Source organism: Podarcis muralis, chromosome 10 (assembly GCF_964188315.1).
Source record: "Podarcis muralis chromosome 10, rPodMur119.hap1.1, whole genome shotgun sequence".
NCBI classification, from domain to species: domain Eukaryota; kingdom Metazoa; phylum Chordata; class Lepidosauria; order Squamata; family Lacertidae; genus Podarcis; species Podarcis muralis.
In genome coordinates, this window is record NC_135664.1 from 17,310,720 (window position 1) to 17,380,925 (window position 70,206).

The window sequence follows — 70,206 nt, forward strand, 5'->3', positions numbered from 1 at the left end:
AGCAGTTGCAACCGTTTGGCAGCATTTTTGAGTGATTTGCCGGAAGTCAGATTTTTGATGAAATTGTGACCCCGGGGCTTAGGGATTTTTTCAAAAAAATCTTTTTCTGCCAGTTAATTTGTCGAGGGCTGGTTTCTTTTCCAGTGATAAAAAGCCTTCCGTTTCGACCGCCAAACCTCTCAGGGGAGCAGTTGCAACTGTTTAGCACCATTTTTTAGTGATTTGCCGAAAGTCAGATTTTTGATGAAATTGTGACCCCGGGGCTTAGGGATTTTTTCAAAAAAATCTTTTTCTGCCAGTTAAGTTGTCGAGGGCTGATTTCTTTTCCAGTGATAAAAAGCCTTCTGTTTCGACCGCCAAACCTCTCAGCGGAGCAGTTGCAACCGTTTGGCATCATTTTTGAGTGATTTGCCGAAAGTCAGATTTTTGATGAAATTGTGATTTTTTCAAAAAAATCTTTTTCTGCCAGTTAATTTGTCGAGGGCTGATTTCTTTTCCTGTGATAAAAAGCGTTCTGTTTCGACCGCCAAACCTCTCAGGGGAGCATTTGCAACCGTTTGGCAGCATTTTTGAGTGATTTGCCGAAAGTCAGATTTTTGATGAAATTGTGACCCCGGGGCTTAGCGATTTTTTCAAAAAAAAAAATTCTGCCAGTTAATTTGTCGAGGGCTGATTTCTTTTCCTGTGATAAAAAGCCTTCTGTTTCGACCGCCAAACCTCTCAGGGGAGCAGTTGCAACCGTTTGGCAGCATTTTTGAGTGATTTGCCGAAAGTCAGATTTTTTATGAAATTGTGACCCCGGGACTTAGGGATTTTTTCAAAAAAATCTTTTTCTGCCAGTTAATTTGTCGAGGGCTGATTTCCTTTCCTGTGATAAAAAGCCTTCTGTTTCGACCGCCAAACCTCTCAGGGGAGCATTTGCAACCATTTGGCAGCATTTTTGAATGAATTGCCGAAAGTCAGATTTTTGATGAAATTGTGACCCCGGGGCTTAGGGATTTTTTCAAAAAAATCTTTTTTTGCCAGTTAATTTGTCGAGGGCTAATTTCTTTTCCTGTGATAAAAAGCCTTCTGTTTCGACCGCCAAACCTCTCAGGGGAGCAGTTGCAACCGTTTGGCAGCATTTTTGAGTGATTTGCCGAAATTCAGATTTTTGATGAAATTGTGATTTTTTCAAAAAAATCTTTTTCTGCCAGTTAATTTGTCGAGGGCTGATTTCTTTTCCTGTGATAAAAAGCCTTCTGTTTCGACCGCCAAACCTCTCAGGGGAGCAGTGCAACCGTTTGGCAGCATTTTTGAGTGATTTGCCGGAAGTCAGATTTTTTATGAAATTGTGACCCCGGGGCTTAGGGATTTTTTCAAAAAAATCTTTTTTTGCCAGTTAATTTGTCGAGGGCTAATTTCTTTTCCTGTGATAAAAAGCCTTCTGTTTCGACCGCCAAACCTCTCAGGGGAGCAGTTGCAACCGTTTGGCAGCATTTTTGAGTGATTTGCCGGAAGTCAGATTTCTGATGAAATTGTGACCCCGGGGCTTAGGGATTTTTTCAAAAAAATCTTTTTCTGCCAGTTAAGTTGTAGAGGGCTGATTTCTTTTCCTGTGATAAAAAGCCAAACCTCTCAGGGGAGCAGTTGCAACTGTTTAGCACCATTTTTGAGTGATTTGCCGAAAGTCAGATTTTTGATGAAATTGTGACCCCGGGGCTTAGGGATTTTTTCAAAAAAATCTTTTTCTGCCAGTTAAGTTGTCGAGGGCTTATTTCTTTTCCTGTGATAAAAAGCCTTCTGTTTCGACCGCCAAACCTCTCAGGGGAGCAGTTGCAACCGTTTGGCATCATTTTTGAGTGATTTGCTGAAAGTCAGATATTTGATGAAATTGTGACCCCGGGGCTTAGAGATTTTTTCAAAAAAATATTTTTCTGCCAGTTAATTTGTCGAGGGCTGATTTCTTTTACTGTGATAAAAAGCCTTCTGTTGCGCCCGCCAAACCGCTCAGGGGAGCATTTGCAAGCGTTTGGCAGCATTTTTGAGTGATTTGCCGAAAATCAGATTTTTGATGAAATTGTGACCCCGGGGCTTAGGGATTTTTTCAAAAAAATGTTTTTCTGCCAGTTAAGTTGTCGAGGGCTGATTTCTTTTCCAGTGATAAAAAGCCTTCTGTTTCGACCGCCAAACCTCTCAGGGGAGCAGTTGCAACTGTTTAGCACCATTTTTGAGTGATTTGCCGAAAGTCAGATTTTTGATGAAATTGTGACCCCGGGGCTTAGGGATTTTTTCAAAAAAATCTTTTTCTCCCAGTTAATTTGTCGAGGTCTGATTTCTTTTCCTGTGATAAAAAGCCTTCTGTTTCGACCGCCAAACCTCTCAGGGGAGCAGTTGCAACCGTTTGGCAGCATTTTTGAGTGATTTGCCGGAAGTCAGATTTTTGATGAAATTGTGACCCCGGGGCTTAGGGATTTTTTCAAAAAAATCTTTTTCTGCCAGTTAAGTTGTCGAGGGCTGATTTCTTTTCCTGTGATAAAAAGCCTTCTGTTTCGACCGCCAAACCTCTCAGCGGAGCAGTTGCAACCGTTTGGCATCATTTTTGAGTGATTTGCCGAAAGTCAGATTTTTGATGAAATTGTGATTTTTTCAAAAAAATCTTTTTCTGCCAGTTAATTTGTCGAGGGCTGATTTCTTTTCCTGTGATAAAAAGCCTTCTGTTTCGACCGCCAAACCTCTCAGGGGAGCAGTTGAAACTGTTTAGCACCATTTTTGAGTGATTTGCCGAAAGTCAGATTTTTGATGAAATTGTGACCCCGGGGCTTAGGGATTTTTTCAAAAAAATCTTTTTCTGCCAGTTAATTTGTCGAGGGCTGATTTCCTTTCCTGTGATAAATAGCCTTCTGTTTCGACCTCCAAACCTCTCAGGGGAGCATTTGCAACCATTTGGCAGCATTTTTGAATGAATTGCCGAAAGTCAGATTTTTGATGAAATTGTGACCCCGGGGCTTAGGGATTTTTTCCAAAAAATCTTTTTCTGCCAGTTAAATTGTCGAGGGCTGATTTCCTTTCCTGTGATAAAAAGCCTTCTGTTTCGACCGCCAAACATCTCAGGGGAGCATTTGCAACCATTTGGCAGCATTTTTGAATGAATTGCCGAAAGTCAGATTTTTGATGAAATTTGTGACCCCGGGGCTTAGGGATTTTTTCAAAAAAATCTTTTTTTGCCAGTTAATTTGTCGAGGGCAAATTTCTTTTCCTGTGATAAAAAGCCTTCTGTTTCGACCGCCAAACCTCTCAGGGGAGCAGTTGCAACCGTTTGGCAGCATTTTTGAGTGATTTGCCGAAATTCAGATTTTTGATGAAATTGTGATTTTTTCAAAAAAATCTTTTTCTGCCAGTTAATTTGTCGAGGGCTGATTTCTTTTCCTGTGATAAAAAGCCTTCTGTTTCGACGGCCAAACCTCTCAGGGGAGCATTTGCAAGCGTTTGGCAGCATTTTTGAGTGATTTGCCGAAAATCAGATTTTTGATGAAATTGTGACCCCGGGGCTTAGGGATTTTTTCAAAAAAATCTTTTTCTACCAGTTAATTTGTCGAGGGCTGATTTCCTTTCCTGTGATAAAAAGCCTTTTGTTTCGACCGCCAAACCTCTCAGGGGAGCATTTGCAACCATTTGGCAGCATTTTTGAGTGATTTGCCGAAAATCAGATTTTTGATGAAATTGTGACCCCGGGGCTTAGGGATTTTTTCAAAAAAATCTTTTTCTACCAGTTAATTTGTCGAGGGCTAATTTCTTTTCCTGTGATAAAAAGCCTTCTGTTTCGACCGCCAAACCTCTCAGGGGAGCAGTTGCAACCGTTTGCCAGTATTTTTGAGTGATTTGCCGAAATTCAGATTTTTGATGAAATTGTGATTTTTTCAAAAAAATCTTTTTCTGCCAGTTAAGTTGTCGAGGGCTGATTTCTTTTCCTGTGATAAAAAGCCTTCTGTTTCGACCGCCAAACCTCTCAGGGGAGCAGTTGCAACCGTTTGGCAGCATTTTTGAGTGATTTGCCGGAAGTCAGATTTTTGATGAAATTGTGACCCCGGGGCTTAGGGATTTTTTCAAAAAAATCTTTTTCTGCCAGTTAAGTTGTCGAGGGCTGATTTCTTTTCCAGTGATAAAAAGCCTTCTGTTTCGACCGCCAAACCTCTCAGGGGAGCAGTTGCAACTGTTTAGCACCATTTTTGAGTGATTTGCCGAAAGTCAGATTTTTGATGAAATTGTGACCCCGGGGCTTAGGGATTTTTTCAAAAAAATCTTTTTCTGCCATTTAAGTTGTCGAGGGCTGATTTCCTTTCCTGTGATAAACAGCCTTCTGTTTCGACCTCCAAACCTCTCAGGGGAGCATTTGCAACCATTTGGCAGCATTTTTGAATGAATTGCCGAAAGTCAGATTTTTGATGAAATTGTGACCCCGGGGCTTAGGGATTTTTTCAACAAAATCTTTTTTTGCCAGTTAATTTGTCGAGGGCTAATTTCTTTTCCTGTGATAAAAAGCCTTCTGTTTCGACCGCCAAACCTCTCAGGGGAGCAGTTGCAACCGTTTGGCAGCATTTTTGAGTGATTTGCCGAAATTCAGATTTTTGATGAAATTGTGATTTTTTCAAAAAAATCTTTTTCTGCCAGTTAATTTGTCGAGGGCTGATTTCTTTTCCTGTGATAAAAAGCCTTCTGTTTTGACCGCCAAACCTCTCAGGGGAGCAGTGCAACTGTTTGGCAGCATTTTTGAGTGATTTGCCGGAAGTCAGATTTTTGATGAAATTGTGACCCCGGGGCTTAGGGATTTTTTCAAAAAAATCTTTTTTTGCCAGTTAATTGGTCGAGGGCTAATTTCTTTTCCTGTGATAAAAAGCCTTCTGTTTCGACCGCCAAACCTCTCAGGGGAGCAGTTGCAACCGTTTGCCAGTATTTTTGAGTGATTTGCCGAAATTCAGATTTTTGATGAAATTGTGATTTTTTCAAAAAAATCTTTTTCTGCCAGTTAAGTTGTCGAGGGCTGATTTCTTTTCCTGTGATAAAAAGCCTTCTGTTTCGACCGCCAAACCTCTCAGGGGAGCAGTTGCAACCGTTTGGCAGCATTTTTGAGTGATTTGCCGGAAGTCAGATTTTTGATGAAATTGTGACCCCGGGGCTTAGGGATTTTTTCAAAAAAATCTTTTTCTGCCAGTTAAGTTGTCGAGGGCTGATTTCTTTTCCAGTGATAAAAAGCCTTCTGTTTCGACCGCCAAACCTCTCAGGGGAGCAGTTGCAACTGTTTAGCACCATTTTTGAGTGATTTGCCGAAAGTCAGATTTTTGATGAAATTGTGACCCCGGGGCTTAGGGATTTTTTCAAAAAAATCTTTTTCTGCCATTTAAGTTGTCGAGGGCTGATTTCCTTTCCTGTGATAAACAGCCTTCTGTTTCGACCTCCAAACCTCTCAGGGGAGCATTTGCAACCATTTGGCAGCATTTTTGAATGAATTGCCGAAAGTCAGATTTTTGATGAAATTGTGACCCCGGGGCTTAGGGATTTTTTCAACAAAATCTTTTTTTGCCAGTTAATTTGTCGAGGGCTAATTTCTTTTCCTGTGATAAAAAGCCTTCTGTTTCGACCGCCAAACCTCTCAGGGGAGCAGTTGCAACCGTTTGGCAGCATTTTTGAGTGATTTGCCGAAATTCAGATTTTTGATGAAATTGTGATTTTTTCAAAAAAATCTTTTTCTGCCAGTTAATTTGTCGAGGGCTGATTTCTTTTCCTGTGATAAAAAGCCTTCTGTTTTGACCGCCAAACCTCTCAGGGGAGCAGTGCAACTGTTTGGCAGCATTTTTGAGTGATTTGCCGGAAGTCAGATTTTTGATGAAATTGTGACCCCGGGGCTTAGGGATTTTTTCAAAAAAATCTTTTTTTGCCAGTTAATTGGTCGAGGGCTAATTTCTTTTCCTGTGATAAAAAGCCTTCTGTTTCGACCGCCAAACCTCTCAGGGGAGCAGTTGCAACCATTTGGCAGCATTTTTGAGTGATTTGCCTAAAGTCAGATTTTTGATGAAATTGTGACCCCGGGGCTTAGGGATTTTTTCAAAAAAATCTTTTTCTGCCAGTTAAGTTGTTGAGGGCTGATTTCTTTTCCAGTGATAAAAAGCCTTCTGTTTCGACCGCCAAACCTCTCAGGGGAGCAGTTGCAACTGTTTAGCACCATTTTTGAGTGATTTGCCGAAAGTCAGATTTTTGATGAAATTGTGACCCCGGGGCTTAGGGATTTTTTCAAAAAAATCTTTTTCTGCCAGTTAATTTGTCGAGGGCTGATTTCCTTTCCTGTGATAAAAAGCCTTCTGTTTCGACCGCCAAACATCTCAGGGGAGCATTTGCAACCATTTGGCAGCATTTTTGAATGTATTGCCGAAAGTCAGATTTTTGATGAAATTGTGACCCCGGGGCTTAGGGATTTTTTCAAAAAAATCTTTTTCTGCCAGTTAATTTGTCGAGGGCTGATTTCCTTTCCTGTGATAAAAAGCCTTCTGTTTCGACCGCCAAACCTCTCCGGGGAGCATTTGTAACCATTTGGCAGCATTTTTGAGTGATTTGCCGAAAGTCAGATTTTTGATGAAATTGTGATTTTTTCAAAAAAATCTTTTTCTCCCAGTTAATTTGTCGAGGGCTGATTTCTTTTACTGTGATAAAAAGCCTTCTGTTTCGACCGCCAAACCTCTCATGGGAGCAGTTGCAACCGTTTGGCAGCATTTTTGAGTGATTTGCCGGAAGTCAGATTTTTGATGAAATTGTGACCCCGGGGCTTAGGGATTTTTTCAAAAAAATCTTTTTCTGCCAGTTAATTTGTCGAGGGCTGGTTTCTTTTCCAGTGATAAAAAGCCTTCCGTTTCGACCGCCAAACCTCTCAGGGGAGCAGTTGCAACTGTTTAGCACCATTTTTTAGTGATTTGCCGAAAGTCAGATTTTTGATGAAATTGTGACCCCGGGGCTTAGGGATTTTTTCAAAAAAATCTTTTTCTGCCAGTTAAGTTGTCGAGGGCTGATTTCTTTTCCAGTGATAAAAAGCCTTCTGTTTCGACCGCCAAACCTCTCAGCGGAGCAGTTGCAACCGTTTGGCATCATTTTTGAGTGATTTGCCGAAAGTCAGATTTTTGATGAAATTGTGATTTTTTCAAAAAAATCTTTTTCTGCCAGTTAATTTGTCGAGGGCTGATTTCTTTTCCTGTGATAAAAAGCGTTCTGTTTCGACCGCCAAACCTCTCAGGGGAGCATTTGCAACCGTTTGGCAGCATTTTTGAGTGATTTGCCGAAAGTCAGATTTTTGATGAAATTGTGACCCCGGGGCTTAGCGATTTTTTCAAAAAAAAAAATTCTGCCAGTTAATTTGTCGAGGGCTGATTTCTTTTCCTGTGATAAAAAGCCTTCTGTTTCGACCGCCAAACCTCTCAGGGGAGCAGTTGCAACCATTTGGCAGCATTTTTGAGTGATTTGCCGAAAGTCAGATTTTTTATGAAATTGTGACCCCGGGACTTAGGGATTTTTTCAAAAAAATCTTTTTCTGCCAGTTAATTTGTCGAGGGCTGATTTCCTTTCCTGTGATAAAAAGCCTTCTGTTTCGACCGCCAAACCTCTCAGGGGAGCATTTGCAACCATTTGGCAGCATTTTTGAATGAATTGCCGAAAGTCAGATTTTTGATGAAATTGTTACCCCGGGGCTTAGGGATTTTTTCAAAAAAATCTTTTTTTGCCAGTTAATTTGTCGAGGGCTAATTTCTTTTCCTGTGATAAAAAGCCTTCTGTTTCGACCGCCAAACCTCTCAGGGGAGCAGTTGCAACCGTTTGGCAGCATTTTTGAGTGATTTGCCGAAATTCAGATTTTTGATGAAATTGTGATTTTTTCAAAAAAATCTTTTTCTGCCAGTTAATTTGTCGAGGGCTGATTTCTTTTCCTGTGATAAAAAGCCTTCTGTTTCGACCGCCAAACCTCTCAGGGGAGCAGTGCAACCGTTTGGCAGCATTTTTGAGTGATTTGCCGGAAGTCAGATTTTTTATGAAATTGTGACCCCGGGGCTTAGGGATTTTTTCAAAAAAATCTTTTTTTGCCAGTTAATTTGTCGAGGGCTAATTTCTTTTCCTGTGATAAAAAGCCTTCTGTTTCGACCGCCAAACCTCTCAGGGGAGCAGTTGCAACCGTTTGGCAGCATTTTTGAGTGATTTGCCGGAAGTCAGATTTCTGATGAAATTGTGACCCCGGGGCTTAGGGATTTTTTCAAAAAAATCTTTTTCTGCCAGTTAAGTTGTAGAGGGCTGATTTCTTTTCCTGTGATAAAAAGCCTTCTGTTTCGACCGCCAAACCTCTCAGGGGAGCAGTTGCAACTGTTTAGCACCATTTTTGAGTGATTTGCCGAAAGTCAGATTTTTGATGAAATTGTAAACCCGGGGCTTAGGGATTTTTTCAAAAAAATCTTTTTCTGCCAGTTAAGTTGTCGAGGGCTTATTTCTTTTCCTGTGATAAAAAGCCTTCTGTTTCGACCGCCAAACCTCTCAGGGGAGCAGTTGCAACCGTTTGGCATCATTTTTGAGTGATTTGCTGAAAGTCAGATTTTTGATGAAATTGTGACCCCGGGGCTTAGGGATTTTTTCAAAAAAATCTTTTTCTCCCAGTTAATTTGTCGAGGTCTGATTTCTTTTCCTGTGATAAAAAGCCTTCTGTTTCGACCGCCAAACCTCTCAGGGGAGCAGTTGCAACCGTTTGGCAGCATTTTTGAGTGATTTGCCGGAAGTCAGATTTTTGATGAAATTGTGACCCCGGGGCTTAGGGATTTTTTCAAAAAAATCTTTTTCTGCCAGTTAAGTTGTCGAGGGCTGATTTCTTTTCCTGTGATAAAAAGCCTTCTGTTTCGACCGCCAAACCTCTCAGCGGAGCAGTTGCAACCGTTTGGCATCATTTTTGAGTGATTTGCCGAAAGTCAGATTTTTGATGAAATTGTGATTTTTTCAAAAAAATCTTTTTCTGCCAGTTAATTTGTCGAGGGCTTTCTTTTCCTGTGATAAAAAGCCTTCTGTTTCGACCGCCAAACCTCTCAGGGGAGCAGTTGAAACTGTTTAGCACCATTTTTGAGTGATTTGCCGAAAGTCAGATTTTTGATGAAATTGTGACCCCGGGGCTTAGGGATTTTTTCAAAAAAATCTTTTTCTGCCAGTTAATTTGTCGAGGGCTGATTTCCTTTCCTGTGATAAATAGCCTTCTGTTTCGACCTCCAAACCTCTCAGGGGAGCATTTGCAACCATTTGGCAGCATTTTTGAATGAATTGCCGAAAGTCAGATTTTTGATGAAATTGTGACCCCGGGGCTTAGGGATTTTTTCCAAAAAATCTTTTTCTGCCAGTTAAATTGTCGAGGGCTGATTTCCTTTCCTGTGATAAAAAGCCTTCTGTTTCGACCGCCAAACATCTCAGGGGAGCATTTGCAACCATTTGGCAGCATTTTTGAATGAATTGCCGAAAGTCAGATTTTTGATGAAATTTGTGACCCCGGGGCTTAGGGATTTTTTCAAAAAAATCTTTTTTTGCCAGTTAATTTGTCGAGGGCAAATTTCTTTTCCTGTGATAAAAAGCCTTCTGTTTCGACCGCCAAACCTCTCAGGGGAGCAGTTGCAACCGTTTGGCAGCATTTTTGAGTGATTTGCCGAAATTCAGATTTTTGATGAAATTGTGATTTTTTCAAAAAAATCTTTTTCTGCCAGTTAATTTGTCGAGGGCTGATTTCTTTTCCTGTGATAAAAAGCCTTCTGTTTCGACGGCCAAACCTCTCAGGGGAGCATTTGCAAGCGTTTGGCAGCATTTTTGAGTGATTTGCCGAAAATCAGATTTTTGATGAAATTGTGACCCCGGGGCTTAGGGATTTTTTCAAAAAAATCTTTTTCTACCAGTTAATTTGTCGAGGGCTGATTTCCTTTCCTGTGATAAAAAGCCTTTTGTTTCGACCGCCAAACCTCTCAGGGGAGCATTTGCAACCATTTGGCAGCATTTTTGAATGAATTGCCGAAAGTCAGATTTTTGATGAAATTGTGACCCCGGGGCTTAGGGATTTTGTCAAAAAAATCTTTTTCTGCCAGTTAATTTGTCGAGGGCTAATTTCTTTTCCTGTGATAAAAAGCCTTCTGTTTCGACCGCCAAACCTCTCAGGGGAGCAGTTGCAACCGTTTGCCAGTATTTTTGAGTGATTTGCCGAAATTCAGATTTTTGATGAAATTGTGATTTTTTCAAAAAAATCTTTTTCTGCCAGTTAAGTTGTCGAGGGCTGATTTCTTTTCCTGTGATAAAAAGCCTTCTGTTTCGACCGCCAAACCTCTCAGGGGAGCAGTTGCAACCGTTTGGCAGCATTTTTGAGTGATTTGCCGGAAGTCAGATTTTTGATGAAATTGTGACCCCGGGGCTTAGGGATTTTTTCAAAAAAATCTTTTTCTGCCAGTTAAGTTGTCGAGGGCTGATTTCTTTTCCAGTGATAAAAAGCCTTCTGTTTCGACCGCCAAACCTCTCAGGGGAGCAGTTGCAACTGTTTAGCACCATTTTTGAGTGATTTGCCGAAAGTCAGATTTTTGATGAAATTGTGACCCCGGGGCTTAGGGATTTTTTCAAAAAAATCTTTTTCTGCCATTTAAGTTGTCGAGGGCTGATTTCCTTTCCTGTGATAAACAGCCTTCTGTTTCGACCTCCAAACCTCTCAGGGGAGCATTTGCAACCATTTGGCAGCATTTTTGAATGAATTGCCGAAAGTCAGATTTTTGATGAAATTGTGACCCCGGGGCTTAGGGATTTTTTCAACAAAATCTTTTTTTGCCAGTTAATTTGTCGAGGGCTAATTTCTTTTCCTGTGATAAAAAGCCTTCTGTTTCGACCGCCAAACCTCTCAGGGGAGCAGTTGCAACCGTTTGGCAGCATTTTTGAGTGATTTGCCGAAATTCAGATTTTTGATGAAATTGTGATTTTTTCAAAAAAATCTTTTTCTGCCAGTTAATTTGTCGAGGGCTGATTTCTTTTCCTGTGATAAAAAGCCTTCTGTTTTGACCGCCAAACCTCTCAGGGGAGCAGTGCAACTGTTTGGCAGCATTTTTGAGTGATTTGCCGGAAGTCAGATTTTTGATGAAATTGTGACCCCGGGGCTTAGGGATTTTTTCAAAAAAATCTTTTTTTGCCAGTTAATTGGTCGAGGGCTAATTTCTTTTCCTGTGATAAAAAGCCTTCTGTTTCGACCGCCAAACCTCTCAGGGGAGCAGTTGCAACCATTTGGCAGCATTTTTGAGTGATTTGCCTAAAGTCAGATTTTTGATGAAATTGTGACCCCGGGGCTTAGGGATTTTTTCAAAAAAATCTTTTTCTGCCAGTTAAGTTGTCGAGGGCTGATTTCTTTTCCAGTGATAAAAAGCCTTCTGTTTCGACCGCCAAACCTCTCAGGGGAGCAGTTGCAACTGTTTAGCACCATTTTTGAGTGATTTGCCGAAAGTCAGATTTTTGATGAAATTGTGACCCCGGGGCTTAGGGATTTTTTCAAAAAAATCTTTTTCTCCCAGTTAATTTGTCGAGGTCTGATTTCTTTTCCTGTGATAAAAAGCCTTCTGTTTCGACCGCCAAACCTCTCAGCGGAGCAGTTGCAACCGTTTGGCAGCATTTTTGAGTGATTTGCCGGAAGTCAGATTTTTGATGAAATTGTGACCCCGGGGCTTAGGGATTTTTTCAAAAAAATCTTTTTCTGCCAGTTAATTTGTCGAGGGCTGATTTCCTTTCCTGTGATAAAAAGCCTTCTGTTTCGACCGCCAAACCTCTCCGGGGAGCATTTGTAACCATTTGGCAGCATTTTTGAGTGATTTGCCGAAAGTCAGATTTTTGATGAAATTGTGATTTTTTCAAAAAAATCTTTTTCTCCCAGTTAATTTGTCGAGGGCTGATTTCTTTTACTGTGATAAAAAGCCTTCTGTTTCGACCGCCAAACCTCTCATGGGAGCAGTTGCAACCGTTTGGCAGCATTTTTGAGTGATTTGCCGGAAGTCAGATTTTTGATGAAATTGTGACCCCGGGGCTTAGGGATTTTTTCAAAAAAATCTTTTTCTGCCAGTTAATTTGTCGAGGGCTGGTTTCTTTTCCAGTGATAAAAAGCCTTCCGTTTCGACCGCCAAACCTCTCAGGGGAGCAGTTGCAACTGTTTAGCACCATTTTTTAGTGATTTGCCGAAAGTCAGATTTTTGATGAAATTGTGACCCCGGGGCTTAGGGATTTTTTCAAAAAAATCTTTTTCTGCCAGTTAAGTTGTCGAGGGCTGATTTCTTTTCCAGTGATAAAAAGCCTTCTGTTTCGACCGCCAAACCTCTCAGCGGAGCAGTTGCAACCGTTTGGCATCATTTTTGAGTGATTTGCCGAAAGTCAGATTTTTGATGAAATTGTGATTTTTTCAAAAAAATCTTTTTCTGCCAGTTAATTTGTCGAGGGCTGATTTCTTTTCCTGTGATAAAAAGCGTTCTGTTTCGACCGCCAAACCTCTCAGGGGAGCAGTTGCAACTGTTTAGCACCATTTTTTAGTGATTTGCCGAAAGTCAGATTTTTGATGAAATTGTGACCCCGGGGCTTAGGGATTTTTTCAAAAAAATCTTTTTCTGCCAGTTAAGTTGTCGAGGGCTGATTTCTTTTCCAGTGATAAAAAGCCTTCTGTTTCGACCGCCAAACCTCTCAGCGGAGCAGTTGCAACCGTTTGGCATCATTTTTGAGTGATTTGCCGAAAGTCAGATTTTTGATGAAATTGTGATTTTTTCAAAAAAATCTTTTTCTGCCAGTTAATTTGTCGAGGGCTGATTTCTTTTCCTGTGATAAAAAGCGTTCTGTTTCGACCGCCAAACCTCTCAGGGGAGCATTTGCAACCGTTTGGCAGCATTTTTGAGTGATTTGCCGAAAGTCAGATTTTTGATGAAATTGTGACCCCGGGGCTTAGGGATTTTTTCAAAAAAAAAAATTCTGCCAGTTAATTTGTCGAGGGCTGATTTCTTTTCCTGTGATAAAAAGCCTTCTGTTTCGACCGCCAAACCTCTCAGGGGAGCAGTTGCAACCGTTTGGCAGCATTTTTGAGTGATTTGCCGAAAGTCAGATTTTTTATGAAATTGTGACCCCGGGACTTAGGGATTTTTTCAAAAAAATCTTTTTCTGCCAGTTAATTTGTCGAGGGCTGATTTCCTTTCCTGTGATAAAAAGCCTTCTGTTTCGACCGCCAAACCTCTCAGGGGAGCATTTGCAACCATTTGGCAGCATTTTTGAATGAATTGCCGAAAGTCAGATTTTTGATGAAATTGTGACCCCGGGGCTTAGGGATTTTTTCAAAAAAATCTTTTTTTGCCAGTTAATTTGTCGAGGGCTAATTTCTTTTCCTGTGATAAAAAGCCTTCTGTTTCGACCGCCAAACCTCTCAGGGGAGCAGTTGCAACCGTTTGGCAGCATTTTTGAGTGATTTGCCGAAATTCAGATTTTTGATGAAATTGTGATTTTTTCAAAAAAATCTTTTTCTGCCAGTTAATTTGTCGAGGGCTGATTTCTTTTCCTGTGATAAAAAGCCTTCTGTTTCGACCGCCAAACCTCTCAGGGGAGCAGTGCAACCGTTTGGCAGCATTTTTGAGTGATTTGCCGGAAGTCAGATTTTTTATGAAATTGTGACCCCGGGGCTTAGGGATTTTTTCAAAAAAATCTTTTCTTGCCAGTTAATTTGTCGAGGGCTAATTTCTTTTCCTGTGATAAAAAGCCTTCTGTTTCGACCGCCAAACCTCTCAGGGGAGCAGTTGCAACCGTTTGGCAGCATTTTTGAGTGATTTGCCGGAAGTCAGATTTCTGATGAAATTGTGACCCCGGGGCTTAGGGATTTTTTCAAAAAAATCTTTTTCTGCCAGTTAAGTTGTAGAGGGCTGATTTCTTTTACTGTGATAAAAAGCCTTCTGTTGCGCCCGCCAAACCTCTCAGGGGAGCATTTGCAACCATTTGGCAGCATTTTTGAGTGAATTGCCGAAAGTCAGATTTTTAATGAAATTGTGACCCCGGGGATTAGGGATTTTTTCAAAAAAATCTTTTTCTGCCAGTTAATTTGTCGAGGGCTGATTTCGTTTCCTGTGATAAAAAGCCTTCTGTTTCGACGGCCAAACCTTTCAGGGGAGCAGTTGCAACTGTTTGGCAGCATTTTTGAGTGATTTGCCGAAAGTCAGATTTTTGATGAAATTGTGATTTTTTCAAAAAAATCTTTTTCTGCCAGTTAATTTGTCGAGGGCTGATTTCTTTTCCTGTGATAAAAAGCCTTCTGTTTCGACCGCCAAACCTCTCAGGGGAGCATTTGCAATCGTTTGGCAGCATTTTTGAGTGAATAGCCGAATGTCAGATTTTTGATGAAATTGTGACCCCGGGGCTTAGGGATTTTTTCAAAAAAATCTTTTTCTGACAGTTAAGTTGTCGACGGCTGATTTCTTTTCCTGTGATAAAAAGCCTTCTGTTTCGACTGCCAAACCTCTCAGGGGAGCAGTTGTAACCATTTGGCAGCATTTTTGAGTGATTTGCCGAAAGTCAGATTTTTGATGAAATTGTGACCCCGGGGCTTAGGGATTTTTTCAAAAAAACCTTTTTCTGCCAGTTACGTTGTCGAGGGCTGATTTCTTTTCCTGTGATAAAAAGCCTTCTGTTTCGACCGCCAAACCTCTCAGGGGAGCAGTTGCAACTGTTTGGCACCATTTTTGAGTGAATTGCCGAAAGTCAGATTTTTTTCATGAAATTGTGACCCTGCAACCGTTTGGCAGCATTTTTGAGTGATTTGCCGAAAGTCAGGTTTTTGATGAAATTGTGACCCCGGGCCCGGCTTAGGGATTTTTTCAAAAAAATCTTTTTCTGCCCGTTAAGTTGTCGAGGGCTGATTTCTTTTCCTGTGATAAAACGCCTTCTGTTTCGCCCTCCAAACCTCTCAGGGGAGCATTTGAAACTGTTTGGCACCATTTTTGAGTGAGTTGCCGAAAGTCAGATTTTTGATGAAATTGTGACCCCGGGGCTTAGGGATTTTTTCAAAAAAATCTTTTTCTGCCAGTTAATATGTCGAGGGCTGATTTCTTTTCCTGTGATAAAAAGCCTTTTGTTTCGACCGCCAAACCTCTCAGGGGAGCAGTTGCAAGCGTTTGGCAGCATTTTTGAGTGATTTGCCGAAAATCAGATTTTTGATGAAATTGTGACCCCGGGGCTTAGGGATTTTTTCAAAAAAATCTTTTTCTGCCAGTTAATTTGTCGAGGGCTGATTTCCTTTCCTGTGCTAAAATGCCTTCTGTTTCGATCGCCAAACCTCTAAGGGGAGCATTTGCAAGCATTTGGCAGCATTTTTGAATGAATTGCCGAAAGTCAGATTTTTGATGAAATTGTGACCCCGGGGCTTAGCGATTTTTTCAAAAAAATCTTTTTCTGCCAGTTAAGTTGTTGAGGGCTGATTTCTTTTCCTGTGATAAAAAGCCTTCTGTTTCGACCACCAAACCTCTCAGGGGAGCAGTTGCAACCATTTGGCAGCATTTTTGAGTGATTTGCCGAAAGTCAGATTTTTGATGAAGTTGTGACCCCGGGGCTTAGGGATTTTTTCAAAAAAATCTTTTTCTGCCAGTTAATTTGTCGAGGGCTGATTTCCTTTCCTGTGATAAAAAGCCTTCTGTTTCCACCGCCAAACCTCTCAGGGGAGCATTTGCAACCATTTGGCAGCATTTTTGAGTGATTTGCCGAAAGTCAGATTTTTGATGAAATTGTGACCCCGGGGCTTAGGGATTTTTTCAAAAAAATCTTTTTCTGCCAGTTAATTTGTCGAGGGCTGATTTCCTTTCCTGTGATAAAAAGCCTTCTGTTTCGACCTCCAAACCTCTCAGGGGAGCATTTGCAACCATTTGGCAGCGTTTTTGAATGAATTGCCGAAAGTCAGATTTTTGATGAAATTGTGACCCCGGGGCTTAGGGATTTTTTCAAAAAAATCTTTTTTTGCCAGTTAATTTGTCGAGGGCTAATTTCTTTTCCTGTGATAAAAAGCCTTCTGTTTCGACCGCCAAACCTCTCAGGGGAGCAGTTGCAACCGTTTGGCAGCATTTTTGAGTGATTTGCCGAAATTCAGATTTTTGATGAAATTGTGATTTTTTCAAAAAAATCTTTTTCTGCCAGTTAATTTGTCGAGGGCTGATTTCTTTTCCTGTGATAAAAAGCCTTCTGTTTCGACCGCCAAACCTCTCAGGGGAGCAGTGCAACCGTTTGGCAGCATTTTTGAGTGATTTGCCGGAAGTCAGATTTTTTATGAAATTGTGACCCCGGGGCTTAGGGATTTTTTCAAAAAAATCTTTTTCTGCCAGTTAAGTTGTCGAGGGCTGATTTCTTTTCCTGTGATAAAAAGCCTTCTGTTTTGACCGCCAAACCTCTCATGGGAGCAGTTGCAACTGTTTAGCACCATTTTTGAGTGATTTGCCGAAAGTCAGATTTTTGATGAAATTGTGACCCCGGGGCTTAGGGATTTTTTCAAAAAAATCTTTTTCTGCCAGTTAAGTTGTTGAGGGCTAATTTCTTTTCCTGTGATAAAAAGCCTTCTGTTTCGACCGCCAAACCTCTCAGGGGAGCAGTTGCAACCATTTGGCAACATTTTTGAGTGAATTGCCGAAAGTCAGATTTTTAATGAAATTGTGACCCCGGGGCTTAGGGATTTTTTCAAAAAAATCTTTTTCTGCCAGTTAAGTTGTCGTGGGCTGATTTCTTTTCCTGTGATAAAAAGCCTTCTGTTTCGACCGCCAAACCTCTCAGGGGAGCAGTTGCAACCATTTGGCAACATTTTTGAGTGAATTGCCGAAAGTCAGATTTTTGATGAAATTGTGACCCCGGGGCTTAGGGATTTTTTCAAAAAAATCTTTTTCTGCCAGTTAAGTTGTCGAGGGCTGATTTCTTTTCCAGTGATAAAAAGCCTTCTGTTTCGACCGCCAAACCTCTCAGGGGAGCAGTTGCAACTGTTTAGCACCATTTTTGAGTGATTTGCCGAAAGTCAGATTTTTGATGAAATTGTGACCCCGGGGCTTAGGGATTTTTTCAAAAAAATCTTTTTCTCCCAGTTAATTTGTCGAGGGCTGATTTCTTTTCCTGTGATAAAAAGCCTTCTGTTTCGACCGCCAAACCTCTCAGGGGAGCAGTTGCAACCGTTTGGCAGCATTTTTGAGTGATTTGCCGGAAGTCAGATTTTTGATGAAATTGTGACCCCGGGGCTTAGGGATTCTTTCCAAAAAATCTTTTTCTGCCAGTTAAATTGTCGAGGGCTGATTTCCTTTCCTGTGATAAAAAGCCTTCTGTTTCGACCGCCAAACATCTCAGGGGAGCATTTGCAACCATTTGGCAGCATTTTTGAATGAATTGCCGAAAGTCAGATTTTTGATGAAATTTGTGACCCCGGGGCTTAGGGATTTTTTCAAAAAAATCTTTTTTTGCCAGTTAATTTGTCGAGGGCAAATTTCTTTTCCTGTGATAAAAAGCCTTCTGTTTCGACCGCCAAACCTCTCAGGGGAGCAGTTGCAACCGTTTGGCAGCATTTTTGAGTGATTTGCCGAAATTCAGATTTTTGATGAAATTGTGATTTTTTCAAAAAAATCTTTTTCTGCCAGTTAATTTGTCGAGGGCTGATTTCTTTTCCTGTGATAAAAAGCCTTCTGTTTCGACCGCCAAACCTCTCAGGGGAGCATTTGCAAGCGTTTGGCAGCATTTTTGAGTGATTTGCCGAAAGTCAGATTTTTGATGAAATTGTGACCCCGGGGCTTAGGGATTTTTTCAAAAAAATCTTTTTCTCCCAGTTAATTTGTCAAGGTCTGATTTCTTTTCCTGTGATAAAAAGCCTTCTGTTTCGACCGCCAAACCTCTCAGGGGAGCAGTTGCAACCGTTTGGCAGCATTTTTGAGTGATTTGCCGGAAGTCAGATTTTTGATGAAATTGTGACCCCGGGGCTTAGGGATTTTTTCAAAAAAATCTTTTTCTGCCAGTTAAGTTGTCGAGGGCTGATTTCTTTTCCTGTGATAAAAAGCCTTCTGTTTCGACCGCCAAACCTCTCAGCGGAGCAGTTGCAACCGTTTGGCATCATTTTTGAGTGATTTGCCGAAAGTCAGATTTTTGATGAAATTGTGATTTTTTCAAAAAAATCTTTTTCTGCCAGTTAATTTGTCGAGGGCTGATTTCTTTTCCTGTGATAAAAAGCCTTCTGTTTCGACCGCCAAACCTCTCAGGGGAGCAGTTGAAACTGTTTAGCACCATTTTTGAGTGATTTGCCGAAAGTCAGATTTTTGATGAAATTGTGACCCCGGGGCTTAGGGATTTTTTCAAAAAAATCTTTTTCTGCCAGTTAATTCGTCGAGGGCTGATTTCCTTTCCTGTGATAAATAGCCTTCTGTTTCGACCTCCAAACCTCTCAGGGGAGCATTTGCAACCATTTGGCAGCATTTTTGAATGAATTGCCGAAAGTCAGATTTTTGATGAAATTGTGACCCCGGAGCTTAGGGATTTTTTCCAAAAAATCTTTTTCTGCCAGTTAAATTGTCGAGGGCTGATTTCCTTTCCTGTGATAAAAAGCCTTCTGTTTCGACCGCCAAACATCTCAGGGGAGCATTTGCAACCATTTGGCAGCATTTTTGAATGAATTGCCGAAAGTCAGATTTTTGATGAAATTTGTGACCCCGGGGCTTAGGGATTTTTTCAAAAAAATCTTTTTTTGCCAGTTAATTTGTCGAGGGCAAATTTCTTTTCCTGTGATAAAAAGCCTTCTGTTTCGACCGCCAAACCTCTCAGGGGAGCAGTTGCAACCGTTTGGCAGCATTTTTGAGTGATTTGCCGAAATTCAGATTTTTGATGAAATTGTGATTTTTTCAAAAAAATCTTTTTCTGCCAGTTAATTTGTCGAGGGCTGATTTCTTTTCCTGTGATAAAAAGCCTTCTGTTTCGACGGCCAAACCTCTCAGGGGAGCATTTGCAAGCGTTTGGCAGCATTTTTGAGTGATTTGCCGAAAATCAGATTTTTGATGAAATTGTAACCCCGGGGTTTAGGGATTTTTTCAAAAAAATCTTTTTCTACCAGTTAATTTGTCGAGGGCTGATTTCCTTTCCTGTGATAAAAAGCCTTCTGTTTCGACCGCCAAACCTCTCAGGGGAGCATTTGCAACCATTTGGCAGCATTTTTGAATGAATTGCCGAAAGTCAGATTTTTGATGAAATTGTGACCCCGGGGCTTAGGGATTTTGTCAAAAAAATCTTTTTCTGCCAGTTAATTTGTCGAGGGCTAATTTCTTTTCCTGTGATAAAAAGCCTTCTGTTTCGACCGCCAAACCTCTCAGGGGAGCAGTTGCAACCGTTTGCCAGTATTTTTGAGTGATTTGCCGAAATTCAGATTTTTGATGAAATTGTGATTTTTTCAAAAAAATCTTTTTCTGCCAGTTAAGTTGTCGAGGGCTGATTTCTTTTCCTGTGATAAAAAGCCTTCTGTTTCGACCGCCAAACCTCTCAGGGGAGCAGTTGCAACCGTTTGGCAGCATTTTTGAGTGATTTGCCGGAAGTCAGATTTTTGATGAAATTGTGAGCCCGGGGCTTAGGGATTTTTTCAAAAAAATCTTTTTCTGCCAGTTAAGTTGTCGAGGGCTGATTTCTTTTCCAGTGATAAAAAGCCTTCCGTTTCGACCGCCAAACCTCTCAGGGGAGCAGTTGCAACTGTTTAGCACCATTTTTGAGTGATTTGCCGAAAGTCAGATTTTTGATGAAATTGTGACCCCGGGGCTTAGGGATTTTTTCAAAAAAATCTTTTTCTGCCATTTAAGTTGTCGAGGGCTGATTTCCTTTCCTGTGATAAACAGCCTTCTGTTTCGACCTCCAAACCTCTCAGGGGAGCATTTGCAACCATTTGGCAGCATTTTTGAATGAATTGCCGAAAGTCAGATTTTTGATGAAATTGTGACCCCGGGGCTTAGGGATTTTTTCAACAAAATCTTTTTTTGCCAGTTAATTTGTCGAGGGCTAATTTCTTTTCCTGTGATAAAAAGCCTTCTGTTTCGACCGCCAAACCTCTCAGGGGAGCAGTTGCAACCGTTTGGCAGCATTTTTGAGTGATTTGCCGAAATTCAGATTTTTGATGAAATTGTGATTTTTTCAAAAAAATCTTTTTCTGCCAGTTAATTTGTCGAGGGCTGATTTCTTTTCCTGTGATAAAAAGCCTTCTGTTTTGACCGCCAAACCTCTCAGGGGAGCAGTGCAACTGTTTGGCAGCATTTTTGAGTGATTTGCCGGAAGTCAGATTTTTTATGAAATTGTGACCCCGGGGCTTAGGGATTTTTTCAAAAAAATCTTTTTCTGCCAGTTAAGTTGTCGAGGGCTGATTTCTTTTCCTGTGATAAAAAGCCTTCTGTTTCGACCGCCAAACCTCTCAGGGGAGCAGTTGCAACTGTTTAGCACCATTTTTGAGTGATTTGCCGAAAGTCAGATTTTTGATGAAATTGTGACCCCGGGGCTTAGGGATTTTTTCAAAAAAATCTTTTTCTGCCAGTTAAGTTGTTGAGGGCTAATTTCTTTTCCTGTGATAAAAAGCCTTCTGTTTCGACCGCCAAACCTCTCAGGGGAGCAGTTGCAACCATTTGGCAACATTTTTGAGTGAATTGCCGAAAGTCAGATTTTTAATGAAATTGTGACCCCGGGGCTTAGGGATTTTTTCAAAAAAATCCTTTTCTGCCAGTTAATTTGTCGAGGGCTGATTTCTTTTCCTGTGATAAAAAGCCTTCTGTTTCGACCGCCAAACCTCTCAGGGGAGCAGTTGCAACTGTTTAGCACCATTTTTGAGTGATTTGCCGAAAGTCAGATTTTTGATGAAATTGTGACCCGGGGCTTAGGGATTTTTTCAAAAAAATCTTTTTTTGCCAGTTAATTGGTCGAGGGCTAATTTCTTTTCCTGTGATAAAAAGCCTTCTGTTTCGACTGCCAAACCTCTCAGGGGAGCAGTTGCAACCGTTTGGCTGCATTTTTGAGTGATTTGCCGAAATTCAGATTTTTGATGAAATTGTGATCCCGGGGCATAGGGATTTTTTCAAAAAAATCTTTTTCTGCCAGTTAAGTTGTCGAGGGCTGATTTCTTTTCCTGTGATAAAAAGCCTTCTGTTTCGACCGCCAAACCTCTCAGGGGAGCAGTTGCAACCATTTGGCAGCATTTTTGAGTGATTTGCCTAAAGTCAGATTTTTGATGAAATTGTCACCCCGGGGCTTAGGGATTTTTTCAAAAAAATCTTTTTCTGCCAGTTAAGTTGTCGAGGGCTGATTTCTTTTCCAGTGATAAAAAGCCTTCTGTTTCGACCGCCAAACCTCTCAGGGGAGCAGTTGCAACTGTTTAGCACCATTTTTGAGTGATTTGCCGAAAGTCAGATTTTTGATGAAATTGTGACCCCGGGGCTTAGGGATTTTTTCAAAAAAATCTTTTTCTCCCAGTTAATTTGTCGAGGTCTGATTTCTTTTCCTGTGATAAAAAGCCTTCTGTTTCGACCGCCAAACCTCTCAGCGGAGCAGTTGCAACCGTTTGGCAGCATTTTTGAGTGATTTGCCGGAAGTCAGATTTTTGATGAAATTGTGACCCCGGGGCTTAGGGATTTTTTCAAAAAAATCTTTTTCTGCCAGTTAAGTTGTCGAGGGCTGATTTCTTTTCCTGTGATAAAAAGCCTTCTGTTTCGACCGCCAAACCTCTCAGCGGAGCAGTTGCAACCGTTTGGCATCATTTTTGAGTGATTTGCCGAAAGTCAGATTTTTGATGAAATTGTGATTTTTTCAAAAAAATCTTTTTCTGCCAGTTAATTTGTCGAGGGCTGATTTCTTTTCCTGTGATAAAAAGCCTTCTGTTTCGACCGCCAAACCTCTCAGGGGAGCAGTTGCAAGCGTTTGGCAGCATTTTTGAGTGATTTGCCGAAAGTCAGATTTTTGATGAAATTGTGACCCCGGGGCTTAGGGATTTTTTCAAAAAAATCTTTTTCTGACAGTTAATTTTTCGAGGGCTGATTTCCTTTCCTGTGATAAAAAGCCTTCTGTTTTGACCGCCAAACCTCTCAGGGGAGCATTTGCAACCATTTGGCAGCATTTTTGAGTGATTTGCCGAAAGTCAGATTTTTGATGAAATTGTGACCCCGGGGCTTAGGGATTTTTTCAAAAAAATCTTTTTCTGCCAGTTAATTTGTCGAGGGCTGATTTCCTTTCCTGTGATAAAAAGCCTTCTGTTTCGACCGCCAAACATCTCAGGGGAGCATTTGCAACCATTTGGCAGCATTTTTGAATGTATTGCCGAAAGTCAGATTTTTGATGAAATTGTGACCCCGGGGCTTAGGGATTTTTTCAAAAAAATCTTTTTCTGCCAGTTAATTTGTCGAGGGCTGATTTCCTTTCCTGTGATAAAAAGCCTTCTGTTTCGACCGCCAAACCTCTCCGGGGAGCATTTGTAACCATTTGGCAGCATTTTTGAGTGATTTGCCGAAAGTCAGATTTTTGATGAAATTGTGATTTTTTCAAAAAAATCTTTTTCTCCCAGTTAATTTGTCGAGGGCTGATTTCTTTTACTGTGATAAAAAGCCTTCTGTTTCGACCGCCAAACCTCTCATGGGAGCAGTTGCAACCGTTTGGCAGCATTTTTGAGTGATTTGCCGGAAGTCAGATTTTTGATGAAATTGTGACCCCGGTGCTTAGGGATTTTTTCAAAAAAATCTTTTTCTGCCAGTTAAGTTGTCGAGGGCTGATTTCTTTTCCAGTGATAAAAAGCCTTCCGTTTCGACCGCCAAACCTCTCAGGGGAGCAGTTGCAACTGTTTAGCACCATTTTTTAGTGATTTGCCGAAAGTCAGATTTTTGATGAAATTGTGACCCCGGGGCTTAGGGATTTTTTCAAAAAAATCTTTTTCTGCCAGTTAAGTTGTCGAGGGCTGATTTCTTTTCCAGTGATAAAAAGCCTTCTGTTTCGACCGCCAAACCTCTCAGCGGAGCAGTTGCAACCGTTTGGCATCATTTTTGAGTGATTTGCCGAAAGTCAGATTTTTGATGAAATTGTGATTTTTTCAAAAAAATCTTTTTCTGCCAGTTAATTTGTCGAGGGCTGATTTCTTTTCCTGTGATAAAAAGCCTTCTGTTTCGACCGCCAAACCTCTCAGGGGAGCAGTGCAACTGTTTGGCAGCATTTTTGAGTGATTTGCCGGAAGTCAGATTTTTTATGAAATTGTGACCCCGGGGCTTAGGGATTTTTTCAAAAAAATCTTTTTTTGCCAGTTAATTTGTCGAGGGCTAATTTCTTTTCCTGTGATAAAAAGCCTTCTGTTTCGACCGCCAAACCTCTCAGGGGAGCAGTTGCAACCGTTTGGCAGCATTTTTGAGTGATTTGCCGGAAGTCAGATTTTTGATGAAATTGTGACACCGGGGCTTAGGGATTTTTTCAAAAAAATCTTTTTCTGCCAGTTAAGTTGTAGAGGGCTGATTTCTTTTCCTGTGATAAAAAGCCTTCTGTTTCGACCGCCAAACCTCTCAGGGGAGCAGTTGCAACTGTTTAGCACCATTTTTGAGTGATTTGCCGAAAGTCAGATTTTTGATGAAATTGTGACCCCGGGGCTTAGGGATTTTTTCAAAAAAATCTTTTTCTGCCAGTTAAGTTGTCGAGGGCTTATTTCTTTTCCTGTGATAAAAAGCCTTCTGTTTCGACCGCAAACCTCTCAGGGGAGCAGTTGCAACCGTTTGGCATCATTTTTGAGTGATTTGCTGAAAGTCAGATATTTGATGAAATTGTGACCCCGGGGCTTAGAGATTTTTTCAAAAAAATCTTTTTCTGCCAGTTAATTTGTCGAGGGCTGATTTCTTTTACTGTGATAAAAAGCCTTCTGTTGCGCCCGCCAAACCTCTCAGGGGAGCATTTGCAACCATTTGGCAGCATTTTTGAGTGAATTGCCGAAAGTCAGATTTTTAATGAAATTGTGACCCCGGGGATTAGGGATTTTTTCAAAAAAATCTTTTTCTGCCAGTTAATTTGTCGAGGGCTGATTTCGTTTCCTGTGATAAAAAGCCTTCTGTTTCGACGGCCAAACCTTTCAGGGGAGCAGTTGCAACTGTTTGGCAGCATTTTTGAGTGATTTGCCGAAAGTCAGATTTTTGATGAAATTGTGATTTTTTCAAAAAAATCTTTTTCTGCCAGTTAATTTGTCGAGGGCTGATTTCTTTTCCTGTGATAAAAAGCCTTCTGTTTCGACCGCCAAACCTCTCAGGGGAGCATTTGCAATCGTTTGGCAGCATTTTTGAGTGAATTGCCGAATGTCAGATTTTTGATGAAATTGTGACCCCGGGGCTTAGGGATTTTTTCAAAAAAATCTTTTTCTGACAGTTAAGTTGTCGACGGCTGATTTCTTTTCCTGTGATAAAAAGCCTTCTGTTTCGACTGCCAAACCTCTCAGGGGAGCAGTTGTAACCATTTGGCAGCATTTTTGAGTGATTTGCCGAAAGTCAGATTTTTGATGAAATTGTGACCCCGGGGCTTAGGGATTTTTTCAAAAAAACCTTTTTCTGCCAGTTACGTTGTCGAGGGCTGATTTCTTTTCCTGTGATAAAAAGCCTTCTGTTTCGACCGCCAAACCTCTCAGGGGAGCAGTTGCAACTGTTTGGCACCATTTTTGAGTGAATTGCCGAAAGTCAGATTTTTTTCATGAAATTGTGACCCTGCAACCGTTTGGCAGCATTTTTGAGTGATTTACCGAAAGTCAGGTTTTTGATGAAATTGTGACCCCGGGCCCGGCTTAGGGATTTTTTCAAAAAAATCTTTTTCTGCCCGTTAAGTTGTCGAGGGCTGATTTCTTTTCCTGTGATAAAACGCCTTCTGTTTCGCCCTCCAAACCTCTCAGGGGAGCATTTGAAACTCTTTGGCACCATTTTTGAGTGAGTTGCCGAAAGTCAGATTTTTGATGAAATTGTTACCCCGGGGCTTAGGGATTTTTTCAAAAAAATCTTTTTCTGCCAGTTAATATGTCGAGGGCTGATTTCTTTTCCTGTGATAAAAAGCCTTCTGTTTCGACCGCCAAACCTCTCAGGGGAGCAGTTGCAACCATTTGGCAGCATTTTTGAGTGATTTGCCGAAAGTCAGATTTTTTATGAAATTGTGACCCCGGGACTTAGGGATTTTTTCAAAAAAATCTTTTTCTGCCAGTTAATTTGTCGAGGGCTGATTTCCTTTCCTGTGATAAAAAGCCTTCTGTTTCGACCGCCAAACCTCTCAGGGGAGCATTTGCAACCATTTGGCAGCATTTTTGAATGAATTGCCGAAAGTCAGATTTTTGATGAAATTGTTACCCCGGGGCTTAGGGATTTTTTCAAAAAAATCTTTTTTTGCCAGTTAATTTGTCGAGGGCTAATTTCTTTTCCTGTGATAAAAAGCCTTCTGTTTCGACCGCCAAACCTCTCAGGGGAGCAGTTGCAACCGTTTGGCAGCATTTTTGAGTGATTTGCCGAAATTCAGATTTTTGATGAAATTGTGATTTTTTCAAAAAAATCTTTTTCTGCCAGTTAATTTGTCGAGGGCTGATTTCTTTTCCTGTGATAAAAAGCCTTCTGTTTCGACCGCCAAACCTCTCAGGGGAGCAGTGCAACCGTTTGGCAGCATTTTTGAGTGATTTGCCGGAAGTCAGATTTTTTATGAAATTGTGACCCCGGGCTTAGGGATTTTTTCAAAAAAATCTTTTTTTGCCAGTTAATTTGTCGAGGGCTAATTTCTTTTCCTGTGATAAAAAGCCTTCTGTTTCGACCGCCAAACCTCTCAGGGGAGCAGTTGCAACCGTTTGGCAGCATTTTTGAGTGATTTGCCGGAAGTCAGATTTCTGATGAAATTGTGACCCCGGGGCTTAGGGATTTTTTCAAAAAAATCTTTTTCTGCCAGTTAAGTTGTAGAGGGCTGATTTCTTTTCCTGTGATAAAAAGCCTTCTGTTTCGACCGCCAAACCTCTCAGGGGAGCAGTTGCAACTGTTTAGCACCATTTTTGAGTGATTTGCCGAAAGTCAGATTTTTGATGAAATTGTAAACCCGGGGCTTAGGGATTTTTTCAAAAAAATCTTTTTCTGCCAGTTAAGTTGTCGAGGGCTTATTTCTTTTCCTGTGATAAAAAGCCTTCTGTTTCGACCGCCAAACCTCTCAGGGGAGCAGTTGCAACCGTTTGGCATCATTTTTGAGTGATTTGCTGAAAGTCAGATTTTTGATGAAATTGTGACCCCGGGGCTTAGGGATTTTTTCAAAAAAATCTTTTTCTCCCAGTTAATTTGTCGAGGTCTGATTTCTTTTCCTGTGATAAAAAGCCTTCTGTTTCGACCGCCAAACCTCTCAGGGGAGCAGTTGCAACCGTTTGGCAGCATTTTTGAGTGATTTGCCGGAAGTCAGATTTTTGATGAAATTGTGACCCCGGGGCTTAGGGATTTTTTCAAAAAAATCTTTTTCTGCCAGTTAAGTTGTCGAGGGCTGATTTCTTTTCCTGTGATAAAAAGCCTTCTGTTTCGACCGCCAAACCTCTCAGCGGAGCAGTTGCAACCGTTTGGCATCATTTTTGAGTGATTTGCCGAAAGTCAGATTTTTGATGAAATTGTGATTTTTTCAAAAAAATCTTTTTCTGCCAGTTAATTTGTCGAGGGCTTTCTTTTCCTGTGATAAAAAGCCTTCTGTTTCGACCGCCAAACCTCTCAGGGGAGCAGTTGAAACTGTTTAGCACCATTTTTGAGTGATTTGCCGAAAGTCAGATTTTTGATGAAATTGTGACCCCGGGGCTTAGGGATTTTTTCAAAAAAATCTTTTTCTGCCAGTTAATTTGTCGAGGGCTGATTTCCTTTCCTGTGATAAATAGCCTTCTGTTTCGACCTCCAAACCTCTCAGGGGAGCATTTGCAACCATTTGGCAGCATTTTTGAATGAATTGCCGAAAGTCAGATTTTTGATGAAATTGTGACCCCGGGGCTTAGGGATTTTTTCCAAAAAATCTTTTTCTGCCAGTTAAATTGTCGAGGGCTGATTTCCTTTCCTGTGATAAAAAGCCTTCTGTTTCGACCGCCAAACATCTCAGGGGAGCATTTGCAACCATTTGGCAGCATTTTTGAATGAATTGCCGAAAGTCAGATTTTTGATGAAATTTGTGACCCCGGGGCTTAGGGATTTTTTCAAAAAAATCTTTTTTTGCCAGTTAATTTGTCGAGGGCAAATTTCTTTTCCTGTGATAAAAAGCCTTCTGTTTCGACCGCCAAACCTCTCAGGGGAGCAGTTGCAACCGTTTGGCAGCATTTTTGAGTGATTTGCCGAAATTCAGATTTTTGATGAAATTGTGATTTTTTCAAAAAAATCTTTTTCTGCCAGTTAATTTGTCGAGGGCTGATTTCTTTTCCTGTGATAAAAAGCCTTCTGTTTCGACGGCCAAACCTCTCAGGGGAGCATTTGCAAGCGTTTGGCAGCATTTTTGAGTGATTTGCCGAAAATCAGATTTTTGATGAAATTGTGACCCCGGGGCTTAGGGATTTTTTCAAAAAAATCTTTTTCTACCAGTTAATTTGTCGAGGGCTGATTTCCTTTCCTGTGATAAAAAGCCTTTTGTTTCGACCGCCAAACCTCTCAGGGGAGCATTTGCAACCATTTGGCAGCATTTTTGAATGAATTGCCGAAAGTCAGATTTTTGATGAAATTGTGACCCCGGGGCTTAGGGATTTTGTCAAAAAAATCTTTTTCTGCCAGTTAATTTGTCGAGGGCTAATTTCTTTTCCTGTGATAAAAAGCCTTCTGTTTCGACCGCCAAACCTCTCAGGGGAGCAGTTGCAACCGTTTGCCAGTATTTTTGAGTGATTTGCCGAAATTCAGATTTTTGATGAAATTGTGATTTTTTCAAAAAAATCTTTTTCTGCCAGTTAAGTTGTCGAGGGCTGATTTCTTTTCCTGTGATAAAAAGCCTTCTGTTTCGACCGCCAAACCTCTCAGGGGAGCAGTTGCAACCGTTTGGCAGCATTTTTGAGTGATTTGCCGGAAGTCAGATTTTTGATGAAATTGTGACCCCGGGGCTTAGGGATTTTTTCAAAAAAATCTTTTTCTGCCAGTTAAGTTGTCGAGGGCTGATTTCTTTTCCAGTGATAAAAAGCCTTCTGTTTCGACCGCCAAACCTCTCAGGGGAGCAGTTGCAACTGTTTAGCACCATTTTTGAGTGATTTGCCGAAAGTCAGATTTTTGATGAAATTGTGACCCCGGGGCTTAGGGATTTTTTCAAAAAAATCTTTTTCTGCCATTTAAGTTGTCGAGGGCTGATTTCCTTTCCTGTGATAAACAGCCTTCTGTTTCGACCTCCAAACCTCTCAGGGGAGCATTTGCAACCATTTGGCAGCATTTTTGAATGAATTGCCGAAAGTCAGATTTTTGATGAAATTGTGACCCCGGGGCTTAGGGATTTTTTCAACAAAATCTTTTTTTGCCAGTTAATTTGTCGAGGGCTAATTTCTTTTCCTGTGATAAAAAGCCTTCTGTTTCGACCGCCAAACCTCTCAGGGGAGCAGTTGCAACCGTTTGGCAGCATTTTTGAGTGATTTGCCGAAATTCAGATTTTTGATGAAATTGTGATTTTTTCAAAAAAATCTTTTTCTGCCAGTTAATTTGTCGAGGGCTGATTTCTTTTCCTGTGATAAAAAGCCTTCTGTTTTGACCGCCAAACCTCTCAGGGGAGCAGTGCAACTGTTTGGCAGCATTTTTGAGTGATTTGCCGGAAGTCAGATTTTTGATGAAATTGTGACCCCGGGGCTTAGGGATTTTTTCAAAAAAATCTTTTTCTGCCAGTTAAGTTGTCGAGGGCTAATTTCTTTTCCTGTGATAAAAAGCCTTCTGTTTCGACCGCCAAACCTCTCAGGGGAGCAGTTGCAACCATTTGGCAGCATTTTTGAGTGATTTGCCTAAAGTCAGATTTTTGATGAAATTGTGACCCCGGGGCTTAGGGATTTTTTCAAAAAAATCTTTTTCTGCCAGTTAAGTTGTCGAGGGCTGATTTCTTTTCCAGTGATAAAAAGCCTTCTGTTTCGACCGCCAAACCTCTCAGGGGAGCAGTTGCAACTGTTTAGCACCATTTTTGAGTGATTTGCCGAAAGTCAGATTTTTGATGAAATTGTGACCCCGGGGCTTAGGGATTTTTTCAAAAAAATCTTTTTCTCCCAGTTAATTTGTCGAGGTCTGATTTCTTTTCCTGTGATAAAAAGCCTTCTGTTTCGACCGCCAAACCTCTCAGCGGAGCAGTTGCAACCGTTTGGCAGCATTTTTGAGTGATTTGCCGGAAGTCAGATTTTTGATGAAATTGTGACCCCGGGGCTTAGGGATTTTTTCAAAAAAATCTTTTTCTGCCAGTTAATTTGTCGAGGGCTGATTTCCTTTCCTGTGATAAAAAGCCTTCTGTTTCGACCGCCAAACCTCTCCGGGGAGCATTTGTAACCATTTGGCAGCATTTTTGAGTGATTTGCCGAAAGTCAGATTTTTGATGAAATTGTGATTTTTTCAAAAAAATCTTTTTCTCCCAGTTAATTTGTCGAGGGCTGATTTCTTTTACTGTGATAAAAAGCCTTCTGTTTCGACCGCCAAACCTCTCATGGGAGCAGTTGCAACCGTTTGGCAGCATTTTTGAGTGATTTGCCGGAAGTCAGATTTTTGATGAAATTGTGACCCCGGGGCTTAGGGATTTTTTCAAAAAAATCTTTTTCTGCCAGTTAATTTGTCGAGGGCTGGTTTCTTTTCCAGTGATAAAAAGCCTTCCGTTTCGACCGCCAAACCTCTCAGGGGAGCAGTTGCAACTGTTTAGCACCATTTTTTAGTGATTTGCCGAAAGTCAGATTTTTGATGAAATTGTGACCCCGGGGCTTAGGGATTTTTTCAAAAAAATCTTTTTCTGCCAGTTAAGTTGTCGAGGGCTGATTTCTTTTCCAGTGATAAAAAGCCTTCTGTTTCGACCGCCAAACCTCTCAGCGGAGCAGTTGCAACCGTTTGGCATCATTTTTGAGTGATTTGCCGAAAGTCAGATTTTTGATGAAATTGTGATTTTTTCAAAAAAATCTTTTTCTGCCAGTTAATTTGTCGAGGGCTGATTTCTTTTCCTGTGATAAAAAGCGTTCTGTTTCGACCGCCAAACCTCTCAGGGGAGCAGTTGCAACTGTTTAGCACCATTTTTTAGTGATTTGCCGAAAGTCAGATTTTTGATGAAATTGTGACCCCGGGGCTTAGGGATTTTTTCAAAAAAATCTTTTTCTGCCAGTTAAGTTGTCGAGGGCTGATTTCTTTTCCAGTGATAAAAAGCCTTCTGTTTCGACCGCCAAACCTCTCAGCGGAGCAGTTGCAACCGTTTGGCATCATTTTTGAGTGATTTGCCGAAAGTCAGATTTTTGATGAAATTGTGATTTTTTCAAAAAAATCTTTTTCTGCCAGTTAATTTGTCGAGGGCTGATTTCTTTTCCTGTGATAAAAAGCGTTCTGTTTCGACCGCCAAACCTCTCAGGGGAGCATTTGCAACCGTTTGGCAGCATTTTTGAGTGATTTGCCGAAAGTCAGATTTTTGATGAAATTGTGACCCCGGGGCTTAGGGATTTTTTCAAAAAAAAAAATTCTGCCAGTTAATTTGTCGAGGGCTGATTTCTTTTCCTGTGATAAAAAGCCTTCTGTTTCGACCGCCAAACCTCTCAGGGGAGCAGTTGCAACCGTTTGGCAGCATTTTTGAGTGATTTGCCGAAAGTCAGATTTTTTATGAAATTGTGACCCCGGGACTTAGGGATTTTTTCAAAAAAATCTTTTTCTGCCAGTTAATTTGTCGAGGGCTGATTTCCTTTCCTGTGATAAAAAGCCTTCTGTTTCGACCGCCAAACCTCTCAGGGGAGCATTTGCAACCATTTGGCAGCATTTTTGAATGAATTGCCGAAAGTCAGATTTTTGATGAAATTGTGACCCCGGGGCTTAGGGATTTTTTCAAAAAAATCTTTTTTTGCCAGTTAATTTGTCGAGGGCTAATTTCTTTTCCTGTGATAAAAAGCCTTCTGTTTCGACCGCCAAACCTCTCAGGGGAGCAGTTGCAACCGTTTGGCAGCATTTTTGAGTGATTTGCCGAAATTCAGATTTTTGATGAAATTGTGATTTTTTCAAAAAAATCTTTTTCTGCCAGTTAATTTGTCGAGGGCTGATTTCTTTTCCTGTGATAAAAAGCCTTCTGTTTCGACCGCCAAACCTCTCAGGGGAGCAGTGCAACCGTTTGGCAGCATTTTTGAGTGATTTGCCGGAAGTCAGATTTTTTATGAAATTGTGACCCCGGGGCTTAGGGATTTTTTCAAAAAAATCTTTTCTTGCCAGTTAATTTGTCGAGGGCTAATTTCTTTTCCTGTGATAAAAAGCCTTCTGTTTCGACCGCCAAACCTCTCAGGGGAGCAGTTGCAACCGTTTGGCAGCATTTTTGAGTGATTTGCCGGAAGTCAGATTTCTGATGAAATTGTGACCCCGGGGCTTAGGGATTTTTTCAAAAAAATCTTTTTCTGCCAGTTAAGTTGTAGAGGGCTGATTTCTTTTACTGTGATAAAAAGCCTTCTGTTGCGCCCGCCAAACCTCTCAGGGGAGCATTTGCAACCATTTGGCAGCATTTTTGAGTGAATTGCCGAAAGTCAGATTTTTAATGAAATTGTGACCCCGGGGATTAGGGATTTTTTCAAAAAAATCTTTTTCTGCCAGTTAATTTGTCGAGGGCTGATTTCGTTTCCTGTGATAAAAAGCCTTCTGTTTCGACGGCCAAACCTTTCAGGGGAGCAGTTGCAACTGTTTGGCAGCATTTTTGAGTGATTTGCCGAAAGTCAGATTTTTGATGAAATTGTGATTTTTTCAAAAAAATCTTTTTCTGCCAGTTAATTTGTCGAGGGCTGATTTCTTTTCCTGTGATAAAAAGCCTTCTGTTTCGACCGCCAAACCTCTCAGGGGAGCATTTGCAATCGTTTGGCAGCATTTTTGAGTGAATAGCCGAATGTCAGATTTTTGATGAAATTGTGACCCCGGGGCTTAGGGATTTTTTCAAAAAAATCTTTTTCTGACAGTTAAGTTGTCGACGGCTGATTTCTTTTCCTGTGATAAAAAGCCTTCTGTTTCGACTGCCAAACCTCTCAGGGGAGCAGTTGTAACCATTTGGCAGCATTTTTGAGTGATTTGCCGAAAGTCAGATTTTTGATGAAATTGTGACCCCGGGGCTTAGGGATTTTTTCAAAAAAACCTTTTTCTGCCAGTTACGTTGTCGAGGGCTGATTTCTTTTCCTGTGATAAAAAGCCTTCTGTTTCGACCGCCAAACCTCTCAGGGGAGCAGTTGCAACTGTTTGGCACCATTTTTGAGTGAATTGCCGAAAGTCAGATTTTTTTCATGAAATTGTGACCCTGCAACCGTTTGGCAGCATTTTTGAGTGATTTGCCGAAAGTCAGGTTTTTGATGAAATTGTGACCCCGGGCCCGGCTTAGGGATTTTTTCAAAAAAATCTTTTTCTGCCCGTTAAGTTGTCGAGGGCTGATTTCTTTTCCTGTGATAAAACGCCTTCTGTTTCGCCCTCCAAACCTCTCAGGGGAGCATTTGAAACTGTTTGGCACCATTTTTGAGTGAGTTGCCGAAAGTCAGATTTTTGATGAAATTGTGACCCCGGGGCTTAGGGATTTTTTCAAAAAAATCTTTTTCTGCCAGTTAATATGTCGAGGGCTGATTTCTTTTCCTGTGATAAAAAGCCTTTTGTTTCGACCGCCAAACCTCTCAGGGGAGCAGTTGCAAGCGTTTGGCAGCATTTTTGAGTGATTTGCCGAAAATCAGATTTTTGATGAAATTGTGACCCCGGGGCTTAGGGATTTTTTCAAAAAAATCTTTTTCTGCCAGTTAATTTGTCGAGGGCTGATTTCCTTTCCTGTGCTAAAATGCCTTCTGTTTCGATCGCCAAACCTCTAAGGGGAGCATTTGCAAGCATTTGGCAGCATTTTTGAATGAATTGCCGAAAGTCAGATTTTTGATGAAATTGTGACCCCGGGGCTTAGCGATTTTTTCAAAAAAATCTTTTTCTGCCAGTTAAGTTGTTGAGGGCTGATTTCTTTTCCTGTGATAAAAAGCCTTCTGTTTCGACCACCAAACCTCTCAGGGGAGCAGTTGCAACCATTTGGCAGCATTTTTGAGTGATTTGCCGAAAGTCAGATTTTTGATGAAGTTGTGACCCCGGGGCTTAGGGATTTTTTCAAAAAAATCTTTTTCTGCCAGTTAATTTGTCGAGGGCTGATTTCCTTTCCTGTGATAAAAAGCCTTCTGTTTCCACCGCCAAACCTCTCAGGGGAGCATTTGCAACCATTTGGCAGCATTTTTGAGTGATTTGCCGAAAGTCAGATTTTTGATGAAATTGTGACCCCGGGGCTTAGGGATTTTTTCAAAAAAATCTTTTTCTGCCAGTTAATTTGTCGAGGGCTGATTTCCTTTCCTGTGATAAAAAGCCTTCTGTTTCGACCTCCAAACCTCTCAGGGGAGCATTTGCAACCATTTGGCAGCGTTTTTGAATGAATTGCCGAAAGTCAGATTTTTGATGAAATTGTGACCCCGGGGCTTAGGGATTTTTTCAAAAAAATCTTTTTTTGCCAGTTAATTTGTCGAGGGCTAATTTCTTTTCCTGTGATAAAAAGCCTTCTGTTTCGACCGCCAAACCTCTCAGGGGAGCAGTTGCAACCGTTTGGCAGCATTTTTGAGTGATTTGCCGAAATTCAGATTTTTGATGAAATTGTGATTTTTTCAAAAAAATCTTTTTCTGCCAGTTAATTTGTCGAGGGCTGATTTCTTTTCCTGTGATAAAAAGCCTTCTGTTTCGACCGCCAAACCTCTCAGGGGAGCAGTGCAACCGTTTGGCAGCATTTTTGAGTGATTTGCCGGAAGTCAGATTTTTTATGAAATTGTGACCCCGGGGCTTAGGGATTTTTTCAAAAAAATCTTTTTCTGCCAGTTAAGTTGTCGAGGGCTGATTTCTTTTCCTGTGATAAAAAGCCTTCTGTTTTGACCGCCAAACCTCTCATGGGAGCAGTTGCAACTGTTTAGCACCATTTTTGAGTGATTTGCCGAAAGTCAGATTTTTGATGAAATTGTGACCCCGGGGCTTAGGGATTTTTTCAAAAAAATCTTTTTCTGCCAGTTAAGTTGTTGAGGGCTAATTTCTTTTCCTGTGATAAAAAGCCTTCTGTTTCGACCGCCAAACCTCTCAGGGGAGCAGTTGCAACCATTTGGCAACATTTTTGAGTGAATTGCCGAAAGTCAGATTTTTAATGAAATTGTGACCCCGGGGCTTAGGGATTTTTTCAAAAAAATCTTTTTCTGCCAGTTAAGTTGTCGTGGGCTGATTTCTTTTCCTGTGATAAAAAGCCTTCTGTTTCGACCGCCAAACCTCTCAGGGGAGCAGTTGCAACCATTTGGCAACATTTTTGAGTGAATTGCCGAAAGTCAGATTTTTGATGAAATTGTGACCCCGGGGCTTAGGGATTTTTTCAAAAAAATCTTTTTCTGCCAGTTAAGTTGTCGAGGGCTGATTTCTTTTCCAGTGATAAAAAGCCTTCTGTTTCGACCGCCAAACCTCTCAGGGGAGCAGTTGCAACTGTTTAGCACCATTTTTGAGTGATTTGCCGAAAGTCAGATTTTTGATGAAATTGTGACCCCGGGGCTTAGGGATTTTTTCAAAAAAATCTTTTTCTCCCAGTTAATTTGTCGAGGGCTGATTTCTTTTCCTGTGATAAAAAGCCTTCTGTTTCGACCGCCAAACCTCTCAGGGGAGCAGTTGCAACCGTTTGGCAGCATTTTTGAGTGATTTGCCGGAAGTCAGATTTTTGATGAAATTGTGACCCCGGGGCTTAGGGATTCTTTCCAAAAAATCTTTTTCTGCCAGTTAAATTGTCGAGGGCTGATTTCCTTTCCTGTGATAAAAAGCCTTCTGTTTCGACCGCCAAACATCTCAGGGGAGCATTTGCAACCATTTGGCAGCATTTTTGAATGAATTGCCGAAAGTCAGATTTTTGATGAAATTTGTGACCCCGGGGCTTAGGGATTTTTTCAAAAAAATCTTTTTTTGCCAGTTAATTTGTCGAGGGCAAATTTCTTTTCCTGTGATAAAAAGCCTTCTGTTTCGACCGCCAAACCTCTCAGGGGAGCAGTTGCAACCGTTTGGCAGCATTTTTGAGTGATTTGCCGAAATTCAGATTTTTGATGAAATTGTGATTTTTTCAAAAAAATCTTTTTCTGCCAGTTAATTTGTCGAGGGCTGATTTCTTTTCCTGTGATAAAAAGCCTTCTGTTTCGACCGCCAAACCTCTCAGGGGAGCATTTGCAAGCGTTTGGCAGCATTTTTGAGTGATTTGCCGAAAGTCAGATTTTTGATGAAATTGTGACCCCGGGGCTTAGGGATTTTTTCAAAAAAATCTTTTTCTCCCAGTTAATTTGTCAAGGTCTGATTTCTTTTCCTGTGATAAAAAGCCTTCTGTTTCGACCGCCAAACCTCTCAGGGGAGCAGTTGCAACCGTTTGGCAGCATTTTTGAGTGATTTGCCGGAAGTCAGATTTTTGATGAAATTGTGACCCCGGGGCTTAGGGATTTTTTCAAAAAAATCTTTTTCTGCCAGTTAAGTTGTCGAGGGCTGATTTCTTTTCCTGTGATAAAAAGCCTTCTGTTTCGACCGCCAAACCTCTCAGCGGAGCAGTTGCAACCGTTTGGCATCATTTTTGAGTGATTTGCCGAAAGTCAGATTTTTGATGAAATTGTGATTTTTTCAAAAAAATCTTTTTCTGCCAGTTAATTTGTCGAGGGCTGATTTCTTTTCCTGTGATAAAAAGCCTTCTGTTTCGACCGCCAAACCTCTCAGGGGAGCAGTTGAAACTGTTTAGCACCATTTTTGAGTGATTTGCCGAAAGTCAGATTTTTGATGAAATTGTGACCCCGGGGCTTAGGGATTTTTTCAAAAAAATCTTTTTCTGCCAGTTAATTCGTCGAGGGCTGATTTCCTTTCCTGTGATAAATAGCCTTCTGTTTCGACCTCCAAACCTCTCAGGGGAGCATTTGCAACCATTTGGCAGCATTTTTGAATGAATTGCCGAAAGTCAGATTTTTGATGAAATTGTGACCCCGGAGCTTAGGGATTTTTTCCAAAAAATCTTTTTCTGCCAGTTAAATTGTCGAGGGCTGATTTCCTTTCCTGTGATAAAAAGCCTTCTGTTTCGACCGCCAAACATCTCAGGGGAGCATTTGCAACCATTTGGCAGCATTTTTGAATGAATTGCCGAAAGTCAGATTTTTGATGAAATTTGTGACCCCGGGGCTTAGGGATTTTTTCAAAAAAATCTTTTTTTGCCAGTTAATTTGTCGAGGGCAAATTTCTTTTCCTGTGATAAAAAGCCTTCTGTTTCGACCGCCAAACCTCTCAGGGGAGCAGTTGCAACCGTTTGGCAGCATTTTTGAGTGATTTGCCGAAATTCAGATTTTTGATGAAATTGTGATTTTTTCAAAAAAATCTTTTTCTGCCAGTTAATTTGTCGAGGGCTGATTTCTTTTCCTGTGATAAAAAGCCTTCTGTTTCGACGGCCAAACCTCTCAGGGGAGCATTTGCAAGCGTTTGGCAGCATTTTTGAGTGATTTGCCGAAAATCAGATTTTTGATGAAATTGTAACCCCGGGGTTTAGGGATTTTTTCAAAAAAATCTTTTTCTACCAGTTAATTTGTCGAGGGCTGATTTCCTTTCCTGTGATAAAAAGCCTTCTGTTTCGACCGCCAAACCTCTCAGGGGAGCATTTGCAACCATTTGGCAGCATTTTTGAATGAATTGCCGAAAGTCAGATTTTTGATGAAATTGTGACCCCGGGGCTTAGGGATTTTGTCAAAAAAATCTTTTTCTGCCAGTTAATTTGTCGAGGGCTAATTTCTTTTCCTGTGATAAAAAGCCTTCTGTTTCGACCGCCAAACCTCTCAGGGGAGCAGTTGCAACCGTTTGCCAGTATTTTTGAGTGATTTGCCGAAATTCAGATTTTTGATGAAATTGTGATTTTTTCAAAAAAATCTTTTTCTGCCAGTTAAGTTGTCGAGGGCTGATTTCTTTTCCTGTGATAAAAAGCCTTCTGTTTCGACCGCCAAACCTCTCAGGGGAGCAGTTGCAACCGTTTGGCAGCATTTTTGAGTGATTTGCCGGAAGTCAGATTTTTGATGAAATTGTGAGCCCGGGGCTTAGGGATTTTTTCAAAAAAATCTTTTTCTGCCAGTTAAGTTGTCGAGGGCTGATTTCTTTTCCAGTGATAAAAAGCCTTCCGTTTCGACCGCCAAACCTCTCAGGGGAGCAGTTGCAACTGTTTAGCACCATTTTTGAGTGATTTGCCGAAAGTCAGATTTTTGATGAAATTGTGACCCCGGGGCTTAGGGATTTTTTCAAAAAAATCTTTTTCTGCCATTTAAGTTGTCGAGGGCTGATTTCCTTTCCTGTGATAAACAGCCTTCTGTTTCGACCTCCAAACCTCTCAGGGGAGCATTTGCAACCATTTGGCAGCATTTTTGAATGAATTGCCGAAAGTCAGATTTTTGATGAAATTGTGACCCCGGGGCTTAGGGATTTTTTCAACAAAATCTTTTTTTGCCAGTTAATTTGTCGAGGGCTAATTTCTTTTCCTGTGATAAAAAGCCTTCTGTTTCGACCGCCAAACCTCTCAGGGGAGCAGTTGCAACCGTTTGGCAGCATTTTTGAGTGATTTGCCGAAATTCAGATTTTTGATGAAATTGTGATTTTTTCAAAAAAATCTTTTTCTGCCAGTTAATTTGTCGAGGGCTGATTTCTTTTCCTGTGATAAAAAGCCTTCTGTTTTGACCGCCAAACCTCTCAGGGGAGCAGTGCAACTGTTTGGCAGCATTTTTGAGTGATTTGCCGGAAGTCAGATTTTTTATGAAATTGTGACCCCGGGGCTTAGGGATTTTTTCAAAAAAATCTTTTTCTGCCAGTTAAGTTGTCGAGGGCTGATTTCTTTTCCTGTGATAAAAAGCCTTCTGTTTCGACCGCCAAACCTCTCAGGGGAGCAGTTGCAACTGTTTAGCACCATTTTTGAGTGATTTGCCGAAAGTCAGATTTTTGATGAAATTGTGACCCCGGGGCTTAGGGATTTTTTCAAAAAAATCTTTTTCTGCCAGTTAAGTTGTTGAGGGCTAATTTCTTTTCCTGTGATAAAAAGCCTTCTGTTTCGACCGCCAAACCTCTCAGGGGAGCAGTTGCAACCATTTGGCAACATTTTTGAGTGAATTGCCGAAAGTCAGATTTTTAATGAAATTGTGACCCCGGGGCTTAGGGATTTTTTCAAAAAAATCCTTTTCTGCCAGTTAATTTGTCGAGGGCTGATTTCTTTTCCTGTGATAAAAAGCCTTCTGTTTCGACCGCCAAACCTCTCAGGGGAGCAGTTGCAACTGTTTAGCACCATTTTTGAGTGATTTGCCGAAAGTCAGATTTTTGATGAAATTGTGACCCGGGGCTTAGGGATTTTTTCAAAAAAATCTTTTTTTGCCAGTTAATTGGTCGAGGGCTAATTTCTTTTCCTGTGATAAAAAGCCTTCTGTTTCGACTGCCAAACCTCTCAGGGGAGCAGTTGCAACCGTTTGGCTGCATTTTTGAGTGATTTGCCGAAATTCAGATTTTTGATGAAATTGTGATCCCGGGGCATAGGGATTTTTTCAAAAAAATCTTTTTCTGCCAGTTAAGTTGTCGAGGGCTGATTTCTTTTCCTGTGATAAAAAGCCTTCTGTTTCGACCGCCAAACCTCTCAGGGGAGCAGTTGCAACCATTTGGCAGCATTTTTGAGTGATTTGCCTAAAGTCAGATTTTTGATGAAATTGTCACCCCGGGGCTTAGGGATTTTTTCAAAAAAATCTTTTTCTGCCAGTTAAGTTGTCGAGGGCTGATTTCTTTTCCAGTGATAAAAAGCCTTCTGTTTCGACCGCCAAACCTCTCAGGGGAGCAGTTGCAACTGTTTAGCACCATTTTTGAGTGATTTGCCGAAAGTCAGATTTTTGATGAAATTGTGACCCCGGGGCTTAGGGATTTTTTCAAAAAAATCTTTTTCTCCCAGTTAATTTGTCGAGGTCTGATTTCTTTTCCTGTGATAAAAAGCCTTCTGTTTCGACCGCCAAACCTCTCAGCGGAGCAGTTGCAACCGTTTGGCAGCATTTTTGAGTGATTTGCCGGAAGTCAGATTTTTGATGAAATTGTGACCCCGGGGCTTAGGGATTTTTTCAAAAAAATCTTTTTCTGCCAGTTAAGTTGTCGAGGGCTGATTTCTTTTCCTGTGATAAAAAGCCTTCTGTTTCGACCGCCAAACCTCTCAGCGGAGCAGTTGCAACCGTTTGGCATCATTTTTGAGTGATTTGCCGAAAGTCAGATTTTTGATGAAATTGTGATTTTTTCAAAAAAATCTTTTTCTGCCAGTTAATTTGTCGAGGGCTGATTTCTTTTCCTGTGATAAAAAGCCTTCTGTTTCGACCGCCAAACCTCTCAGGGGAGCAGTTGCAAGCGTTTGGCAGCATTTTTGAGTGATTTGCCGAAAGTCAGATTTTTGATGAAATTGTGACCCCGGGGCTTAGGGATTTTTTCAAAAAAATCTTTTTCTGACAGTTAATTTTTCGAGGGCTGATTTCCTTTCCTGTGATAAAAAGCCTTCTGTTTTGACCGCCAAACCTCTCAGGGGAGCATTTGCAACCATTTGGCAGCATTTTTGAGTGATTTGCCGAAAGTCAGATTTTTGATGAAATTGTGACCCCGGGGCTTAGGGATTTTTTCAAAAAAATCTTTTTCTGCCAGTTAATTTGTCGAGGGCTGATTTCCTTTCCTGTGATAAAAAGCCTTCTGTTTCGACCGCCAAACATCTCAGGGGAGCATTTGCAACCATTTGGCAGCATTTTTGAATGTATTGCCGAAAGTCAGATTTTTGATGAAATTGTGACCCCGGGGCTTAGGGATTTTTTCAAAAAAATCTTTTTCTGCCAGTTAATTTGTCGAGGGCTGATTTCCTTTCCTGTGATAAAAAGCCTTCTGTTTCGACCGCCAAACCTCTCCGGGGAGCATTTGTAACCATTTGGCAGCATTTTTGAGTGATTTGCCGAAAGTCAGATTTTTGATGAAATTGTGATTTTTTCAAAAAAATCTTTTTCTCCCAGTTAATTTGTCGAGGGCTGATTTCTTTTACTGTGATAAAAAGCCTTCTGTTTCGACCGCCAAACCTCTCATGGGAGCAGTTGCAACCGTTTGGCAGCATTTTTGAGTGATTTGCCGGAAGTCAGATTTTTGATGAAATTGTGACCCCGGTGCTTAGGGATTTTTTCAAAAAAATCTTTTTCTGCCAGTTAAGTTGTCGAGGGCTGATTTCTTTTCCAGTGATAAAAAGCCTTCCGTTTCGACCGCCAAACCTCTCAGGGGAGCAGTTGCAACTGTTTAGCACCATTTTTTAGTGATTTGCCGAAAGTCAGATTTTTGATGAAATTGTGACCCCGGGGCTTAGGGATTTTTTCAAAAAAATCTTTTTCTGCCAGTTAAGTTGTCGAGGGCTGATTTCTTTTCCAGTGATAAAAAGCCTTCTGTTTCGACCGCCAAACCTCTCAGCGGAGCAGTTGCAACCGTTTGGCATCATTTTTGAGTGATTTGCCGAAAGTCAGATTTTTGATGAAATTGTGATTTTTTCAAAAAAATCTTTTTCTGCCAGTTAATTTGTCGAGGGCTGATTTCTTTTCCTGTGATAAAAAGCGTTCTGTTTCGACCGCCAAACCTCTCAGGGGAGCATTTGCAACCGTTTGGCAGCATTTTTGAGTGATTTGCCGAAAGTCAGATTTTTGATGAAATTGTGACCCCGGGGCTTAGGGATTTTTTCAAAAAAAAAAATTCTGCCAGTTAATTTGTCGAGGGCTGATTTCTTTTCCTGTGATAAAAAGCCTTCTGTTTCGACCGCCAAACCTCTCAGGGGAGCAGTTGCAACCGTTTGGCAGCATTTTGGAGTGATTTGCCGAAAGTCAGATTTTTTATGAAATTGTGACCCCGGGGCTTAGGGATTTTTTCAAAAAAATCTTTTTTTGCCAGTTAATTTGTCGAGGGCTAATTTCTTTTCCTGTGATAAAAAGCCTTCTGTTTCGACCGCCAAACCTCTCAGGGGAGCAGTTGCAACCGTTTGGCAGCATTTTTGAGTGATTTGCCGAAATTCAGATTTTTGATGAAATTGTGATTTTTTCAAAAAAATCTTTTTCTGCCAGTTAATTTGTCGAGGGCTGATTTCTTTTCCTGTGATAAAAAGCCTTCTGTTTCGACCGCCAAACCTCTCAGGGGAGCAGTGCAACCGTTTGGCAGCATTTTTGAGTGATTTGCCGGAAGTCAGATTTTTTATGAAATTGTGACCCCGGGGCTTAGGGATTTTTTCAAAAAAATCTTTTTTTGCCAGTTAATTTGTCGAGGGCTAATTTCTTTTCCTGTGATAAAAAGCCTTCTGTTTCGACCGCCAAACCTCTCAGGGGAGCAGTTGCAACCGTTTGGCAGCATTTTTGAGTGATTTGCCGGAAGTCAGATTTTTGATGAAATTGTGACACCGGGGCTTAGGGATTTTTTCAAAAAAATCTTTTTCTGCCAGTTAAGTTGTAGAGGGCTGATTTCTTTTCCTGTGATAAAAAGCCTTCTGTTTCGACCGCCAAACCTCTCAGGGGAGCAGTTGCAACTGTTTAGCACCATTTTTGAGTGATTTGCCGAAAGTCAGATTTTTGATGAAATTGTGACCCCGGGGCTTAGGGATTTTTTCAAAAAAATCTTTTTCTGCCAGTTAAGTTGTCGAGGGCTTATTTCTTTTCCTGTGATAAAAAGCCTTCTGTTTCGACCGCAAACCTCTCAGGGGAGCAGTTGCAACCGTTTGGCATCATTTTTGAGTGATTTGCTGAAAGTCAGATATTTGATGAAATTGTGACCCCGGGGCTTAGAGATTTTTTCAAAAAAATCTTTTTCTGCCAGTTAATTTGTCGAGGGCTGATTTCTTTTACTGTGATAAAAAGCCTTCTGTTGCGCCCGCCAAACCTCTCAGGGGAGCATTTGCAACCATTTGGCAGCATTTTTGAGTGAATTGCCGAAAGTCAGATTTTTAATGAAATTGTGACCCCGGGGATTAGGGATTTTTTCAAAAAAATCTTTTTCTGCCAGTTAATTTGTCGAGGGCTGATTTCGTTTCCTGTGATAAAAAGCCTTCTGTTTCGACGGCCAAACCTTTCAGGGGAGCAGTTGCAACTGTTTGGCAGCATTTTTGAGTGATTTGCCGAAAGTCAGATTTTTGATGAAATTGTGATTTTTTCAAAAAAATCTTTTTCTGCCAGTTAATTTGTCGAGGGCTGATTTCTTTTCCTGTGATAAAAAGCCTTCTGTTTCGACCGCCAAACCTCTCAGGGGAGCATTTGCAATCGTTTGGCAGCATTTTTGAGTGAATTGCCGAATGTCAGATTTTTGATGAAATTGTGACCCCGGGGCTTAGGGATTTTTTCAAAAAAATCTTTTTCTGACAGTTAAGTTGTCGACGGCTGATTTCTTTTCCTGTGATAAAAAGCCTTCTGTTTCGACTGCCAAACCTCTCAGGGGAGCAGTTGTAACCATTTGGCAGCATTTTTGAGTGATTTGCCGAAAGTCAGATTTTTGATGAAATTGTGACCCCGGGGCTTAGGGATTTTTTCAAAAAAACCTTTTTCTGCCAGTTACGTTGTCGAGGGCTGATTTCTTTTCCTGTGATAAAAAGCCTTCTGTTTCGACCGCCAAACCTCTCAGGGGAGCAGTTGCAACTGTTTGGCACCATTTTTGAGTGAATTGCCGAAAGTCAGATTTTTTTCATGAAATTGTGACCCTGCAACCGTTTGGCAGCATTTTTGAGTGATTTACCGAAAGTCAGGTTTTTGATGAAATTGTGACCCCGGGCCCGGCTTAGGGATTTTTTCAAAAAAATCTTTTTCTGCCCGTTAAGTTGTCGAGGGCTGATTTCTTTTCCTGTGATAAAACGCCTTCTGTTTCGCCCTCCAAACCTCTCAGGGGAGCATTTGAAACTCTTTGGCACCATTTTTGAGTGAGTTGCCGAAAGTCAGATTTTTGATGAAATTGTTACCCCGGGGCTTAGGGATTTTTTCAAAAAAATCTTTTTCTGCCAGTTAATATGTCGAGGGCTGATTTCTTTTCCTGTGATAAAAAGCCTTTTGTTTCGACCGCCAAACCTCTCAGGGGAGCAGTTGCAAGCGTTTGGCAGCATTTTTGAGTGATTTGCCGAAAATCAGATTTTTGATGAAATTGTGACCCCGGGGCTTAGGGATTTTTTCAAAAAAATCTTTTTCTGCCAGTTAATTTGTCGAGGGCTGATTTCCTTTCCTGTGCTAAAATGCCTTCTGTTTCGATCGCCAAACCTCTAAGGGGAGCATTTGCAAGCATTTGGCAGCATTTTTGAATGAATTGCCGAAAGTCAGATTTTTGATGAAATTGTGACCCCGGGGCTTAGCGATTTTTTCAAAAAAATCTTTTTCTGCCAGTTAACTTGTCGAGGGCTGATTTCTTTTCCTGTGATAAAAAGCCTTCTGTTTCGACCACCAAACCTCTCAGGGGAGCAGTTGCAACCATTTGGCAGCATTTTTGAGTGAATTGCCGAAAGTCAGATTTTTGATGAAATTGTGATTTTTTCAAAAAAATCTTTTTCTGCCAGTTAATTTGTCGAGGGCTGATTTCTTTTCCTGTGATAAAAAGCCTTCTGTTTCGTCCGCCAAGCCTCTCAGGGGAGCATTTGCAAGCGTTTGGCAGCATTTTTGAGTGATTTGCTGAAAGTCAGATTTTTGATGAAATTGTGACCCCGGGGCTTAGGGATTTTTTCAAAAAAATCTTTTTCTGCCAGTTAATTTGTCGAGGGCTCATTTCCTTTCCTGTGATAAAAAGCCTTCTGTTTCGACCGCCAAACCTCTCCGGGGAGCATTTGCAACCATTTGGCAGCATTTTTGAGTGATTTGCTGAAAGTCAGATTTTTGATGAAATTGTGATTTTTTCAAAAAAATCTTTTTCTCCCAGTTAATTTGTCGAGGGCTGATTTCTTTTACTGTGATAAAAAGCCTTCTGTTTCGACCGCCAAACCTCTCATGGGAGCAGTTGCAACCGTTTGGCAGCATTTTTGAGTGATTTGCCGGAAGTCAGATTTTTGATGAAATTGTGACCCCGGGGCTTAGGGATTTTTTCAAAAAAATCTTTTTCTGCCAGTTAAGTTGTCGAGGGCTGATTTCTTTTCCAGTGATAAAAAGCCTTCCGTTTCGACCGCCAAACCTCTTAGGGGAGCAGTTGCAACTGTTTAGCACCATTTTTGAGTGATTTGCCGAAAGTCAGATTTTTGATGAAATTGTGACCTCGGGGCTTAGGGATTTTTTCAAAAAAATCTTTTTCTGCCAGTTAAGTTGTCGAGGGCTGATTTCTTTTCCAGTGATAAAAAGCCTTCTGTTTCGACCGCCAAACCTCTCAGCGGAGCAGTTGCAACCGTTTGGCATCATTTTTGAGTGGTTTGCCGAAAGTCAGATTTTTGATGAAATTGTGATTTTTTCAAAAAAATCTTTTTCTGCCAGTTAATTTGTCGAGGGCTGATTTCTTTTCCTGTGATAAAAAGCCTTCTGTTTCGACCGCCAAACCTCTCAGGGGAGCAGTTGCAAGCGTTTGGCAGCATTTTTGAGTGATTTGCCGAAAGTCAGATTTTTGATGAAATTGTGACCCCGGGGCTTAGGGATTTTTTCAAAAAAATCTTTTTCTGCCAGTTAATTTGTCGAGGGCTGATTTCCGTTCCTGTGATAAAAAGCCTTCTGTTTTGACCGCCAAACCTCTCAGGGGAGCATTTGCAACCATTTGGCAGCATTTTTGAGTGATTTGCCGAAAGTCAGATTTTTGATGAAATTGTGACCCCGGGGCTTAGGGATTTTTTCAAAAAAATCTTTTTCTGCCAGTTAATTTGTCGAGGGCTGATTTCCTTTCCTGTGATAAAAAGCCTTCTGTTTCGACCGCCAAACCTCTCCGGGGAGCATTTGCAACCATTTGGCAGCATTTTTGAGTGATTTGCTGAAAGTCAGATTTTTGATGAAATTGTGATTTTTTCAAAAAAATCTTTTTCTCCCAGTTAATTTGTCGAGGGCTGATTTCTTTTACTGTGATAAAAAGCCTTCTGTTTCGACCGCCAAACCTCTCATGGGAGCAGTTGCAACCGTTTGGCAGCATTTTTGAGTGATTTGCCGGAAGTCAGATTTTTGATGAAATTGTGACCCCGGGGCTTAGGGATTTTTTCAAAAAAATCTTTTTCTGCCAGTTAATTTGTCGAGGGCTGATTTCCTTTCCTGTGCTAAAATGCCTTCTGTTTCGATCGCCAAACCTCTAAGGGGAGCATTTGCAAGCATTTGGCAGCATTTTTGAATGAATTGCCGAAAGTCAGATTTTTGATGAAATTGTGACCCCGGGGCTTAGCGATTTTTTCAAAAAAATCTTTTTCTGCCAGTTAACTTGTCGAGGGCTGATTTCTTTTCCTGTGATAAAAAGCCTTCTGTTTCGACCAGCAAACCTCTCAGGGGAGCAGTTGCAACCATTTGGCAGCATTTTTGAGTGAATTGCCGAAAGTCAGATTTTTGATGAAATTGTGATTTTTTCAAAAAAATCTTTTTCTGCCAGTTAATTTGTCGAGGGCTCATTTCCTTTCCTGTGATAAAAAGCCTTCTGTTTCGACCGCCAAACCTCTCCGGGGAGCATTTGCAACCATTTGGCAGCATTTTTGAGTGATTTGCTGAAAGTCAGATTTTTGATGAAATTGTGATTTTTTCAAAAAAATCTTTTTCTCCCAGTTAATTTGTCGAGGGCTGATTTCTTTTCCTGTGATAAAAAGCCTTCTGTTTCGACCGCCAAACCTCTCATGGGAGCAGTTGCAACCGTTTGGCAGCATTTTTGAGTGATTTGCCGGAAGTCAGATTTTTGATGAAATTGTGACCCCGGGGCTTAGGGATTTTTTCAAAAAAATCTTTTTCTGCCAGTTAAGTTGTCGAGGGCTGATTTCTTTTCCAGTGATAAAAAGCCTTCCGTTTCGACCGCCAAACCTCTCAGGGGAGCAGTTGCAACTGTTTAGCACCATTTTTGAGTGATTTGCCGAAAGTCAGATTTTTGATGAAATTGTGACCCCGGGGCTTAGGGATTTTTTCAAAAAAATCTTTTTCTGCCAGTTAAGTTGTCGAGGGCTGATTTCTTTTCCAGTGATAAAAAGCCTTCTGTTTCGACCGCCAAACCTCTCAGCGGAGCAGTTGCAACCGTTTGGCATCATTTTTGAGTGGTTTGCCGAAAGTCAGATTTTTGATGAAATTGTGATTTTTTCAAAAAAATCTTTTTCTGCCAGTTAATTTGTCGAGGGCTGATTTCTTTTCCTGTGATAAAAAGCCTTCTGTTTCGACCGCCAAACCTCTCAGGGGAGCAGTTGCAAGCGTTTGGCAGCATTTTTGAGTGATTTGCCGAAAGTCAGATTTTTGATGAAATTGTGACCCCGGGGCTTAGGGATTTTTTCAAAAAAATCTTTTTCTGCCAGTTAATTTGTCGAGGGCTGATTTCCGTTCCTGTGATAAAAAGCCTTCTGTTTTGACCGCCAAACCTCTCAGGGGAGCATTTGCAACCATTTGGCAGCATTTTTGAGTGATTTGCCGAAAGTCAGATTTTTGATGAAATTGTGACCCCGGGGCTTAGGGATTTTTTCAAAAAAATCTCTTTCTGCCAGTTAATTTGTCGAGGGCTGATTTCCTTTCCTGTGATAAAAAGCCTTCTGTTTCGACCGCCAAACCTCTCCGGGGAGCATTTGCAACCATTTGGCAGCATTTTTGAGTGATTTGCTGAAAGTCAGATTTTTGATGAAATTGTGATTTTTTCAAAAAAATCTTTTTCTCCCAGTTAATTTGTCGAGGGCTGATTTCTTTTACTGTGATAAAAAGCCTTCTGTTTCGACCGCCAAACCTCTCATGGGAGCAGTTGCAACCGTTTGGCAGCATTTTTGAGTGATTTGCCGGAAGTCAGATTTTTGATGAAATTGTGACCCCGGGGCTTAGGGATTTTTTCAAAAAAATCTTTTTCTGCCAGTTAAGTTGTCGAGGGCTGATTTCTTTTCCAGTGATAAAAAGCCTTCCGTTTCGACCGCCAAACCTCTCAGGGGAGCAGTTGCAACTGTTTAGCACCATTTTTGAGTGATTTGCCGAAAGTCAGATTTTTGATGAAATTGTGACCCCGGGGCTTAGGGATTTTTTCAAAAAAATCTTTTTCTGCCAGTTAAGTTGTCGAGGGCTGATTTCTTTTCCAGTGATAAAAAGCCTTCTGTTTCGACCGCCAAACCTCTCAGCGGAGCAGTTGCAACCGTTTGGCATCATTTTTGAGTGGTTTGCCGAAAGTCAGATTTTTGATGAAATTGTGATTTTTTCAAAAAAATCTTTTTCTGCCAGTTAATTTGTCGAGGGCTGATTTCTTTTCCTGTGATAAAGCGTTCTGTTTCGACCGCCAAACCTCTCAGGGGAGCATTTGCAACCGTTTGGCAGCATTTTTGAGTGATTTGCCGAAAGTCAGATTTTTGATGAAATTGTGACCCCGGGGCTTAGGGATTTTTTCAAAAAAAAAAATTCTGCCAGTTAATTTGTCGAGGGCTGATTTCCTTTCCTGTGATAAAAAGCCTTCTGTTTCGACCGCCAAACCTCTCAGGGGAGCATTTGCAACCATTTGGCAGCATTTTTGAATGAATTGCCGAAAGTCAGATTTTTGATGAAATTGTGACCCCGGGGCTTAGGGATTTTTTCAAAAAAATCTTTTTTTGCCAGTTAATTTGTCGAGGGCTAATTTCTTTTCCTGTGATAAAAAGCCTTCTGTTTCGACCGCCAAACCTCTCAGGGGAGCAGTTGCAACCGTTTGGCAGCATTTTTGAGTGATTTGCCGAAATTCAGATTTTTGATGAAATTGTGATTTTTTCAAAAAAATCTTTTTCTGCCAGTTAATTTGTCGAGGGCTGATTTCTTTTCCTGTGATAAAAAGCCTTCTGTTTCGACCGCCAAACCTCTCAGGGGAGCAGTGCAACCGTTTGGCAGCATTTTTGAGTGATTTGCCGGAAGTCAGATTTTTTATGAAATTGTGACCCCGGGGCTTAGGGATTTTTTCAAAAAAATCTTTTTTTGCCAGTTAATTTGTCGAGGGCTAATTTCTTTTCCTGTGATAAAAAGCCTTCTGTTTCGACCGCCAAACCTCTCAGGGGAGCAGTTGCAACCGTTTGGCAGCATTTTTGAGTGATTTGCCGGAAGTCAGATTTTTGATGAAATTGTGACCCCGGGGCTTAGGGATTTTTTCAAAAAAATCTTTTTCTGCCAGTTAAGTTGTAGAGGGCTGATTTCTTTTCCTGTGATAAAAAGCCTTCTGTTTCGACCGCCAAACCTCTCAGGGGAGCAGTTGCAACTGTTTAGCACCATTTTTGAGTGATTTGCCGAAAGTCAGATTTTTGATGAAATTGTGACCCCGGGGCTTAGGGATTTTTTCAAAAAAATCTTTTTCTGCCAGTTAAGTTGTCGAGGGCTTATTTCTTTTCCTGTGATAAAAAGCCTTCTGTTTCGACCGCCAAACCTCTCAGGGGAGCAGTTGCAACCGTTTGGCATCATTTTTGAGTGATTTGCTGAAAGTCAGATTTTTGATGAAATTGTGACCCCGGGGCTTAGAGATTTTTTCAAAAAAATCTTTTTCTGCCAGTTAATTTGTCGAGGGCTGATTTCTTTTACTGTGATAAAAAGCCTTCTGTTTCGACCGCCAAACCTCTCAGGGGAGCAGTTGCAACCATTTGGCAGCATTTTTGAGTGAATTGCCGAAAGTCAGATTTTTAATGAAATTGTGACCCCGGGGATTAGGGATTTTTTCAAAAAAATCTTTTTCTGCCAGTTAATTTGTCGAGGGCTGATTTCTTTTCCTGTGATAAAAAGCCTTCTGTTTCGACGGCCAAACCTCTCAGCGGAGCAGTTGCAACCGTTTGGCATCATTTTTGAGTGATTTGCCGAAAGTCAGATTTTTGATGAAATTGTGATTTTTTCAAAAAAATCTTTTTCTGCCAGTTAATTTGTCGAGGGCTGATTTCTTTTCCTGTGATAAAAAGCCTTCTGTTGCGCCCGCCAAACCTCTCAGGGGAGCAGTTGCAAGCGTTTGGCAGCATTTTTGAGTGATTTGCCGAAAGTCAGATTTTTGATGAAATTGTGACCCCGGGGCTTAGGGATTTTTTCAAAAAAATCTTTTTCTGCCAGTTAATTTGTCGAGGGCTGATTTCCTTTCCTGTGATAAAAAGCCTTCTGTTTTGACCGCCAAACCTCTCAGGGGAGCATTTGCAACCATTTGGCAGCATTTTTGAGTGATTTGCCGAAAGTTAGATTTTTGATGAAATTGTGACCCCGGGGCTTAGGGATTTTTTCAAAAAAATCTTTTTCTGCCAGTTAATTTGTCGAGGGCTGATTTCCTTTCCTGTGATAAAAAGCCTTCTGTTTCGACCGCCAAACCTCTCCGGGGAGCATTTGCAACCATTTGGCAGCATTTTTGAGTGATTTGCTGAAAGTCAGATTTTTGATGAAATTGTGATTTTTTCAAAAAAATCTTTTTCTCCCAGTTAATTTGTCGAGGGCTGATTTCTTTTACTGTGATAAAAAGCCTTCTGTTTCGACCGCCAAACCTCTCATGGGAGCAGTTGCAACCGTTTGGCAGCATTTTTGAGTGATTTGCCGGAAGTCAGATTTTTGATGAAATTGTGACCCCGGGGCTTAGGGATTTTTTCAAAAAAATCTTTTTCTGCCAGTTAAGTTGTCGAGGGCTGATTTCTTTTCCAGTGATAAAAAGCCTTCCGTTTCGACCGCCAAACCTCTCAGGGGAGCAGTTGCAACTGTTTAGCACCATTTTTGAGTGATTTGCCGAAAGTCAGATTTTTGATGAAATTGTGACCCCGGGGCTTAGGGATTTTTTCAAAAAAATCTTTTTCTGCCAGTTAATTTGTCGAGGGCTGATTTCCTTTCCTGTGATAAAAAGCCTTCTGTTTCGACGGCCAAACCTCTCAGCGGAGCAGTTGCAACCGTTTGGCATCATTTTTGAGTGATTTGCCGAAAGTCAGATTTTTGATGAAATTGTGATTTTTTCAAAAAAATCTTTTTCTGCCAGTTAATTTGTCGAGGGCTGATTTCTTTTACTGTGATAAAAAGCCTTCTGTTGCGCCCGCCAAACCTCTCAGGGGAGCATTTGCAACCATTTGGCAGCATTTTTGAGTGAATTGCCGAAAGTCAGATTTTTAATGAAATTGTGACCGTGGGGATTAGGAATTTTTTCAAAAAAATCTTTTTCTGCCAGTTAATTTGTCGAGGGCTGATTTCTTTTCCTGTGATAAAAAGCCTTCTGTTGCGCCCGCCAAACCTCTCAGGGGAGCAGTTGCAAGCGTTTGGCAGCATTTTTGAGTGATTTGCCGAAAGTCAGATTTTTGATGAAATTGTGACCCCGGGGCTTAGGGATTTTTTCAAAAAAATCTTTTTCTGCCAGTTAATTTGTCGAGGGCTGATTTCCTTTCCTGTGATAAAAAGCCTTCTGTTTTGACCGCCAAACCTCTCAGGGGAGCATTTGCAACCATTTGGCAGCATTTTTGAGTGATTTGCCGAAAGTCAGATTTTTGATGAAATTGTGACCCCGGGGCTTAGGGATTTTTTCAAAAAAATCTTTTTCTGCCAGTTAATTTGTCGAGGGCTGATTTCCTTTCCTGTGATAAAAAGCCTTCTGTTTCGACCGCCAAACCTCTCCGGGGAGCATTTGCAACCATTTGGCAGCATTTTTGAGTGATTTGCTGAAAGTCAGATTTTTGATGAAATTGTGATTTTTTCAAAAAAATCTTTTTCTCCCAGTTAATTTGTCGAGGGCTGATTTCTTTTACTGTGATAAAAAGCCTTCTGTTTCGACCGCCAAACCTCTCATGGGAGCAGTTGCAACCGTTTGGCAGCATTTTTGAGTGATTTGCCGGAAGTCAGATTTTTGATGAAATTGTGACCCCGGGGCTTAGGGATTTTTTCAAAAAAATCTTTTTCTGCCAGTTAAGTTGTCGAGGGCTGATTTCTTTTCCAGTGATAAAAAGCCTTCCGTTTCGACCGCCAAACCTCTCAGGGGAGCAGTTGCAACTGTTTAGCACCATTTTTGAGTGATTTGCCGAAAGTCAGATTTTTGATGAAATTGTGACCCCGGGGCTTAGGGATTTTTTCAAAAAAATCTTTTTCTGCCAGTTAATTTGTCGAGGGCTGATTTCCTTTCCTGTGATAAAAAGCCTTCTGTTTCGACGGCCAAACCTCTCAGCGGAGCAGTTGCAACCGTTTGGCATCATTTTTGAGTGATTTGCCGAAAGTCAGATTTTTGATGAAATTGTGATTTTTTCAAAAAAATCTTTTTCTGCCAGTTAATTTGTCGAGGGCTGATTTCTTTTACTGTGATAAAAAGCCTTCTGTTGCGCCCGCCAAACCTCTCAGGGGAGCATTTGCAACCATTTGGCAGCATTTTTGAGTGAATTGCCGAAAGTCAGATTTTTAATGAAATTGTGACCGTGGGGATTAGGAATTTTTTCAAAAAAATCTTTTTCTGCCAGTTAATTTGTCGAGGGCTGATTTCTTTTCCTGTGATAAAAAGCCTTCTGTTTCGACGGCCAAACCTTTCAGGGGAGCAGTTGCAACTGTTTGGCAGCATTTTTGAGTGATTTGCCGAAAGTCAGATTTTTGATGAAATTGTGATTTTTTCAAAAAAATCTTTTTCTGCCAGTTAATTTGTCGAGGGCTGATTTCTTTTCCTGTGATAAAAAGCCTTCTGTTTCGACCGCCAAACCTCTCAGGGGAGCATTTGCAATCGTTTGGCAGCATTTTTGAGTGAATTGCCGAATGTCAGATTTTTGATGAAATTGTGACCCCGGGGCTTAGGGATTTTTTCAAAAAAATCTTTTTCTGCCAGTTAAGTTGTCGACGGCTGATTTCTTTTCCTGTGATAAAAAGCCTTCTGTTTCGACCGCCAAACCTCTCAGGGGAGCAGTTGCAACCATTTGGCAGCATTTTTGAGTGATTTGCCGAAAGTCAGATTTTTGATGAAATTGTGACCCCGGGGCTTAGGGATTTTTTCAAAAAAATCTTTTTCTGCCAGTTAATTTGTCGAGGGCTGATTTCCTTTCCTGTGATAAAAAGCCTTCTGTTTTGACCGCCAAACCTCTCAGGGGAGCATTTGCAACCATTTGGCAGCATTTTTGAGTGATTTGCCGAAAGTCAGATTTTTGATGAAATTGTGACCCCGGGGCTTAGGGATTTTTTCAAAAAAATCTTTTTCTGCCAGTTAATTTGTCGAGGGCTGATTTCCTTTCCTGTGATAAAAAGCCTTCTGTTTCGACCGCCAAACCTCTCCGGGGAGCATTTGCAACCATTTGGCAGCATTTTTGAGGGATTTGCCGAAAGTCAGATTTTTGATGAAATTGTGACCCCGGGGCTTAGGGATTTTTTCAAAAAAATCTTTTTCTGCCAGTTAAGTTGTCGAGGGCTGATTTCTTTTCCAGTGATAAAAAGCCTTCTGTTTCGACCGCCAAACCTCTCAGCGGAGCAGTTGCAACCGTTTGGCATCATTTTTGAGTGATTTGCCGAAAGTCAGATTTTTGATGAAATTGTGATTTTTTCAAAAAAATCTTTTTCTGCCAGTTAATTTGTCGAGGGCTGATTTCTTTTACTGTGATAAAAAGCCTTCTGTTGCGCCCGCCAAACCTCTCAGGGGAGCATTTGCAACCATTTGGCAGCATTTTTGAGTGAATTGCCGAAAGTCAGATTTTTAATGAAATTGTGACCGTGGGGATTAGGAATTTTTTCAAAAAAATCTTTTTCTGCCAGTTAATTTGTCGAGGGCTGATTTCTTTTCCTGTGATAAAAAGCCTTCTGTTTCGACGGCCAAACCTTTCAGGGGAGCAGTTGCAACTGTTTGGCAGCATTTTTGAGTGATTTGCCGAAAGTCAGATTTTTGATGAAATTGTGATTTTTTCAAAAAAATCTTTTTCTGCCAGTTAATTTGTCGAGGGCTGATTTCTTTTCCTGTGATAAAAAGCCTTCTGTTTCGACCGCCAAACCTCTCAGGGGAGCATTTGCAATCGTTTGGCAGCATTTTTGAGTGAATTGCCGAATGTCAGATTTTTGATGAAATTGTGACCCCGGGGCTTAGGGATTTTTTCAAAAAAATCTTTTTCTGCCAGTTAAGTTGTCGACGGCTGATTTCTTTTCCTGTGATAAAAAGCCTTCTGTTTCGACCGCCAAACCTCTCAGGGGAGCAGTTGCAACCATTTGGAAGCATTTTTGAGTGATTTGCCGAAAGTCAGATTTTTGATGAAATTGTGACCCCGGGGCTTAGGGATTTTTTCAAAAAAATCTTTTTCTGCCAGTTAAGTTGTTGAGGGCTAATTTCTTTTCCTGTGATAAAAAGCCTTCTGTTTCGACCGCCAAACCTCTCAGGGGAGCAGTTGCAACCATTTGGCAGCATTTTTGAGTGAATTGCCGAAAGTCAGATTTTTAATGAAATTGTGACCCCGGGGATTAGGGATTTTTTCAAAAAAATCTTTTTCTGCCAGTTAATTTGTCGAGGGCTGATTTATTTTCCTGTGATAAAAAGCCTTCTGTTTCGACGGCCAAACCTCTCAGCGGAGCAGTTGCAACCGTTTGGCATCATTTTTGAGTGATTTGCCGAAAGTCAGATTTTTGATGAAATTGTGATTTTTTCAAAAAAAATCTTTTTCTGCCAGTTAATTTGTCGAGGGCTGATTTCTTTTCCTGTGATAAAAAGCCTTCTGTTTCGACCGCCAAACCTCTCAGGGGAGCAGTTGCAAGCGTTTGGCAGCATTTTTGAGTGATTTGCCGAAAGTCAGATTTTTGATGAAATTGTGACCCCGGGGCTTAGGGATTTTTTCAAAAAAATCTTTTTCTGCCAGTTAATTTGTCGAGGGCTGATTTCCTTTCCTGTGATAAAAAGCCTTCTGTTTTGACCGCCAAACCTCTCAGGGGAGCATTTGCAACCATTTGGCAGCATTTTTGAGTGATTTGCCGAAAGTCAGATTTTTGATGAAATTGTGACCCCGGGGCTTAGGGATTTTTTCAAAAAAATCTTTTTCTGCCAGTTAATTTGTCGAGGGCTGATTTCCTTTCCTGTGATAAAAAGCCTTCTGTTTCGACCGCTGAACCTCTCAGGGGAGCATTTGCAACCATTTGGCAGCATTTTTGAGTGATTTGCTGAAAGTCAGATTTTTGATGAAATTGTGATTTTTTCAAAAAAATCTTTTTCTCCCAGTTAATTTGTCGAGGGCTGATTTCTTTTACTGTGATAAAAAGCCTTCTGTTTCGACCGCCAAACCTCTCATGGGAGCAGTTGCAACCGTTTGGCAGCATTTTTGAGTGATTTGCCGGAAGTCAGATTTTTGATGAAATTGTGACCCCGGGGCTTAGGGATTTTTTCAAAAAAATCTTTTTCTGCCAGTTAAGTTGTCGAGGGCTGATTTCTTTTCCAGTGATAAAAAGCCTTCCGTTTCGACCGCCAAACCTCTCAGGGGAGCAGTTGCAACTGTTTAGCACCATTTTTGAGTGATTTGCCGAAAGTCAGATTTTTGATGAAATTGTGACCCCGGGGCTTAGGGATTTTTTCAAAAAAATCTTTTTCTGCCAGTTAAGTTGTCGAGGGCTGATTTCTTTTCCAGTGATAAAAAGCCTTCTGTTTCGACCGCCAAACCTCTCAGCGGAGCAGTTGCAACCATTTGGCATCATTTTTGAGTGATTTGCCGAAAGTCAGATTTTTGATGAAATTGTGATTTTTTCAAAAAAATCTTTTTCTGCCAGTTAATTTGTCGAGGGCTGATTTCTTTTACTGTGATAAAAAGCCTTCTGTTGCGCCCGCCAAACCTCTCAGGGGAGCATTTGCAACCATTTGGCAGCATTTTTGAGTGAATTGCCGAGAGTCAGATTTTTAATGAAATTGTGACCGTGGGGATTAGGAATTTTTTCAAAAAAATCTTTTTCTGCCAGTTAATTTGTCGAGGGCTGATTTCTTTTCCTGTGATAAAAAGCCTTCTGTTTCGACGGCCAAACCTTTCAGGGGAGCAGTTGCAACTGTTTGGCAGCATTTTTGAGTGATTTGCCGAAAGTCAGATTTTTGATGAAATTGTGATTTTTTCAAAAAAATCTTTTTCTGCCAGTTAATTTGTCGAGGGCTGATTTCTTTTCCTGTGATAAAAAGCCTTCTGTTTCGACCGCCAAACCTCTCAGGGGAGCATTTGCAATCGTTTGGCAGCATTTTTGAGTGAATTGCCGAATGTCAGATTTTTGATGAAATTGTGACCCCGGGGTTTAGGGATTTTTTCAAAAAAATCTTTTTCTGCCAGTTAAGTTGTCGAGGGCTGATTTCTTTTCCAGTGATAAAAAGCCTTCTGTTTCGACCGCCAAACCTCTCAGCGGAGCAGTTGCAACCGTTTGGCATCATTTTTGAGTGGTTTGCCGAAAGTCAGATTTTTGATGAAATTGTGATTTTTTCAAAAAAATCTTTTTCTGCCAGTTAATTTGTCGAGGGCTGATTTCTTTTCCTGTGATAAAAAGCCTTCTGTTTCGACCGCCAAACCTCTCAGGGGAGCAGTTGCAAGCGTTTGGCAGCATTTTTGAGTGATTTGCCGAAAGTCAGATTTTTGATGAAATTGTGACCCCGGGGCTTAGGGATTTTTTCAAAAAAATCTTTTTCTGCCAGTTAATTTGTCGAGGGCTGATTTCCGTTCCTGTGATAAAAAGCCTTCTGTTTTGACCGCCAAACCTCTCAGGGGAGCATTTGCAACCATTTGGCAGCATTTTTGAGTGATTTGCCGAAAGTCAGATTTTTGATGAAATTGTGACCCCGGGGCTTAGGGATTTTTTCAAAAAAATCTTTTTCTGCCAGTTAATTTGTCGAGGGCTGATTTCCTTTCCTGTGATAAAAAGCCTTCTGTTTCGACCGCCAAACCTCTCCGGGGAGCATTTGCAACCATTTGGCAGCATTTTTGAGTGATTTGCTGAAAGTCAGATTTTTGATGAAATTGTGATTTTTTCAAAAAAATCTTTTTCTCCCAGTTAATTTGTCGAGGGCTGATTTCTTTTACTGTGATAAAAAGCCTTCTGTTTCGACCGCCAAACCTCTCAGGGGAGCATTTGCAATCGTTTGGCAGCATTTTTGAGTGAATTGCCGAATGTCAGATTTTTGATGAAATTGTGACCCCGGGGTTTAGGGATTTTTTCAAAAAAATCTTTTTCTGCCAGTTAAGTTGTCGAGGGCTGATTTCTTTTCCAGTGATAAAAAGCCTTCTGTTTCGACCGCCAAACCTCTCAGCGGAGCAGTTGCAACCGTTTGGCATCATTTTTGAGTGGTTTGCCGAAAGTCAGATTTTTGATGAAATTGTGATTTTTTCAAAAAAATCTTTTTCTGCCAGTTAATTTGTCGAGGGCTGATTTCTTTTCCTGTGATAAAAAGCCTTCTGTTTCGACCGCCAAACCTCTCAGGGGAGCAGTTGCAAGCGTTTGGCAGCATTTTTGAGTGATTTGCCGAAAGTCAGATTTTTGATGAAATTGTGACCCCGGGGCTTAGGGATTTTTTCAAAAAAATCTTTTTCTGCCAGTTAATTTGTCGAGGGCTGATTTCCGTTCCTGTGATAAAAAGCCTTCTGTTTTGACCGCCAAACCTCTCAGGGGAGCATTTGCAACCATTTGGCAGCATTTTTGAGTGATTTGCCGAAAGTCAGATTTTTGATGAAATTGTGACCCCGGGGCTTAGGGATTTTTTCAAAAAAATCTTTTTCTGCCAGTTAATTTGTCGAGGGCTGATTTCCTTTCCTGTGATAAAAAGCCTTCTGTTTCGACCGCCAAACCTCTCCGGGGAGCATTTGCAACCATTTGGCAGCATTTTTGAGTGATTTGCTGAAAGTCAGATTTTTGATGAAATTGTGATTTTTTCAAAAAAATCTTTTTCTCCCAGTTAATTTGTCGAGGGCTGATTTCTTTTACTGTGATAAAAAGCCTTCTGTTTCGACCGCCAAACCTCTCATGGGAGCAGTTGCAACCGTTTGGCAGCATTTTTGAGTGATTTGCCGGAAGTCAGATTTTTGATGAAATTGTGACCCCGGGGCTTAGGGATTTTTTCAAAAAAATCTTTTTCTGCCAGTTAAGTTGTCGAGGGCTGATTTCTTTTCCAGTGATAAAAAGCCTTCCGTTTCGACCGCCAAACCTCTCAGGGGAGCAGTTGCAACTGTTTAGCACCATTTTTGAGTGATTTGCCGAAAGTCAGATTTTTGATGAAATTGTGACCCCGGGGCTTAGGGATTTTTTCAAAAAAATCTTTTTCTGCCAGTTAAGTTGTCGAGGGCTGATTTCTTTTCCAGTGATAAAAAGCCTTCTGTTTCGACCGCCAAACCTCTCAGCGGAGCAGTTGCAACCGTTTGGCATCATTTTTGAGTGGTTTGCCGAAAGTCAGATTTTTGATGAAATTGTGATTTTTTCAAAAAAATCTTTTTCTGCCAGTTAATTTGTCGAGGGCTGATTTCTTTTCCTGTGATAAAGCGTTCTGTTTCGACCGCCAAACCTCTCAGGGGAGCATTTGCAACCGTTTGGCAGCATTTTTGAGTGATTTGCCGAAAGTCAGATTTTTGATGAAATTGTGACCCCGGGGCTTAGGGATTTTTTCAAAAAAAAAAATTCTGCCAGTTAATTTGTCGAGGGCTGATTTCCTTTCCTGTGATAAAAAGCCTTCTGTTTCGACCGCCAAACCTCTCAGGGGAGCATTTGCAACCATTTGGCAGCATTTTTGAATGAATTGCCGAAAGTCAGATTTTTGATGAAATTGTGACCCCGGGGCTTAGGGATTTTTTCAAAAAAATCTTTTTTTGCCAGTTAATTTGTCGAGGGCTAATTTCTTTTCCTGTGATAAAAAGCCTTCTGTTTCGACCGCCAAACCTCTCAGGGGAGCAGTTGCAACCGTTTGGCAGCATTTTTGAGTGATTTGCCGGAAGTCAGATTTTTGATGAAATTGTGACCCCGGGGCTTAGGGATTTTTTCAAAAAAATCTTTTTCTGCCAGTTAAGTTGTAGAGGGCTGATTTCTTTTCCTGTGATAAAAAGCCTTCTGTTTCGACCGCCAAACCTCTCAGGGGAGCAGTTGCAACTGTTTAGCACCATTTTTGAGTGATTTGCCGAAAGTCAGATTTTTGATGAAATTGTGACCCCGGGGCTTAGGGATTTTTTCAAAAAAATCTTTTTCTGCCAGTTAAGTTGTCGAGGGCTTATTTCTTTTCCTGTGATAAAAAGCCTTCTGTTTCGACCGCCAAACCTCTCAGGGGAGCAGTTGCAACCGTTTGGCATCATTTTTGAGTGATTTGCTGAAAGTCAGATTTTTGATGAAATTGTGACCCCGGGGCTTAGAGATTTTTTCAAAAAAATCTTTTTCTGCCAGTTAATTTGTCGAGGGCTGATTTCTTTTACTGTGATAAAAAGCCTTCTGTTTCGACCGCCAAACCTCTCAGGGGAGCAGTTGCAACCATTTGGCAGCATTTTTGAGTGAATTGCCGAAAGTCAGATTTTTAATGAAATTGTGACCCCGGGGATTAGGGATTTTTTCAAAAAAATCTTTTTCTGCCAGTTAATTTGTCGAGGGCTGATTTCTTTTCCTGTGATAAAAAGCCTTCTGTTTCGACGGCCAAACCTCTCAGCGGAGCAGTTGCAACCGTTTGGCATCATTTTTGAGTGATTTGCCGAAAGTCAGATTTTTGATGAAATTGTGATTTTTTCAAAAAAATCTTTTTCTGCCAGTTAATTTGTCGAGGGCTGATTTCTTTTCCTGTGATAAAAAGCCTTCTGTTTCGACCGCCAAACCTCTCAGGGGAGCAGTTGCAAGCGTTTGGCAGCATTTTTGAGTGATTTGCCGAAAGTCAGATTTTTGATGAAATTGTGACCCCGGGGCTTAGGGATTTTTTCAAAAAAATCTTTTTCTGCCAGTTAATTTGTCGAGGGCTGATTTCCTTTCCTGTGATAAAAAGCCTTCTGTTTTGACCGCCAAACCTCTCAGGGGAGCATTTGCAACCATTTGGCAGCATTTTTGAGTGATTTGCCGAAAGTCAGATTTTTGATGAAATTGTGACCCCGGGGCTTAGGGATTTTTTCAAAAAAATCTTTTTCTGCCAGTTAATTTGTCGAGGGCTGATTTCCTTTCCTGTGATAAAAAGCCTTCTGTTTCGACCGCCAAACCTCTCCGGGGAGCATTTGCAACCATTTGGCAGCATTTTTGAGTGATTTGCTGAAAGTCAGATTTTTGATGAAATTGTGATTTTTTCAAAAAAATCTTTTTCTCCCAGTTAATTTGTCGAGGGCTGATTTCTTTTACTGTGATAAAAAGCCTTCTGTTTCGACCGCCAAACCTCTCATGGGAGCAGTTGCAACCGTTTGGCAGCATTTTTGAGTGATTTGCCGGAAGTCAGATTTTTGATGAAATTGTGACCCCGGGGCTTAGGGATTTTTTCAAAAAAATCTTTTTCTGCCAGTTAAGTTGTCGAGGGCTGATTTCTTTTCCAGTGATAAAAAGCCTTCCGTTTCGACCGCCAAACCTCTCAGGGGAGCAGTTGCAACTGTTTAGCACCATTTTTGAGTGATTTGCCGAAAGTCAGATTTTTGATGAAATTGTGACCCCGGGGCTTAGGGATTTTTTCAAAAAAATCTTTTTCTGCCAGTTAATTTGTCGAGGGCTGATTTCCTTTCCTGTGATAAAAAGCCTTCTGTTTCGACCGCCAAACCTCTCAGCGGAGCAGTTGCAACCGTTTGGCATCATTTTTGAGTGATTTGCCGAAAGTCAGATTTTTGATGAAATTGTGATTTTTTCAAAAAAATCTTTTTCTGCCAGTTAATTTGTCGAGGGCTGATTTCTTTTACTGTGATAAAAAGCCTTCTGTTGCGCCCGCCAAACCTCTCAGGGGAGCATTTGCAACCATTTGGCAGCATTTTTGAGTGAATTGCCGAAAGTCAGATTTTTAATGAAATTGTGACCGTGGGGATTAGGAATTTTTTCAAAAAAATCTTTTTCTGCCAGTTAATTTGTCGAGGGCTGATTTCTTTTCCTGTGATAAAAAGCCTTCTGTTTCGACGGCCAAACCTTTCAGGGGAGCAGTTGCAACTGTTTGGCAGCATTTTTGAGTGATTTGCCGAAAGTCAGATTTTTGATGAAATTGTGATTTTTTCAAAAAAATCTTTTTCTGCCAGTTAATTTGTCGAGGGCTGATTTCTTTTCCTGTGATAAAAAGCCTTCTGTTTCGACCGCCAAACCTCTCAGGGGAGCATTTGCAATCGTTTGGCAGCATTTTTGAGTGAATTGCCGAATGTCAGATTTTTGATGAAATTGTGACCCCGGGGCTTAGGGATTTTTTCAAAAAAATCTTTTTCTGCCAGTTAAGTTGTCGACGGCTGATTTCTTTTCCTGTGATAAAAAGCCTTCTGTTTCGACCGCCAAACCTCTCAGGGGAGCAGTTGCAACCATTTGGCAGCATTTTTGAGTGATTTGCCGAAAGTCAGATTTTTGATGAAATTGTGACCCCGGGGCTTAGGGATTTTTTCAAAAAAATCTTTTTCTGCCAGTTAATTTGTCGAGGGCTGATTTCCTTTCCTGTGATAAAAAGCCTTCTGTTTTGACCGCCAAACCTCTCAGGGGAGCATTTGCAACCATTTGGCAGCATTTTTGAGTGATTTGCCGAAAGTCAGATTTTTGATGAAATTGTGACCCCGGGGCTTAGGGATTTTTTCAAAAAAATCTTTTTCTGCCAGTTAATTTGTCGAGGGCTGATTTCCTTTCCTGTGATAAAAAGCCTTCTGTTTCGACCGCCAAACCTCTCCGGGGAGCATTTGCAACCATTTGGCAGCATTTTTGAGTGATTTGCCGAAAGTCAGATTTTTGATGAAATTGTGACCCCGGGGCTTAGGGATTTTTTCAAAAAAATCTTTTTCTGCCAGTTAAGTTGTCGAGGGCTGATTTCTTTTCCAGTGATAAAAAGCCTTCTGTTTCGACCGCCAAACCTCTCAGCGGAGCAGTTGCAACCGTTTGGCATCATTTTTGAGTGATTTGCCGAAAGTCAGATTTTTGATGAAATTGTGATTTTTTCAAAAAAATCTTTTTCTGCCAGTTAATTTGTCGAGGGCTGATTTCTTTTACTGTGATAAAAAGCCTTCTGTTGCGCCCGCCAAACCTCTCAGGGGAGCATTTGCAACCATTTGGCAGCATTTTTGAGTGATTTGCCGAAAGTCAGATTTTTGATGAAATTGTGACCCCGGGGCTTAGGGATTTTTTCAAAAAAATCTTTTTCTGCCAGTTAATTTGTCGAGGGCTGATTTCCTTTCCTGTGATAAAAAGCCTTCTGTTTCGACCGCCAAACCTCTCCGGGGAGCATTTGCAACCATTTGGCAGCATTTTTGAGTGATTTGCTGAAAGTCAGATTTTTGATGAAATTGTGATTTTTTCAAAAAAATCTTTTTCTCCCAGTTAATTTGTCGAGGGCTGATTTCTTTTACTGTGATAAAAAGCCTTCTGTTTCGACCGCCAAACCTCTCATGGGAGCAGTTGCAACCGTTTGGCAGCATTTTTGAGTGATTTGCCGGAAGTCAGATTTTTGATGAAATTGTGACCCCGGGGCTTAGGGATTTTTTCAAAAAAATCTTTTTCTGCCAGTTAAGTTGTCGAGGGCTGATTTCTTTTCCAGTGATAAAAAGCCTTCCGTTTCGACCGCCAAACCTCTCAGGGGAGCAGTTGCAACTGTTTAGCACCATTTTTGAGTGATTTGCCGAAAGTCAGATTTTTGATGAAATTGTGACCCCGGGGCTTAGGGATTTTTTCAAAAAAATCTTTTTCTGCCAGTTAAGTTGTCGAGGGCTGATTTCTTTTCCAGTGATAAAAAGCCTTCTGTTTCGACCGCCAAACCTCTCAGCGGAGCAGTTGCAACCATTTGGCATCATTTTTGAGTGATTTGCCGAAAGTCAGATTTTTGATGAAATTGTGATTTTTTCAAAAAAATCTTTTTCTGCCAGTTAATTTGTCGAGGGCTGATTTCTTTTACTGTGATAAAAAGCCTTCTGTTGCGCCCGCCAAACCTCTCAGGGGAGCATTTGCAACCATTTGGCAGCATTTTTGAGTGAATTGCCGAAAGTCAGATTTTTAATGAAATTGTGACCGTGGGGATTAGGAATTTTTTCAAAAAAATCTTTTTCTGCCAGTTAATTTGTCGAGGGCTGATTTCTTTTCCTGTGATAAAAAGCCTTCTGTTTCGACGGCCAAACCTTTCAGGGGAGCAGTTGCAACTGTTTGGCAGCATTTTTGAGTGATTTGCCGAAAGTCAGATTTTTGATGAAATTGTGATTTTTTCAAAAAAATCTTTTTCTGCCAGTTAATTTGTCGAGGGCTGATTTCTTTTCCTGTGATAAAAAGCCTTCTGTTTCGACCGCCAAACCTCTCAGGGGAGCATTTGCAATCGTTTGGCAGCATTTTTGAGTGAATTGCCGAATGTCAGATTTTTGATGAAATTGTGACCCCGGGGTTTAGGGATTTTTTCAAAAAAATCTTTTTCTGCCAGTTAAGTTGTCGACGGCTGATTTCTTTTCCTGTGATAAAAAGCCTTCTGTTTCGACCGCCAAACCTCTCAGGGGAGCAGTTGCAACCATTTGGCAGCATTTTTGAGTGATTTGCCGAAAGTCAGATTTTTAATGAAATTGTGACCCCGGGGCTTAGGGATTTTTTCAAAAAAATCTTTTTCTGCCAGTTAAGTTGTTGAGGGCTAATTTCTTTTCCTGTGATAAAAAGCCTTCTGTTTCGACGGCCAAACCTCTCAGCGGAGCAGTTGCAACCGTTTGGCATCATTTTTGAGTGATTTGCCGAAAGTCAGATTTTTGATGAAATTGTGATTTTTTCAAAAAAATCTTTTTCTGCCAGTTAATTTGTCGAGGGCTGATTTCTTTTCCTGTGATAAAAAGCCTTCTGTTTCGACCGCCAAACCTCTCAGGGGAGCAGTTGCAAGCGTTTGGCAGCATTTTTGAGTGATTTGCCGAAAGTCAGATTTTTGATGAAATTGTGACCCCGGGGCTTAGGGATTTTTTCAAAAAAATCTTTTTCTGCCAGTTAATTTGTCGAGGGCTGATTTCCTTTCCTGTGATAAAAAGCCTTCTGTTTTGACCGCCAAACCTCTCAGGGGAGCATTTGCAACCATTTGGCAGCATTTTTGAGTGATTTGCCGAAAGTCAGATTTTTGATGAAATTGTGACCCCGGGGCTTAGGGATTTTTTCAAAAAAATCTTTTTCTGCCAGTTAATTTGTCGAGGGCTGATTTCCTTTCCTGTGATAAAAAGCCTTCTGTTTCGACCGCCAAACCTCTCCGGGGAGCATTTGCAACCATTTGGCAGCATTTTTGAGTGATTTGCTGAAAGTCAGATTTTTGATGAAATTGTGATTTTTTCAAAAAAATCTTTTTCTCCCAGTTAATTTGTCGAGGGCTGATTTCTTTTACTGTGATAAAAAGCCTTCTGTTTCGACCGCCAAACCTCTCATGGGAGCAGTTGCAACCGTTTGGCAGCATTTTTGAGTGATTTGCCGGAAGTCAGATTTTTGATGAAATTGTGACCCCGGGGCTTAGGGATTTTTTCAAAAAAATCTTTTTCTGCCAGTTAAGTTGTCGAGGGCTGATTTCTTTTCCAGTGATAAAAAGCCTTCCGTTTCGACCGCCAAACCTCTCAGGGGAGCAGTTGCAACTGTTTAGCACCATTTTTGAGTGATTTGCCGAAAGTCAGATTTTTGATGAAATTGTGACCCCGGGGCTTAGGGATTTTTTCAAAAAAATCTTTTTCTGCCAGTTAAGTTGTCGAGGGCTGATTTCTTTTCCAGTGATAAAAAGCCTTCTGTTTCGACCGCCAAACCTCTCAGCGGAGCAGTTGCAACCATTTGGCATCATTTTTGAGTGATTTGCCGAAAGTCAGATTTTTGATGAAATTGTGATTTTTTCAAAAAAATCTTTTTCTGCCAGTTAATTTGTCGAGGACTGATTTCTTTTACTGTGATAAAAAGCCTTCTGTTGCGCCCGCCAAACCTCTCAGGGGAGCATTTGCAACCATTTGGCAGCATTTTTGAGTGAATTGCCGAAAGTCAGATTTTTAATGAAATTGTGACCGTGGGGATTAGGAATTTTTTCAAAAAAATCTTTTTCTGCCAGTTAATTTGTCGAGGGCTGATTTCTTTTCCTGTGATAAAAAGCCTTCTGTTTCGACGGCCAAACCTTTCAGGGGAGCAGTTGCAAATGTTTGGCAGCATTTTTGAGTGATTTGCCGAAAGTCAGATTTTTGATGAAATTGTGATTTTTTCAAAAAAATCTTTTTCTGCCAGTTAATTTGTCGAGGGCTGATTTCTTTTCCTGTGATAAAAAGCCTTCTGTTTCGACCGCCAAACCTCTCAGGGGAGCATTTGCAATCGTTTGGCAGCATTTTTGAGTGAATTGCCGAATGTCAGATTTTTGATGAAATTGTGACCCCGGGGTTTAGGGATTTTTTCAAAAAAATCTTTTTCTGCCAGTTAAGTTGTCGACGGCTGATTTCTTTTCCTGTGATAAAAAGCCTTCTGTTTCGACCGCCAAACCTCTCAGGGGAGCAGTTGCAACCATTTGGCAGCATTTTTGAGTGATTTGCCGAAAGTCAGATTTTTAATGAAATTGTGACCCCGGGGCTTAGGGATTTTTTCAAAAAAATCTTTTTCTGCCAGTTAAGTTGTTGAGGGCTAATTTCTTTTCCTGTGATAAAAAGCCTTCTCTTTCGACCGCCAAACCTCTCAGGGGAGCAGTTGCAACCATTTGGCAACATTTTTGAGTGAATTGCCGAAAGTCAGATTTTTAATGAAATTGTGACCCCGGGGCTTAGGGATTTTTTCAAAAAAATCTTTTTCTGCCCGTTAAGTTGTCGAGGGCTGATTTCTTTTCCTGTGATAAAAAGCCTTCTGTTTCGACCGCCAAACCTCTCAGGGGAGCAGTTGCAACTGTTTAGCACCATTTTTGAGTGATTTGCCGAAAGTCAGATTTTTGATGAAATTGTGACCCGGGGCTTAGGGATTTTTTCAAAAAAATCTTTTTTTGCCAGTTAATTGGTCGAGGGCTAATTTCTTTTCCTGTGATAAAAAGCCTTCTGTTTCGACCGCCAAACCTCTCAGGGGAGCAGTTGCAACCGTTTGGCTGCATTTTTGAGTGATTTGCCGAAATTCAGATTTTTGATGAAATTGTGATCCCGGGGCATAGGGATTTTTTCAAAAAAATCTTTTTCTGCCAGTTAAGTTGTCGAGGGCTGATTTCTTTTCCTGTGATTAAAAAGCCTTCTGTTTCGACCGCCAAACCTCTCAGGGGAGCAGTTGCAACCATTTGGTAGCATTTTTGAGTGATTTGCCTAAAGTCAGATTTTTGATGAAATTGTGACCCCGGGGCTTAGGGATTTTTTCAAAAAAATCTTTTTCTGCCAGTTAAGTTGTCGAGGGCTGATTTCTTTTCCAGTGATAAAAAGCCTTCTGTTTCGACCGCCAAACCTCTCAGGGGAGCAGTTGCAACTGTTTAGCACCATTTTTGAGTGATTTGCCGAAAGTCAGATTTTTGATGAAATTGTGACCCCGGGGCTTAGGGATTTTTTCAAAAAAATCTTTTTTTCCCAGTTAATTTGTCGAGGTCTGATTTCTTTTCCTGTGATAAAAAGCCTTCTGTTTCGACCGCCAAACCTCTCAGGGGAGCAGTTGCAACCGTTTGGCAGCATTTTTGAGTGATTTGCCGAAATTCAGATTTTTGATGAAATTGTGATTTTTTCAAAAAAATCTTTTTCTGCCAGTTAATTTGTCGAGGGCTGATTTCTTTTCCTGTGATAAAAAGCCTTCTGTTTCGACCGCCAAACCTCTCAGGGGAGCAGTGCAACCGTTTGGCAGCATTTTTGAGTGATTTGCCGGAAGTCAGATTTTTTATGAAATTGTGACCCCGGGGCTTAGGGATTTTTTCAAAAAAATCTTTTTTTGCCAGTTAATTTGTCGAGGGCTAATTTCTTTTCCTGTGATAAAAAGCCTTCTGTTTCGACCGCCAAACCTCTCAGGGGAGCAGTTGCAACCGTTTGGCAGCATTTTTGAGTGATTTGCCGGAAGTCAGATTTTTGATGAAATTGTGACCCCGGGGCTTAGGGATTTTTTCAAAAAAATCTTTTTCTGCCAGTTAAGTTGTAGAGGGCTGATTTCTTTTCCTGTGATAAAAAGCCTTCTGTTTCGACCGCCAAACCTCTCAGGGGAGCAGTTGCAACTGTTTAGCACCATTTTTGAGTGATTTGCCGAAAGTCAGATTTTTGATGAAATTGTGACCCCGGGGCTTAGGGATTTTTTCAAAAAAATCTTTTTCTGCCAGTTAAGTTGTCGAGGGCTTATTTCTTTTCCTGTGATAAAAAGCCTTCTGTTTCGACCGCCAAACCTCTCAGGGGAGCAGTTGCAACCGTTTGGCATCATTTTTGAGTGATTTGCTGAAAGTCAGATTTTTGATGAAATTGTGACCCCGGGGCTTAGAGATTTTTTCAAAAAAATCTTTTTCTGCCAGTTAATTTGTCGAGGGCTGATTTCTTTTACTGTGATAAAAAGCCTTCTGTTGCGCCCGCCAAACCTCTCAGGGGAGCATTTGCAACCATTTGGCAGCATTTTTGAGTGAATTGCCGAAAGTCAGATTTTTAATGAAATTGTGACCCCGGGGATTAGGGATTTTTTCAAAAAAATCTTTTTCTGCCAGTTAATTTGTCGAGGGCTGATTTCTTTTCCTGTGATAAAAAGCCTTCTGTTTCGACGGCCAAACCTTTCAGGGGAGCAGTTGCAACTGTTTGGCAGCATTTTTGAGTGATTTGCCGAAAGTCAGATTTTTGATGAAATTGTGATTTTTTCAAAAAAATCTTTTTCTGCCAGTTAATTTGTCGAGGGCTGATTTCTTTTCCTGTGATAAAAAGCCTTCTGTTTCGACCGCCAAACCTCTCAGGGGAGCATTTGCAATCGTTTGGCAGCATTTTTGAGTGAATTGCCGAATGTCAGATTTTTGATGAAATTGTGACCCCGGGGCTTAGGGATTTTTTCAAAAAAATCTTTTTCTGACAGTTAAGTTGTCGACGGCTGATTTCTTTTCCTGTGATAAAAAGCCTTCTGTTTCGACTGCCAAACCTCTCAGGGGAGCAGTTGCAACCATTTGGCAGCATTTTTGAGTGATTTGCCGAAAGTCAGATTTTTGATGAAATTGTGACCCCGGGGCTTAGGGATTTTTTCAAAAAAACCTTTTTCTGCCAGTTACGTTGTCGAGGGCTGATTTCTTTTCCTTTGATAAAAAGCCTTCTGTTTCGACCGCCAAACCTCTCAGGGGAGCAGTTGCAACTGTTTGGCACCATTTTTGAGTGAATTGCCGAAAGTCAGATTTTTTTCATGAAATTGTGACCCTGCAACCGTTTGGCAGCATTTTTGAGTGATTTGCCGAAAGTCAGGTTTTTGATGAAATTGTGACCCCGGGCCCGGCTTAGGGATTTTTTCAAAAAAATCTTTTTCTGCCCGTTAAGTTGTCGAGGGCTGATTTCTTTTCCTGTGATAAAACGCCTTCTGTTTCGCCCTCCAAACCTCTCAGGGGAGCATTTGAAACTGTTTGGCACCATATTTGAGTGAGTTGCCGAAAGTCAGATTTTTGATGAAATTGTGACCCCGGGGCTTAGGGATTTTTTCAAAAAAATCTTTTTCTGCCAGTTAATATGTCGAGGGCTGATTTCTTTTCCTGTGATAAAAAGCCTTTTGTTTCGACCGCCAAACCTCTCAGGGGAGCAGTTGCAAGCGTTTGGCAGCATTTTTGAGTGATTTGCCGAAAATCAGATTTTTGATGAAATTGTGACCCCGGGGCTTAGGGATTTTTTCAAAAAAATCTTTTTCTGCCAGTTAATTTGTCGAGGGCTGATTTCCTTTCCTGTGCTAAAATGCCTTCTGTTTCGATCGCCAAACCTCTAAGGGGAGCATTTGCAAGCATTTGGCAGCATTTTTGAATGAATTGCCGAAAGTCAGATTTTTGATGAAATTGTGACCCCGGGGCTTAGCGATTTTTTCAAAAAAATCTTTTTCTGCCAGTTAACTTGTCGAGGGCTGATTTCTTTTCCTGTGATAAAAAGCCTTCTGTTTCGACCACCAAACCTCTCAGGGGAGCAGTTGCAACCATTTGGCAGCATTTTTGAGTGATTTGCCGAAAGTCAGATTTTTGATGAAATTGTGATTTTTTCAAAAAAATCTTTTTCTGCCAGTTAATTTGTCGAGGGCTGATTTCTTTTCCTGTGATAAAAAGCCTTCTGTTTCGTCCGCCAAGCTTCTCAGGGGAGCATTTGCAAGCGTTTGGCAGCATTTTTGAGTGATTTGCTGAAAGTCAGATTTTTGATGAAATTGTGACCCCGGGGCTTAGGGATTTTTTCAAAAAAATCTTTTTCTGCCAGTTAATTTGTCGAGGGCTGATTTCTTTTCCTGTGATAAAAAGCCTTCTGTTTCGACGGCCAAACCTTTCAGGGGAGCAGTTGCAACTGTTTGGCAGCATTTTTGAGTGATTTGCCGAAAGTCAGATTTTTGATGAAATTGTGATTTTTTCAAAAAAATCTTTTTCTGCCAGTTAATTTGTCGAGGGCTGATTTCTTTTCCTGTGATAAAAAGCCTTCTGTTTCGACCGCCAAACCTCTCAGGGGAGCATTTGCAATCGTTTGGCAGCATTTTTGAGTGAATTGCCGAATGTCAGATTTTTGATGAAATTGTGACCCCGGGGCTTAGGGATTTTTTCAAAAAAATCTTTTTCTGCCAGTTAAGTTGTCGACGGCTGATTTCTTTTCCTGTGATAAAAAGCCTTCTGTTTCGACCGCCAAACCTCTCAGGGGAGCAGTTGCAACCATTTGGCAGCATTTTTGAGTGATTTGCCGAAATTCAGATTTTTGATGAAATTGTGATCCCGGGGCATAGGGATTTTTTCAAAAAAATCTTTTTCTGCCAGTTAAGTTGTCGAGGGCTGATTTCTTTTCCTGTGATTAAAAAGCCTTCTGTTTCGACCGCCAAACCTCTCAGCGGAGCAGTTGCAACCGTTTGGCATCATTTTTGAGTGATTTGCCGAAAGTCAGATTTTTGATGAAATTGTGATTTTTTCAAAAAAATCTTTTTCTGCCAGTTAAGTTGTCGAGGGCTGATTTCTTTTCCTGTGATAAAAAGCCTTCTGTTTCGACCGCCAAACCTCTCAGGGGAGCAGTTGCAACCGTTTGGCAGCATTTTTGAGTGATTTGCCGGAAGTCAGATTTTTGATGAAATTGTGACCCCGGGGCTTAGGGATTTTTTCAAAAAAATCTTTTTCTGCCAGTTAAGTTGTCGAGGGCTGATTTCTTTTCCTGTGATAAAAAGCCTTCTGTTTCGACCGCCAAACCTCTCAGCGGAGCAGTTGCAACCGTTTGGCATCATTTTTGAGTGATTTGCCGAAAGTCAGATTTTTGATGAAATTGTGATTTTTTCAAAAAAATCTTTTTCTGCCAGTTAATTTGTCGAGGGCTGATTTCTTTTCCTGTGATAAAAAGCCTTCTGTTTCGACCGCCAAACCTCTCAGGGGAGCAGTTGCAAGCGTTTGGCAGCATTTTTGAGTGATTTGCCGAAAGTCAGATTTTTGATGAAATTGTGACCCCGGGGCTTAGGGATTTTTTCAAAAAAATCTTTTTCTGCCAGTTAATTTGTCGAGGGCTGATTTCCTTTCCTGTGATAAAAAGCCTTCTGTTTTGACCGCCAAACCTCTCAGGGGAGCATTTGCAACCATTTGGCAGCATTTTTGAGTGATTTGCCGAAAGTCAGATTTTTGATGAAATTGTGACCCCGGGGCTTAGGGATTTTTTCAAAAAAATCTTTTTCTGCCAGTTAATTTGTCGAGGGCTGATTTCCTTTCCTGTGATAAAAAGCCTTCTGTTTCGACCGCCAAACCTCTCCGGGGAGCA